The following is a 60,948-nucleotide window of genomic DNA, read 5'->3' as shown; positions in this document are numbered from 1 at the left end:
CTGTTGTGAGAATGACATGAATTAACAATGTTGGCTGGTGTGAGCTCTTTTAAAGGTGACTTGGTGTCAGGCTCATTTACAGTTTTAGTCCAGGTAGACATAAGGGCCAGAGGAAGAGAAGGTAGAGATGTGGTTGGATTCCAGGGCAGGCAGACAAGACTCTTTAGCATTTTCTCCTGTTTAGATAGAGAAGTTGGCTTGACGTTTAAGGCAGTGGTTCTTTATTCTCTATGGACTTCTTGAAAATTGCCAGGGGTCTTAGAGGCTCACTTAATGATTTATTTATTTTTTTGCCTGATCCATAGCAGTTGCAAATCATTGTGCTAGATATTTTATTGTACGGTTTGCAATCTGAACTCCAGAGAATTCAAATTGTGATGCAAGAAAAATGCAACATAAGAAATAAAAGAAGCAATAAAATACAGTTAAAAATCAATAATGGTATGCTGGAATGGGTGCAGGAATAAGACAGGTTTCTGAAGGCCCATCTTTGAAACACTCACCCCCTGGACAGTTTACCCTGGGAGAAAAATTTTACCAAATTTTACCAAACTGAGCCTGTATGTACACACCATACATTTAAAGCACATCTCTGTACAAGCACCCTGAATGAACCAGGTAGACCAGAGCTTGGTGGTGCAGTGCCATGGAATTCCACCAGAGTGGTGTAGCTTGCAGAGTGCTGAGCTGTAGCCTCATTCTGCTTGGCTACAGGTACAGCTAGCCAGAGTGGGTAGGAGGCAGCAATTTGGGAGGGGAAAAGAAAGAGGAGTTTGGGTTCCTGGCATTCAACTGGGTAGCAGGATAGCCTCTGAACTGAGTGTGTAATTCGCCCTGAGGAAAGATCTACAGCCAGAGAAAGAAGTCTCTGAGCTGGGGGATACATTAAAAGACAACGATTAGTGTCACACACATGCACACCTGTTTCTTGAAAGAATTCCATCTCCAGACACATCTTTTGCTTTACCAATTTTGTCGTGAAAATAAAACATTTTTCCTGTTTAACTAAGTCTCCAAGTGCGAGAGTTTTCTTCAAAAAGAAAAAGAAGAAGCAGAAATAGACAGTAGGGAGAGGGGGCATACCTCAAGTATGTATGTAGTCTCTTGTCTTTGAGGCCCTTCCAGCGTTATGGGGGGAAATGTCTATTGAAAGGGTAAAAGAGCTCTTTAAAATACATTAAAATTTATGTCGACGAATACATATGTGGTGGTATGATAATCCTATGCAGGTGAGGGGATGTATGAGGCAGGAAACCTGGGAGGAGGGGCAGCAAATGCTGAAATTGGGAACATGGGAGATACACTATATACCATGATCACAGTGAAGCAAAAGCACATAATAATTTCCGTAAGGACTTTTATTATCTTTAGGGCTGTATTCTCTTGTGGCACATATGCAAACAGGTATTTATGAAATAAGGTAAGATTACAACAAAACACTGGAATTCGCCAATTTTGGTTGGTGCCACCCACTTCCCGCCCAAAGAAACCCAACAAAATTTGGCTGGATTTAATACTTTGGCCCATCACAAATTCAACTATGTCAGCATTTCATCACTTTATATGCAAAAAGTTATAGCTCTGTGGTAGAGCGCATACTTTGCATGCAGAAGGTCACAGGTTCTATCCCTGGCATCTCCAGGTAGGGCTGTGAAATACTATTGTCTAAAATGCCTTAGAGCTGCTGCCTGCTAGTGTAGACAATACTAAGCTAAATGATCTGTTTTTGGTATAAGGCAATTTTCTATGCTCATTCCACAGAATGTGAAGACACAGTGTAACTGGCATAGCTGCTAGTCAGTGCTTTGTTTTTCAAATGCTTACCACAGGGGTCAGCAACCTTTTTCAGCTGTGGGCCAGTCCACCGTCCCTCAGACCATGTGGTGGGCCGGACTATTTTCTTGGGGGGGGGGGAATGAACGAATTCCTATGCCCCACAAATAACCCAGAGATGCATTTTAAATAAAGGCACACATTCTACTCATGTAAAAACACCAGGCAGGCCCCACAAATAACCCAGAGATGCATTTTAAACAAAAGGGCACATTCTTCTTATGTAAAAGCACGCTGATTCCCAGACTGTCCATGGGCCGGATTGAGAAGGCGATTGGGCTGCATCTGGCCATGGGCCTTAGGTTGCCTACCCCGGCTTACCACATGCTACTGTGGGTAAAAGGTACCCACTTGCAATGGGGTGTATCTGCTTTTCGTTCTGGCATAACAAGCTGCACAGATTAAAAACAAAAAATGACACTACTGTATTTCATTTGTTACCACAAAACCAGCCCTGACTCAGGACCACTCAAAATACAATTGAGAAGAAAAGCACCAATCTATATATAGAAACAGTAACTTTCCACCTCCACTGTGAGGAATGAGCTGAACGGCAAAGGTTGTTCAAATGCTGCTTGATGCTCTCTGCTGAAATGGCCTTCTCCCAACATCAATCACAAGGTGTGCTGCCTACTGGAAAAAGTCAATGCGCCATGTGCTGACTGCACGATGTTTGCAAATGCCTTTCGGAAGCACAATGAGAGTTATACTGGAGCTTCTGTTCAATCAAATGCTCTTTGAACACCTTGCATACTTCCAGTTTTGTTTTCTATATTAAGCTGGAGGCTAGAAAGTGGCGGCAACCTTCTTTTGTCGGGTGACTTGTATACAGTATCAGGCACTTGCAGAATTCATCTGAAGTTAGGAGGCAATTTGCAATGGTAGGATTCTAATTCTTTCTATTGTTTTTAGCTATCTAGCTGCTGATCTTTTCTCATAAAAAGTTGACAATGAATTTGATCTTAACTGTAAGTTAGTTATTGTAGACGTTTTGCACTGGAGATGAAAGAAAATGTTTATTGGTTTTTATTTAAAATATTTGCAAATGGAATAAATGGGTAGAGGAATGGATTGAAGCACTGTACCTGGTAAAGAGGGAGGAAGGGATTTATTAGGAACTGGAAGATGAAATTGTTATAATACATCACATTACCAGGAAGGGCACAGGCTTGAGTGTGAAGTGTTTTTTATATACAGCTTTATCCAGTGTCTGCAGGTGTACAGTCTTTAGAAACGGAAAACTGAGTGTTAAATGTTGTCCCTTTTAAAAATGAATTTTACATATTTGCAAATCAAGAGGAATTTTCAAAATGACATAAACGGATAAGTACTGAGAGATCAAAAGCAGATTCATCTTGAAGTGAAGATTAGAAAAGTCGTATTATCAAACCCACACTGTCTGTTTTAATTCCATCAATATTATGATTTTTCAATACCAATTTAGTGATTTCTGATACTTGGTAATGCAAAATGCCCTTAGAAAAGAACCTAACCATTTGGAAGAATGTAGAATTATGATAATCATTTTATTTTATTGTCCTGGCTAGATTTTTCTGCTTTACAGAGCCAAGATCCACCCTTGATCTCAGCCTGCTTTAGATGCAATATTGTTGCTGCCTTTGTTCCTACATCAGCTCTGAATGAAGTAAGACCATGCATAAAAAGAAAAGAGGGGCACACAATATTTCGGCAACAACTTTAGACCATAGCCTCCACAAAGAGATCACAATTGAGACACACATGTCCATTAATGTGGTGCTCTGTATATGTTTTGGACTATCGTTTTGATCAACCCCAGCTCTGTAATCCAATTTGAAGTTTTATTACAATAAAGCATAATGTTGTAAAATAAAGAAAATAATCTGCAGGACATGAGGTTGACAGTGGCTGCATGAAAGCATCTATGGGGCAGTCATGATGTGTAAAAGGTCCTTATATTTCCTCATGTGCTCATCAATTACATTTATAGCCTAACTTTCCTCCAGGGAACTCAAAGCAGTTCACCCACCCACCTGATTTTTATTACCATAGTGACCCTGTGTGGTACATTAGGCACAGAAGTAGTAACTTACCTAAAATGCTTCAGTGAAATTCATGACTGAGTAGGGATATGTGAAGAAGGGCCTTTGAGCTGCTTCTTTTTTTCATGCAGAATGCCCCATGTTCAGTCCCCGGCATCTCCCAAGTAGGGATGGGAGTGTCTGCTGTCTGAAACCTTGGAGAGCCACTTCCAGCCAATGTCAACAGCACTGAGCTAGATGGATCAATGGAGACTAAAACAGCTTCCTATGTTCCTAAACTGGCCCTCGCTGATCTAAGCACTATACCGGACCACACTCAAGCCTCATTTCTGCATCAGTGTCAGTAGTCACTGTGGCTGCGTATTACCAGCCTGAAGGTAACAGTGTGCATTTCAGCAGTTGCAGAGAGACTTTTTCATGTGCCCTCTGCTGTGTGGAGCACTGCCACTGAGAAGGGCCAAAGCTCAATGAAGCTCACTGATAAAGCAGTTGCTTTTCATGCAGAAGGTCCCAGGCTCAATCCATGAAACCTCCGGGTATTGGAAGAGGACCCTGAAGCCCTGAGGAACAGCAGGCAGGCAGTGTTGGCAATACTGAGTTAAACTGTCTATAAGGCAGTTCCCTGGTTCCTATGTCTCCTAAGAGTAGCTGAACAGTAGAGCATCTACCCTGTTTCTCATATTCTCATATGGCTTATATTGCGCAAATGCTTAGAAATCCTGCTACGGCTTATTTTATGGGTATGTCTTATTTTAGGAGAAACAGGGTATCCAACTTTTAACCAGATTGTTCCGTTATTTTACAAAGCACTCTGAAGCCTGTTCCTCATGACATTTCTGCGAGTTACCCTGTTTCTCATATTTTAAGACATACCCATAAAATAAGCCATAGCAGGATTTTTAAGCATTCAAGGAATATAAGCCATACCCTGAAAATAAGACATAGTGATAGGCGCAGCAGCAATGCTGGCCGCAGCAGGAGGAGGAGGAAAAAAATAAGACATCCCTTGAAAATAAGCCATAGTGTGTTTTTTTGAGGAAAAAATAAATATAAGACATGTCTTATAATATGAGAAACACGGTATCTGCTTTACGCACAGAAGATCCCAGGTTCAAACTCAGCATCTCCAGGTAGGGCTGGGAGATGGTCTGACTTAGCATTGGACATCTTCGTGTGTTTCTGTGTTTTCTTTATAGCTGCCTCACAGGGGCCGTAAATGTTAAAAGCACTCACTTGTGCTAGGTCTTTAAAATATAAATAAAAAATTAAATACCCCATCACAGTTATGGGGGGGGGGGGTGTCACAAAAGCTGGCAGGCATTGTGTGGGTTAATATGAGGAATCATTCAGAAAACACAGGCTCTATAAGCATCAGGCTTTGAGATCATCTGCACATATTTTTGTATGTGATTTTGGTGTGCCAGATAGGCCACCTGAGATCCAGGGGGAAAATGAAGTATATTCAGCACTCACACAAAATTATAATTCCCAGAATTCTAGGAGTTACAATTTTGTGTGAATGTTGAATATATTGTCTTTGTTTTTCTAGCTAGTCCCAGTTCCTTCACAGTAATACAAGTTCCTATAATCCTTCGGGGTTAAAAGTCATGGCAATTAAGCAAGCTTGAAATAGGTTTAAGTTGTAATATAAAGACTGGCACATCCTCGGTAATGCTCTACCGTGTTTCTCATATTATAAGACATGTCGTATAGTTATTTTTTCCTAAAAAAAAAATGGCTTATTTCCTATGGCTTATTTCCAAGTGATGTCTTATTTTTTTCCTCCTCCTCCTGCCGCGGCCGGCATTGCTGCTGCGCCTATCACTATGTCTTATTTTCGGGGTATGGCTTATATTCCTTGAATGCTTAAAAATCCTGCTATGGCTTATTTTATGGGTATGTCTTAAAATATGAGAAACAGGGTAACTCGCAGAAATGTCATGAGGAACAGGCTTCAGAGTGCTTTGTAAAATAACGGAACAATCTGGTTAAAAGTTGGATACCCTGTTTCTCCTAAAATAAGACATACCCATAAAATAAGCCGTAGCAGGATTTCTAAGCATTTGCGCAATATAAGCCATACCCCGAAAATAAGACATAGTGATAGGCGCAGTTCTGGAGGGCGCCAAGGAAGAGGCTAGGCTGGACATGTAATAAAAAATAAGACATCCCCTGAAAATAAGCCTCCATGGGGGTTTTTGAGGAAAAATAAATATAAGACGGTGTCTTATTTTCGGAGAAGCACGGTATCATAGAATCACCATATTGGAAGAAACTATCTTGCTTATTGTGCACTTGTTAAAGGCAACCTGTCTCTCTCTTCAAGCCTCTTCATTCCCGCATAGGAGGCTTCACCTTGGGTTCACCTCTGTATGTTAAGAGAGAAATAACCATGAATTATTAAGCCACCATCCTTTAGTGACTCATGGAACGAGCAGCTATAAATTATGAGTTTGTCTTATTTTCTTTCTTTTTCTTCTTTTCTTTAAGGGCCAAACTGCTCTCATCTCCCTGCTTCTGTTAAACTATAACTGGCAAATGCCAATACCCATTTGGCAAGATGGTATACACACAAAAAAAAGTGCATTACAGTCAGGTATTATATATACCTGGTGGCAAATACGTGGAGGTTTGACTACTACTGTTTAAGTAGAAACCAAAGAGTGGAGGAGGGGAAGGTTATGTAGAAGACTCTTAGCAAATGGGTGCAGGAAGTAGAACTTGAAAGAAAGCCATAAATAAAAATCCCCCTTACATACTTTTTATAGCACATTGCTGGTTTTTCCATTGTCTCGCAGACTAAAATGCCCACATTTATTTTTAACTTCAGGCAACACTGCTTGAAATTTCCACACTGCCAGTTAAGTATATTGGTAAGAAGATGGTTACTCAGACCTCATAAGACATAGCGATGGTTCACACTTGTGAGCTTAGCCCATCAGATGTCAAGGAAATACCTGACTTTTAGGAAATATCTGAAGGCAGCCCTGTTTAGGGACGTTTTTAATGTTTGAAGTTTTAGCGTGTTTTTAATATTCTGTTGGGAGCTTCCCAGAGTGGCTGGGGAGACCCAGCTAGATGGGCAAGGTATAAGAAATAAATGTTGTTGTTGTTGTTGTTGTTGTTGTTGTTGCTTCACAGTGTGCTGAAGTGGTTAGAGTATTGGACTAGGGCCTGGGAGACTAGGTTTCAAACCCTCACTTAGCTATGAAGCTCACTGGGTGACGTTGGGCTCTCAGCCTAACCAGGCTGGAACATTCATGGTGCCAAAACAGAGGAGACACATGCTGTGCCCACAAATAAAAAGGGGACACAGATTTGCATTAAAATGTTCATATGCTCATAGACAGGCATAGATTTTCCATTCATTCATTATTCTTTATTCGACCATCAGTCAGAAAAGATACATTTCTCAGTACAAGATTAAAACATCTAAGACATCTAAAAAAAACATAGATTTTTTTTAAAAAAATACATGCTAAAGATTAAATTTAGAGTCACTGATCTTTTTTTAGGTCTGTGGGCACATTTGGATTTTGGAGTGACCACTACTCACTCTGTTAACTTCCCTCTCCTGTATCAACACCCCCTTTCGCAAAGGAGTTTGGCTTTTTAGATGGTGTTCCCCACTATATGCAGTTCCCAGGAATGTAACCCCCACATAAGTGGGGAGTCACCTGTACTCACCTCCTGTAAAGCCATGGGACCAAACTGGCTTGACTGGGGTGGTGATGTTAAGGGCTTGCATCCTGATCAAATCTGACCCATCTGTGCCAAAGTTCTGGTCCATCTCTACAGGCCTGGTTGGCCAGTTGTCTCATGGGCTAGTTCCCAGATGTTGCCATTATTCTGTGGTTACAGAATTTAGGCTTGGTCTACAGGTACATAAAATCTTGTAATGGCAGAATGGACTATGTACCATAGCAGGTGGAGAGTCACATATTTGAATGTTCTCTTAACATAATATATTGTAAACTGCTCTTGGATGCTAAGATGAAGGGCAGTATAAAAAATTAACAACAACAACAACAACAACAACAACAACAACAACTGAACAAAAATGCTTTCCTGTAAATAGAAAATCAACACAGCAGCCAGTCCCTTTCCTTCAAATGTCATAGCTTTTCAGCTTGCTGGGGGATTTCATTTTTGTTTTAACAATGAGGAGTATTCAAGGCCTGGAGGGCCCAACAAGGCATCTTGGACTTCATTTCTGCTTAGCAGTCTGTGTGTCGCAGGAGACAAGAGGCTGCATATGCTGTTTTTAAAACATGGTTTAACATTAAGTAATGTGCTTTATCCATCACTATCAAATCCATGTTAAGTGTATACATTTTGTTACTAATAGCACTGGACTATAAAACATTCCTTGCTGTCAAGGCAGCAATATATCATGTATTCTGACTTGTGCAATAAAGCAGAATAAGAAATACAGCCAGATAATATTTATGTTGTGCAGGATTGATCAAATGGATGACAAAGCTTCCCTGAATTTTCATTACTGTGTCCGGAAGACACAGCTCTGTTTATGTCAGCTGTATTTCATTTCATCACTCCAAATCCCCTACCTTCACTTATACTAATTTGAAATGTTCCTGGAGTTTACAAAAAGTCAATAGCTGTTGCGGGGGGGGGGGGGGACCCTGCTCTTCTGAATCTGTCCTGAAGAACAAAGTGAGCTGTGAAAGACCCATGAAAGGCAACAAGACTTTGGCCAAGCTCAGCGATGAGTATCATGAGCACAACATGTCACTAACTTAACGTGTGGTTGTTAACACATTTGATTGGTGGTGCTTCTTTGTATTGGATGAATACAATTGGATTGTATTGGATGAATGCCATTGGTGGGTGGTGCCAAATGCAAACATGGGTGGACCATTGGATGGGACTCTTACGTTTGTCAAACTGGCTACATTCCAGCCACACAAAAGATAGAGGTTTCTATAAGCCTGTTTGAATCACTAACAGGTAACAATCCCCTGCCTCTCCAAATCTCTTCATCCATGAAAGCAAAAGGCACTGTCACGGTTCAATAACACATCTCAGCCAGGCAAAGGGACTTGAGGAGAGTGCAGAGCAAGGCTGGTGAAAGTGTAGCATGCATGGGGAGAAGGAATGTGGGAAGAGTACCAAGGGCTGAATAGAGAGACCGAGAGGGTGACTTCTTGGCCAGAGGCCACAGGTTCTTAACCCCACTGTAGTCTTGGAAGTGGATAACCTTCGGCATTGACTGTGTCAGACACTTCTGCTTGCGAGATCTGCACTGGTTACTGATTTGTTTCCGGGCCAAGTTCTAGGTGTTTTTATTGGTATATAAAGCCCTTACTGGCTTGGGATAGGAATCACTTCACTCCATATGTGCCCACTCAACTGCTTCAATCTGCAGGTCTGGCACTTTTACAGATGCCACATGATACTTGTTCACATTTGTAAGAAAAGCACCTAACATATTGGAACTACCTGCCTATTGACATCAAGCCGGCAGGTGCCTTCACTGCAGTCCTTCCAGTGCCTGCTTAGAATATTTTTCTTTAGGACAGCTTCCCAGCCATGTAGATGCCGATGTGTTTTAATCTCTTTACTGCGGGTTCTATTTATAAATTTGATTTTAATTACTTGTTTTTAGCTGTTTTCATTTATAATTTTAATATTTCTTGGAAACGGCTTAGAGGTGTTGTTACATATATGGATACTGTTAAGTGAAATAAAAAACAAACAAACTATAGAGTAATTCATTTTTTGTGTTTTCTTCAGCTGTAGGTGTAGAGTTATCATTTGCGGCAGAGCTCCAGCCACGAGGTACCTTTTGAGGGTGTCACTCAAAATCAAATAGAAGATAATTTCATTACAGTACCTGCAACACTTCAGATGATACCTGCTTCAGTCTGACTCATCACCATGCACAGCTTTGGTGCATCCAGATGGGAAACCACCCTCTCCCTTCATGTAAAATTCATTTGAGAAAGGACATGGATATGCATTTGTTATCTGTTTCTATCAAAATCCAATGGATGCCATGGCCAATAAAAAGACCAACTCATAAATATGATAAAAGTAACTAAAGAAGGCCCTATACATAAATCTCTAAGATTTGGAGAAACAAACCCAACAAGCCTCCAAAAGAATCTTCGTAAGGTTTCTGGAATGCATTTTTTACATTGGAGAGAATGCTAAGAAAACAGACAATTCATGGATTCCGCATCTGCAGCTTCTCCAGTTGCCTTATATCCTCATTTCCTTTTCACAAGGTTTCAAGGGGGGTAAATCTTTAGCCCTCTGACAGCTGGTTACCTTACATTTCCAGCAGCATCTCTGTTCCCTCCTGAAAAGCACCATGGTGGCTGATGGCCCAGATTGCAATGGGGAGAATGATTTCTCAAAGCGTTTCTATGCAGTCATGTACACAATCATCTTGGTTCCTGGGCTGATTGGGAACATTTTAGCCCTCTGGGTATTTTATGGGTACATGAAAGAAACAAAGCGGGCTGTGATTTTTATGATCAACCTTGCAATTGCAGACCTGGCACAAGTTTTGTCATTGCCACTGAGGATTTTTTACTACCTGTCAGAAAACTGGCACCTTGGGAAGGAGCTGTGCATGTTTTGCTTCTACCTGAAATATGTCAACATGTATGCAAGCATCTACTTCTTGGTTTGCATCAGTGTGAGGCGGTTCTTATTTCTCATGTATCCCTTTAGGTTCAGCGACTGCAAACGCATCTACGATGTGTACGTTTGCATTGCTGGGTGGATTCTAGTCTGTGTTGGCTGCTTGCCTTTCCCCCTTCTACGACTCACCTCTAATGAGACGCACATTAGTAATAAATGCTTTGTGGATCTTCCAGTAAAGGCTGTTGATGGTACCATCTCTATAGTAATGATGTCCTTTGGTGAGCTAGTTGGATTTGTAACTCCTCTGCTGATCATCGTCTATTGTTCATGGAAGACCATCTTATCTCTAAAAGAAAAAAATTCAATTTCCCAAGACCTTGGAGAGAAACGGAAAGCTCTGAAGATGATCCTGACTTGTGCCGTTGTCTTTCTGATTTGCTTTGCCCCTTACCACATCAGCTTCCCCTTGGATTACTTTGTGAAAGCCAACAAGATAAAAGACTGCTATGCCCGAAAAGTGATTTTGATATTCCACACGGTGGCCTTGTGCCTTGCCAGCTTAAACTCTTGTGCAGACCCTGTCATTTATTATTTTACCACAGATGAGTTCCGAAGACGGCTTTCAAGGCAAGATTTGCAGGACAGCATTCAGCTCCATAACACACGCTATGAAAATACAAATGGCCCAGAGCAGCAGACCTCACTTGGGTGTGGGGCAGAAAATCCAAGTCATACTGTTTGAAGTGGGTTAACCTGACTGTATGGGCTTAAAACTCTACTGGCATGGCAAGGCAATGCTCTGGTCTCCTTTGCAATCTGTGGACTGGTTGGCTTTCATGCTTTGACCAGTGGAACTTTTTGTGTTTTGCCTACATTTCCACTGATACTACTGATTTTAAATAATATTCAAAATTATACCACACTTGTATTTAATTGCATACTGGAACATTAGCATTTGACTAAATAGACATTTTTGCTTATCCAGAAGTGACGCAGCGCTGGTGCTTGGCGTCTTGCAAGGATATATGGGATTGTATTCAACGTAGCGTTAAGCAGCTCGTTTCATTGGCTCAATGATTTATTCTTGTGCAATGGAGCCTCTCCACCTCTTCTCCCCCTGCATGCCCCCTAAATCTATTCTGGGTTTCCTCCCATCTCTCCAGAGCAGATGTGGGTTTGGTATAGGGTACACATGGGGGTGGGGAGGAAATAGCATTGTGCTAGTGCTAATTCTTACTTAACTTTGATAGATACAACCCTAAACCCCATTGTGTCCAATAGTCACTGGCTGACTTCTCCATGGACTGGTTTAATCTTTTTTAAAAAAAAGCCATCTAAGGTTGTGGCCACCCTCACGTCCTATAGCAGTGAACTGCCGATATTCACTAGGAAATACTACCTGGCTGCATTGGCAAGGAGTGCTGAGGAATGTTACAAAGTACAGTACTTTTAAAACTCACAGCTATCCATGAAGTCACAGCTTAATTCAGTGTCAATGGTGGCTATCTACCAGCTCCACCTGGTACGCAAGCTAAGACCCTACCTGCCTGCACATTTTCTCATCAGAGTGGTACATGCACTGGTTCTCTCCCGCTTGGACTTCTGCAACACACTCTATGTGGGGGTATCTTTGAAGGTGACTCAGAAACCACAACTAATCCAGAATGCAGCAGCTAGACTGGTGACTGGGAGCGGCCGCCGAGACCACATAACACCGGTCCTGAAAGACCTCCATTGGCTCCCAGTATGTTTCTGAGCACAATTCAAAGTTTTAATTTAAAGCCCTAAACAATCAATATGATGATAATGATGATGATGGTGGTGTTGTTGTTGTTGTTGGAATAAGTTCCATTAAGTTCTCTGGGACATATTTCAGGGTAAAAATGTATGTAAATCCACACACACAGCAGTATAATGTTAAGAGCCTTTGTTGTTTGCGATTACTTTTCATACCTCATAATACACAACAAGATTACCAACACACTTATTAGAGATTAGTTCCATCTGCATTCATGATTTAGGATGTGGACCCATTTCATTGTTTACAACAGTGGGATATGGAGCTTGCAGTCCTCCAAGTTTTGTTGGACTATGGCTCCCATCATCCCTGGCCACTGACTGTGTTGGCTGAGGCTGATGGGAACTGGGTTCCAACAACATCCGAAGTTGCCAAAGATTCCTCAGATCTCAAGGGTGGCCTTGAGACATCCCCATGTGCTGGATCAGATGTAAGAACATAAGAAGAGGCCTTCTGGATCAGGCCAAAACCCCACCGAGTCCAACAAACACTTCTCACTGTAGCCAAGCAGATACCAATAGAATCTGGCTCGGGCTGGTGGGGAGTCTATTCCAAAACATCTGGAGGAACCCAGACCCCCTTGGCAAAGGCTGTGTTAGAGGGATAGGTGTTCCTGAAAATAATCATGTGTGTCCTGGAACATTGGTGCAAGTGGGAGAGGGGGATATGCTCTTCCTACTTTCCCAAAATGAAGTTTCATATTTGCTTGAGGGGTTGGTAGGTTGTTTTTTGTTGTTTTTTGTACAAGCAAAAAAAATACTGTGAACTGTTAATTTAATATGTTTGATGGAAGTAATTTATTTTTTAAAAGCATCTATTTTTTGTACCATAATAAATCTGATCTGTGTAGTACTGCAATGCTGTAAAGTCTCAGTGAAATGTAGCACCAGTGGCGGAGCTTCATGCTCCAACACCGGGGGGGGGGTGGGAGCAGGTGGGAGCGGGGCTGGTGAGCATCCCAGGGGTGTGGCGCACTGCCCGAAGGGGCGTAGCATGCATCCTGGGGGCGGGGCGGGCCACCTGCAGGGGTGGGGCATGTGTCCTGGGGGTGGGGCATGCCGCCTGCAGGGGCGTGGCATCCAGCGCAGGTGGGGGGCAGCCGCAATGGCACCCTACCAGGATCGTGCTGCCGGGGGTCTCTCTATTTTGCTCTCAGGCAGGGATAAGCAACCTAAGGCCTGTGGGCCGGATGCAACCCAATCGCCTTCTCAATCTGGCCTGTGGATGGTCCAGGAATCAGCAAGTTTTTACATGAGTAGAATGTGTCCTTTTATTTAAAATGCATCTCTGGGTTATTTGTGGGGCATAGGAATTCATTCATATATTTTTTCAAATATAGCCTGGCCCACCACATGGTCTGAGGGACGGTGGACTGACCCACGGCTGAAAAACGTTGCTGACCCCTGCTCTCAGGGCTATTCCCAGGCCACACACCCTCCCACAGGCCATGTCCTCCTTGAACCCTTTTGTCTGCCTGGAATGCCTCTTGAACTCTTGCTTGCCTGGAAGGAAGATGGAAAGATACTTGGTGTGTGGGTGTGCATGTAGAAACCTTCAATTTTTGCAAAGTTCAAAGGTAAGCGTCACATCCATTTTCCATCCACTTTTCCATCTGACACCACCCACCACTGGTATGTGACCTCTGGCTGGATGGCTGCCCACAAGAGCAATAGAGAACAATCTTCCATGTGACAACACTTCAAATATTTGATGAGTACCATTATGTCATCTCTTGGTCTCTTTTTCAGCCTATAAACATAGCCAGCACTTGAAACCATTCCTCATAGGGTTTGGCATGCAAGGTGGAATAGAAATGTCTTAAGTGAATGAATAAAAAAAGAAAGAAAGTGTACAGCTCAATATGCTACCTGATTGCTCACTAAGGAACAACGCAGTTACAAAGAGCCTACTGGATCAGGCCAAGGGCACATCTAGTCCAGCATCCTGTTCTCACAGCGGCCAACTGGAAGCCCACAAGAAGCACAGATGCAGGACCTGAGCATAACCCCTTCCACAGTTTTCAGCAACTGGTATTTAGCCAATATGACTAGTAGCCAGGGCTGGATTTAGGCCCTAAACTACTGAAGGTAATGGGGCTCTCTATATGTCCAGCTGTCCTTTGTCAACAACAAATTGTCACTGGTTTTTTTTTTTGAATATATGCTATATGGTAATTTATGGACCTACCGGTAATAGGTACAGTATTTAAAGCCATTTGCATATAACAAAATATGTATTTTATATGTTGGAAATGTACATCCAGGTTTTTTCCTTTATTTTTTGGGGGGGGCCCCACTCTCGGGGCCCTAAGCTACAGCTTGTTTAGCTTATACTCGCACTGCTAGTACTGTTGATAGCCTTTTGTCTAATGCTCCCAGACTCTCCAAGTGTCCCCATTTTCCAGGGACAGTCCTAGATTTACAGAAGCTGTCCCGGTTTCTGATTTGATCCCAGAATGTCCTGCTTTTCCTTAGGATGCCCCTATTTTCATTGGAGAAATGTTAGAGCAGGGGTCAGCAAACTTTTTCAGCAGGGGGCCGGTCCACTGTCCCTCAGACCTTGTGGGGGGCCAGACTATATTTTGGGGAAAAAAATGAAAAATTCCTATGCCCCACAAATAACCCAGAGATGCATTTTAAATAAAAGGACACATTCTACTCATGTAAAAACATGCTGATTCCGGACCATCCGCGGGCCAGATTTAGAAGACAATTGGGCTGCATCCAGCCCCTAGGCCTTAGTTTGGGGACCCCTGTGTTAGAGTGTATATCTTCTTTTAAAGCCACCTCTGCCTTCTAAGGGATTGAGTTCCATAGTTTAACTTTGTGCTGCTTGAAGAAGCATTTTATCTGTCCTGAATCTTCCAACATTCAGCTTCTTTGGATGTCTGCAGGTTCCAGTGTTTTGATGAGAGGGCAAAAAGCCTTCCGCTATCTACTTTCTCCATGCCATGCATAATTTTATAAACTTGTATTATGCCCCCTCTTATCTGCTTTTTCTAAAAAGTCCCAAATGTTGCATCCTTTCCTCATAGGGGAGTTGCTCCATCCCATTGAACATTTGGATTTCCCTTTTCTGAAATTAATAATAATAATAGCCAACACAATAATAACCTGTTGTTGTTGTTGTTGTTGTTGTTGTTGTTGTTGTTGTTGTTGTTGTTGTATTGTCACCAACTAAGTTTTACTCATGAACCTTAGTTATGTCTATCAATTTCAATGAGTGTACTGAGTAGGACTAGAAGTGGGTATGTTGTTGTTGTTTCTTACCTGCCCTTCAACATAAGATTCCAGAGTGGGTTACAATATGAAAAGCAAGGTTAAAACCAGTTTAAACAATCTACACTCAGAAGAATAGGGTGGGTTCAGATAGATAGATAGATAGATAGATAGATAGATAGATAGATAGATAGATATGGTATCAAAGCTGGGCATCAGCATATGTTGAAAGTTATACAATGAAGCTGCCAGATGGAATATTACCACTTTGGGGCTGCTGCAAAAAAAGGTCCTTTCCTGGGATGACATTCCCCAAATTTCTGACAGTGGAGGAATGGCTGCTGGCCTTCATATCTGAGAGGTTTTCTGTGGTCTTCCAGATGTTTGAGGCTAAACCGTTTGGGAGTTTTTAAACAGTAATGTGAGCATTACTGGAAGGTATATTAATTGTTCAGCAAGGATTCCCCGCCCTAGCTTACTACAACATCTAAGTCTGGGACAAAAAACACCTGTTTCAATCTGCCACAATGATGTCACACATGGCTCTCGCTTCACTCTGCCAACACCTAGCTCCCTGCTGCCACCGCAGTAACAGTGAGCGGAAACCACAGTGCAAAATAAGAAAGAAAGAAAACAAAGTGAAAAGGAACACTGCTACAGGAAGCTCAGATGAAACGTGCCACTTGAAGATGAAAAAAGGAAAAGAGGCAAGATGGAACACACTGTGATGGCTCAGATAAGTGATAGATGCTGTACATTACAAAGAAAGGCAGTCAACCCAGCAAAGGCACCAGCCAGTCTGCTCGCTACACAGATTATTATTATTATTTTTAAATACTTTTTTAAAATTTTTCTATATATACATTGTCCAAACTGGTAACAGGAACAGATCAGTACATAAACAACAAAGTAAAAAAAAAAAAGAGTACAAAACTCAAATAACATCATACCATTTTCAAATAAATTTAACATAATCTTTTTAGCGATTTGTCAGTCTGGTTTCGTATCTTATTTGCTCTGTTCCTTTCCTGTTTGATATTCTACTCTTGTTCTATTCAATTTAAATCGACCTCCTCCTCTCTCTCTCTCTTGGTTTTATTCTTTCCATAGCTCAGGTTTGGCGCTTAATAAGATTTTTCCTGTCATCAGTTATCTTTCATCTCAAACATAGGTTTATGACCAGGATTAAATTAGTTCCAGTTACATTTTGTAATACAAGCCTACCGGCGTATCATATCTTACAGTACTCCTTTTGGTAGTCTACAAATTTTTCCCACTCTTTTTGAAATTTGTGATCCTTCTGGTCCCTTATTCTTCCCGTCAGTCTCGCCAGCTCCAGATACTCTAGCATTTTCCCTCTCCAGTCTTCTATAGTCGGTATCTCACTTGTTTTCCACCTTTGTGCCAAAACAACCCTTGCTGCCGTGGTGGCATACATGAAAAGTCTTTGGTCCTCTTTTTTTATATTCCTAGTCAAAATTCCTAATAACATTTCCTCAGGTTTTTTTGGGAAAGTGTATCTTAATAGCCTTTTCAATTCATTGTATATTTGCTCCAAATAAATCTTAATCTTTTCACATAACCACCACATGTGATAGTAGTTTCCTTCTTTGCTATTACACTTCCAGCATTTTTTATTATTTGTTTTGTTAATTTTGGCTAATTTAACAGGCGTTAAATGCCATCTAAACATCATTTTCATGATGTTCTCCTTTAAAAGAGTGCAGGCCGTAAATTTAATCTGATGTTTCCATAGATTTTGCCATTGATCGATGTTAATATTGTGGCCTAAATCTATTGCCCATTTAATCATGCACTCTTTGGTGGCTTCATCCTTTGTATACCAGTCTAGAAGAAGGTCGTACATTTTTGTTAGCAATTTATGTTTACTTTGCATTATTTCCTGGAATTTAGATTTAGTAGTCTCAAACCCATAATTTTTATTGTCTTTTTTGAACAAGTCTTGGATCTGGTAGTACTGCAACCATCCAATACCCCTTTCTTTCAGTTGCTCATATGATTTGATTTTCCACCCCTCTTCCGTTTCAACAAGTATATCCTCATAGCATAGCCAGTTCAGCTCCATGTTCGTTTTTTTTATAGTCAAGACTTCTGTTGGGGACAACTACCTTGGAGTTTTTCTTTCCAGAAGGTTCTTATTTCTGGCCCATACTTCATACAGTGGCTTCCTGATCACATGAGATAGGAAGCCTCTGTGCAATTTAACTTTGTCATGCCACAGGTAGCTGTGCCAAGTAAATCTATTGTTGAACCCTTCGAGGTCTAAAAGATCGGGGTCTTTTAAGGTTACCCATTCTTTCAGCCAGACCATGCAGGAGGCCTCGTAATATAGTTTGAGGTCTGGTAGCGCGAAACCGCCTCTCTCCTTTTTGTCAATTAATATCTTGTGTCTAATTCGTGGTGGTTTCCCCTGCCAAATATATCTGGAGATCTCCTTCCTCCACTGCTCGAATGTGCCGACGCCCTTTATTACTGGGACCATTTGGAACAGGAATAAGAGTCTTGGTAGTATGTTCATTTTCACTGTGGCTATCCTACCCCACAGTGAGAGATGTAAGTTTTTCCATGTTTCCAAATCTTTTTTAATATCACTCCAGGTTTTGATGTAATTGTCATTATACAAGTTTATATTTTTGTCTGACAACCAGATTCCCAGATATTTTACTCTTTTTGCCATTTCGATCCCATATTTCCCCTGAAGCTCTTCCCTTTCCTTTTTTAACAATCATTTTAGTCTTTTTTTTTGTTCATTCTGAACCCTGCCAGGTTTCCAAAATTATTCATTTCCTTCATTAGTTCCTCTAAGCTGGTTTCGGGATCCTCCAGTGTTAATACCAGGTCGTCAGCAAAGGCCTTCTGTTTATATTCTCTCCGACCAACCCTTATTCCCCTTATCCCCTTGTTGTTTCTTATTTTGTCCATAAGGACTTCCAACACCAAAATGAATAACAAGGGTGATAAGGGGCACCCTTGCCTCGTTCCTTTAGAGATATTCAGCTCTTCTGTTAAGGTGTTATTTACTATTAGTTTGGCCTTCTGTCTGGTGTATATCGCCCCAATACATTTTTTGAACCTTTCTCCCATACCTCTTTTTTCTATTAGCCTTTTCATAAATTCCCAAGATATATTGTCGAACGCCTTTTCGGCGTCGACAAATATCAATGCAGCTTTTTTTATCAATTTTTAAATCCAACAGTTCAATAATGTCGACCACATTTCTAACATTATTCTTTATTTGGCGCCCTGGTAGGAATCCTGCTTGGTCGTTGTGTATTATTTCAGATAGGACTTTTTAAAGTCTGGTTCCTATGATGTCCGCGAATAATTTGTAATCTAAATTTAAAAGCGATATAGGTCTAAAGTTTTTTACATCTGGCAAGTCTGAATTTTCCTTTGGGATTAGAGTAATATAAGCTTCCTCCCAGGAAATTGGGATCCTTCCTCCCTCCAGGATCTGATTCATTAGTTTCATTAGTAAGGGTGTAATTTGTTCCTGCAGTTCCTTATAGTATTTGGCTGTCAGCCCATCCGGGCCCGGTGCCTTTCCTAGTTTCATCTTCTTGATTCCCTCCTGCACCTCTTCTGTTGTTATTTGGGCATTTAATAAATTGACCTGATCTGCCGTTAATTTCCCCACTCCGCAATTTTCTAGAAATTTCTCTATTTCCTCTCCTTCTTCCTTCCCTTTCTGGTAGAGCTCTTTGTAAAAGCTCTGGAATGCAGTTCTTATATCTTTTGGGTTTCTTATTACTTTTTTGTCTTTTTGAATTTGATTTATATGGTTTTGTCTTTGCCTTTTTTTAATCTGCCAGGCTAGGAGCTTTCCGCTTTTATTTGCATATTCAAAATTCTTTTGCTTGATCCGTCTCAATTTCCACTCTACTTCTAAGCTTACCAAAGTTGTATATTCAGCCTTTAATATATTTATTTTTTGTTTTAGCGCTTTGTCTGTCGGGTTCCTAATCAACTGTTTTTCGGTTTCCACCAGCTCTTTCATTATCTGTCCTATCTTTTTTTCCTTTTCCTTTTTCTTGTTACTATTTTGTTTTATTAGGAAACCCCTCATGAATGCTTTACCTGCATCCCAGACCCAGTTAAGTTCTGACCCTTCTGTTAAGTTAAATTCTAAGTATTCCTTAAATGCTTCTCTGGCTTTGTCTACAATTTTTTGATCGTAAAATAACCCTTCGTTCATTCTCCAGCGGAAGGGAGAAGGTTGCTCACCCAACAATTCTAAATACATCGGATTATGGTCCGAGAGGGTTCTTGGTGGGATATCAATTTTGCTTATTTTAGGTCTTAATTCTCTCGACACCCAGATGTAATCTATCCTTCCTGAGCTCTGATTGGGCTCAGAATAGAATGTGTACTGTTTAGAGGTGGGGTTTTTATCCCTCCAACTATCTATTAAGTCCAGCCTTTCTATCATATTAAAGAAGGACTTTGGTAATTTGCAGTCTTTGTTAGTTTTTTTCCTTCCAGCTCTATCTAACACTGGGGCGACCACTCCGTTAAAATCTCCCATTAGGAGCATTTTTTCTTCTATAAATTCTATTAGTCTTTTCTCCAGTTTTTTGTAGAAGGCTGCTTTTCTTTGGTTGGGTGCATACAGTCCTACTACCAATAGCCTCTCTCCTTCTACCATGATTCGGACTGCAATTACCCTACCCTCCTCATCTTTAAATACCAGTTCTGGTTTGAACTTCTCTTTTATATACAATACCACACCTCTTTTCTTTTCTTCACTTAAAGTAGCAAACTCTATGCCTAATTTTTTGTTCACCAAGATCCTTTCGTGTTTTTTTGCGATGTGGGTTTCCTGTAAGCAGATTAGATCTAGTTTGTCTTTTGTTAACACATATTCAAATTTATTTCTTTTGCTTTTGTTATTCAGCCCATTCACATTCCAAGACTTAATTTTCAATGCCATGGTTTTTATTTCTGTTAAATATGCTTTATTTGTTTTTTATTTATTTTTTGTGAAGATATCTTATACCCAAATCCTTTATGTACGTTCCTCCTTATCTATATCTATATCTGAATTCTCCTCCTCTCCCTTGTCAATGCTTTTTTCTTCTCCCTCTTCTAATATCTCTTCCTCCTTTTCCTCGCCTCCTACCGCTCCTTCCTCTCCCCCTTTATCCATTCCTAGAATCTGTCCGTGCCTCCTTCCAAATTTGTCTATGTCACCTTGATTTTTAAATGTAAATCTCATGCCCTTGAAATGAAAGGTAATTCCCTCCGGGATTTCCCATCTAAAACTAATATCGTTTTTCCTTAGCACTTTGATGAACTCTTGGAATTTTTCTCTTTTATGTAACATTCTTGTGGGCACTTCTTTAAATATTATTATTTTTTTAGCCATCAGTCATCGGTTAGCATTTAGAAAGTTGTGGGTATTTTAAATCCACCAGCACAACCCAAGGCTCAGATCCTTATAGGTTTCTCATTGCATGTGACTACCATGAGCAGGGTTTGCTCATAGGTAGTGGATTGGGCTCTCAGCCTGCATGATGGGCCCCCAGATATGTAATGTTCGAAAGAATTCCTTTGTCACCAGAAATGGCTGAACATATTGAAGAGGAATAGAGGGCATGTAGGGGGAGACCAGGGGAACCCAGGTGGAGCTGTGGGTTAAACCACTGAGCCTAGGGCTTGCTGATCAGAAGGTCAGTGGTTCGAATCCCTGTGACGGGGTGAGCTCCCGTTGCTTGGTCCCAGCTCCTGCCAACCTAGCAGTTCGAAAGCACGTCAAAATGCAAGTAGATAAATAGGAACCGCTACAGCGGGAAGGTAAACGGCATTTCCATGTGCTGCTCTGGTTCGCCAGAAGCGGCTTTGTCATGCTGGCCACATGACCTGGAAGCTATATGCCGGCTCCCTCGGCCAATAATGCGAGATGAGCGCGCAACCCCAGAGTCGGTCACGACTGGACCTAATGGTCAGGGGTTCCTTTACCTTTACCTTTAGGGGGAGACCAAGCAATAATCTCCTTGTGCACAAGTAGGAGAAAATGGATCATGTCCTTCTGAAGAGGGGTTGTCCTCATGTCAGCACTAGCTTTCTTGATATGCTATCCCAGGGTTGTCAAGAGCTCACTACAGTGATCATTGCAGTTACAGTTGACAGGCGGCTATATTAACTCATTGGGTGGTGCCTAAAAGCAGGGGTGGTGAACCTCTGCCCTGTAAGCCAGCCTTGGCCCTTCATAGGGTTCAGTTTGACCCACAGTACAATTTTCCCCAGGGCACTAGGAGAAGGGGACGACAGAGGATGAGATGGTTGGACAGTGTTCTCGAACCTACAAACATGAGTCTGACCAAACTGCGGGAGGCAGTGGAAGACAGGAGTGCCCAGCGTGCTCTGGTCCATGGGGTCACGAAGAGTCGGACATGACTAAACAACTAAACAACAACAACATTATTATTATTTATTAGTTTTATATACCTTCCTCCATCACAAGATCACAGAGCAGTTCACAGACATTGCCCACGCTCAAAAAATTATAGGGATTGTGTGAGTACCTTGAAACAACTGAAATACAATACATATTCCTCACTTTAAGTCTCTTTATTTAAACACAAGAGTGCCTGAGATATTTTCATAGAATTGTAGATTTGGGAATGATGCTGAGGATCATCGAGCCCGACCCCCTGCAATGAAGCACTCCTGTCCTCACCCCTCCCCGCCAAAGATCACTTTTAGTGGTGAGGAAAATGTGTTTGTACAGTGGTTGGTAGAAAGGAAGTATAGAAGTAGCTCAGTGACTCAGGAAATTCTTATAAATGCTGAACGTGTTACCTATAAAAGTCAAGAGCTGCTTACTTGAAAGCCTTAAATAGGGGGATGTGGCCTGATTTATCCCCATGTGTAAAAAAAGCACACATAAATTTAAACTCACATCTGAGCAGGTCTGATGAGCTACTTGCAATAGACAGGCAAAATGGTTTGCAGCAAGGCTAATTGAACTGGCCAGGTGTGTGTGTGATGATTTCATGAGCAAACTACAGAACCAAGAGATTTTGCTTTGAAGGAAGTGGTGTTAGAAAGAGCCATAGCTCAGTGACAGAGCACATGCTTTGCACACAGAGGGTCCCAGGTTCAATCCCTGGCCTCTCCATATAAGACTGACAATGGGGTGCTGCCCAAAATGCTGGAGAGCCTCTGCCAGTCAGGTCAGACCTGCCTGGGTGCCCTCCAGGTATTTTGGATCACAAACCCACTTGCCATGGTGGCTGGTTGATTTAAGTTGCAGTCCAAAACAGCTGGAGCACCCCATGGTGGGACAAGGCTGAGCAGAACATGAGTTAGTTGGATTTGGTATAAAAGGCTATTCCCCCTCCCTGCTGCAAGAATCTAACATGAAGAAATGTAGACTGCTTTTGGGGATATTCTCTGCAAGTTGTTTGCTCCCGTTACCATATCTCCAAGTGCACTACTAATGTGCACAAGAGGCTGGCTTGTCTTGTACATGCAGCTTTCCAGATGGCAGTCTGAAAAGTTTACATGTAAACTGTAGCCCTCCCAGTATTAATTGGTACAAATGGGTGTAAAACGTCCTGGCAGAAAGTTGTTGTTGGCATTTGTGTGTCTTGGGAGACAATGGAGGAGTGTGCCTTTCGGGGTGAAGTCAAACTGTTGGAAGATGTCCTTTATATAAGCAGCCTGTATAATCTTACAAGGACCTGAAGCCCCAGCCTGTCAATCAATCAACCATGATTCGCGGATTAGTGGCAAATTATTCTATTGTTGCTCCATGCCACTCTTACCCAAGTTCATTGATAAGGCTGCTCCACTGTTTCTAAATTTGTGTTGCTTTTTTAAAAAAAAAACCATGAAAATACTCTCCTCTCTCCCTACACCCCAATATTGTTGACACTTCCAGGATTTCAGACTGGAGTCTTCACCCAGCCCTACCTCAAGATGAGTTCTGAATAGGAGACCTTCTGCCTTCAAAGCATGGGCTCTGTCACTGAGCTACAGCAGCTCCCTACAGGCACCAAGAAATCCAGGGTTCACGTAATAAAGGCTTGAGTACATTCAGAATGTGTATCTTCAGCTATAACCCCAATAACCACTGTACTACTACACATATGTGAATACCAAGAGATCACAGTAATACAGATAGACTATTCAGGCTATTTATGGATTAAAGCACAGAAAAACCCTTTTCATTCACATTTTTAGCATAGGTGTTCAATGCAGAAGAAACCCTTATGATCATTTCACACATTACACCCATACCTTGGTTGACGAACGCCTTAGCAGTCAAACGTTTTGGTTCCAGAACACCACAAACCCAGAAGTGAGTGTTCCAGTTTGTGAACGTTCTTTTGGAAGGCGAACGTCTGGTCGTGCTTCTGCAACTTCCGATTGGCTGCAGAAGGCTCCTTGGAAGGCTCCTTGGAAGTCGAACAGACTTGTGGAAGAGATTCCCTTCAGCTTGCAAGGTATGACTGTATAGTAAAAGCTCTGCTAGAGTCAGCTATTGCTGAAGTACATATTTAATGTAAGATGTGAAAACCAGTTGTGGTTTTTAAGACAATCTCATTGCATGAGTTCACTTAATGCCATGTCTTTGGTCACTTGGTGCAAGTTGCTTAAAAGGCCTTGGGAGGAATGTGTGAAGGACTAGTATAATGTAGTAAAATGTACAGAGAGAAAAAGTGATAGAAAAAGCTATTCTCTTCCAATTCAGAAAGCTCTTCAAAAATTTATGATGTTGGTTTTTTGGGTGGGACCGGGGGGCAGGGTAGGATCTACACCAAATGTTATGTAAGTGATAGGCCTTCACTGCCCTTCCAAAAGACATGATTCTGAATCATATGTTGCTTCCCTGGAATGTCATAAACTTATTTCCAGATTAGTTGGTGTGAAGCATAAGCATGCTGCTCTCATCAAGAACATTAAAAGGCTAAAAGACTTTAAAAAAAAAACCCTTTAGCTTGCCAGCTTCGCCATCTAGTGGACAAGTGACATGTCTATTTTGTAAGGGACAACAAGCACTAACTCAAGGCTGCACCCTTGAGTTTTGCAAGGAACAGTCTTGACCTACAACAGGTGCAAATGTTAACATTCCAGTTCCAGCATGTGTATTTGTTTGCAGATATCAGCTTTTGGAAAGGGGGAATAGTTAGCAGGTAGCAGTAGATACCTGTTCCTTCCCCACAACCATGGAGTACCTAAAGAAAAGGTTGTAGGTAAGGGGATCAAGTAATTAAAAAGTGCAGCACTTCTTGAGCACCTACTGATTGTGGAAAGACAAAGGTAGTTCCTGTAGGCAGAATGGCCCCAGGACCCAATATTCTATAGGCAGGCAGTGACAACCATTAAAAGCTTTTGAAAGGGTACAGTACTTATCTCCACCAGGTTGAAGGAAGGTCCCCATAACAAACCCATAGTCTATAACAAACTAAAAAATAATACTAAAGACTGCAAAAATAAAAAGTGGACCTGTTTCTGGAACTAGAAAGTGTTTATTCTCTGAGGCAGACTGGGATATATAATTAAAGCTCCTATCAGAATTACCTAAGGTTTGTAAGTTATTAACTTGTCTTCTATGGCAAAAGGTAACTAAAGAGCAGCACTTTCCATATTTAAACAAAAAGTACCACAAGACTTCAAACAGCAAAAGTCCAGTGCACTAGATCAATTTTTAAGATGGACTTGCATTTGTATTAAAGGATGAAGGACAAAGTAGCCTACCAGACAGCTTCTTTATTTGGTGCACGGGAAGGTTTTCAGTAAGCAGGATTCACAAGCACCTCCCACCCCACCCATGAATACATGAATTCAGCAGGCTAAATTATGCCTCTCTCAGGTGCATACTTTATTCTCCAACTATATACAATTTACATACTTTTTTCTTTGTTAGTCTGAGAAAAGGAAACCCTGTGATCAATTCCTCCACTCCTTTAGCTCTAGAGATACACAAATCTTTGTCTATAATTCAGAACAATGATGGCAAAACACAAACCTGAAAGCCTAAGTTTCTCAGGAAACTAGATTCTGCACCTAATATTACATTCTGAAGTACTGTAGAATACATGGCTCTTGACTATAGCAGTTTCAGCGCAGGAGTGACATGCTACCAATATTTTGACAGCATTAATATTCCCTTTCACAATTACTTTTATTGCCAACAAAGTGAGACCACCACCATAGTCTTAGAGAAACATTTATTGGAGGGCTGCAGGATTTGTGAGAAATATAAAGTCCCTTATACAAAACACTCAACTTAGCAGCTAACAATCCCTTTACCATCGTGTACCACAGTCTTAAGCAAAGATAATACTTTCGACTGCAGTCTTAATGCAACTGTGCTTATAAGAAGTTATTCTCTGAAATATAGGCTTGGGGGGGTGGAATTCACAGCTACAGAAACAATGACAATTGGGCCAAATCAGGTTGTAATTACATAAACTTGCAATAAAGATGTTGAAACCAGTCCAGCGCCAAAATACTAACATAAAAGCTTTTAAAGAGTAACTGCTCCTGAATATATAACTAAATATCACCAAAGAACCAAAATAAAGAAGTACTAAGGTCAACTCAGGGAAGGTTCCAAATATACATACAAGTTCAATACAGTAATTGCACAAAATGGAAAAAATAATGTTTATGATTACCAAGGTTAGTTTACATGCTTCTCCTATGAAGTTCAAATAAACCTTAGAAGTATTGATGTGGTTTCTTACCAGACTTAATGTAGAGCAATCTTACAGAGCTACATATAAATGTGCAAACCAGATATTAATGTATTAATTTCAACATTCTGTAAAGAGTCAGGTGTTGACTGGACTACATTTCTATGCAGGAATTTGCTACTTGCAGTCCTTTTTAAAATAAGTTTGAGGCTGCAATCCTACACACTTAATTTGGAGTAAGTCTCTTTTAACAAAATAATACTTCCAAGTAGACGTGTAAGACTGTGCTGTGAAACAGATAATCAGGTGGGTACAGGGTATTCACTTTTGTGTTAGCAAGTGTGAATGAAAGCTATTTAGAAAATTTAGCCACACCAGGGACACAAAGAAAAAATCAAGGTAAATTTAGAATTTCCTTCTTTTGTTTTTAAATTTAAGCAATCCACAAAAAGCGTAAGTTTTGATTATCACTGCATGTTTTAATTCTGAAGATAAAGATATAAAGCTTTGACTTCTTAATGAAGATGTGTGATTGTCACTTTCTACCCTGTGCTTTTCACTGGTGACAGATCTTGGTTTCCACAACAAACAAGTTTTCAAAGTGCCGGATTGAATGACACTTTTCAGCTGAGCGTTTCTGGAGGCCTAAATAAGAGAAGAACACAAAACCAATTAATGCTGAACAGTATATGAAGATTTCAGATAGAAGATTTATTTCCTGGGTAGTCTGTTTATGGCTGCATGTGCCAACCTGAATGTATCTATTGATTTAAAATCAGGGAAATGCAATTCTGGAAGCAGTGATAGGGATAGGGATGTGCAGGTTGGGTACAAACAATTTTCCTACCCTGGAAATGAGCCACTGTGTGAAGTTTCCCACATTTCACTAGCTAAATACAGAACCAAATACTTTCAAAAAAACTATCAAGCAAGACACCAATGCAGCTAACTGTTCTAACATTTTTAGATTCTGAACAAAATCTTAAATTTCTGACTTTATCAGAATATTCATGCTTGAACTGCTACTAGAGGTCACCAGTTTAATTTAATGATTTAGTCTATGTACCTCCACTTTCCCATATGTAACCTTAGAAAGAACCTTAGAAAGAAAAAACCTTTTCTATTAAAGAAAAATTAAAAAAAAACTAGATAGATTTATCAAGTAAAGCTCTTTCAGGAAGCTTACAGGAGATTTTTAGATTTTCTTTTCTTTTAAGATAGGCTAAGTTTACATTCTCAGTTGAAATACTCACCAATGGTCTTATCTCTGTGCTGAAGCCTGAAAGTTTCCTTCCCTACACAGAGCTGGTAAATGAAAACGCCCAGATCCGACACATTATCAATCTTTTCTGTCACAACCATTTCTTCACGAACAAGGTAAGTCTGAGGCAAATAGGAACCAGTCTGTGGAAAAACAAAAATATCACCAATATGATTATTTGCAATTCTTTTTTCAATACCCAAAGAAGAAGATTCACATTTGCAAAGGAACTTTAAATAAAGGGAGCAGCTATGCATGTGGAATCTGAGAAAAAGTGAAATTTCAGATCATTAAACCAATATTTTCCATTTGATGGAAATTTCTGAAGAAGGATTTTTCCATGAATAATGATAATTTCTCTTGTTTCCTTATATGGTGTGTGTGTGTGTGTGTGTGTGTGTGTGTTTAAGTCTCTGACTTTTGCATGGCTAGAATGTCACCTCCTGTACAAAGGTAGTCGTTAAATCCATTACTCCACCCCCTGCTGGCATTTGGCTTCCAGGCTGCCCAGAAGTGAATGTGAGCCTTGGACTGAAAAAGGTTCCCCGAACCAATCCACTTTGAAGGAAGTCTCATTTTAATGGAGTTTACTATTTAAGTATGCTTGATTTAGGAAGCAGCCCCTGCCTGGGCTTGTAACAAAGTTAAATAGAGTGTCACCAGCTGCCCTCATCTAAATGCAAGTAAAAAGGTCTAGACATAGTTAGGCTTGTCTTATCTCTTCCTATAAATTCTGTGTGAAACAAATAAAAACATTACGTGCATCATACTGGAAACAGTGTTTATACTTTGGCATCAGTGATACAGATGCTCTCAGTGAGCCAGTAGTCAACCAACACTGGCCATCAACAGACATTTCGTAAGCAAGCTATGTGCCACCTAAAGAAAGATATCGCTGAAGAAAAGATAGCATTGATAAGCAAGAATTCATTTCACTGTCTCCATAGAAAAAGAAAACGCTTCCCCATGTTACACTGAAATATAACAATGCAAACCGTTAATTTTGAAAAGAGGTCCATCAGATTCCGTGGTGGCATAACAATGGACGTGTTCAGAGGGATCACATAGCAGTTACCCAGCTGCAGATCAAGGTAGGCAGTCAGGAGCTGCAAGAAGAAACAAGAAATCTCAGTAATTTGAATACATACTTTAATACGCCTGTTGTCTTGGTCTCTAAGATAACTGAAGGAATCTCAAGAGAAGGAAAATTTTCCGTCTCCTCTTTCCAGCAGCTCTGTGTGATCAGTTCCACATTATTCAAGAGGGTTCCCCAACCCTCTAGAGAGGCAGTTTAGGAGTCTTAATGAGTGAGTATAGGTGGGAAATGGGGGCAGAAAACTTTCCTTCACTTAACTTCCTCAAGTCATCTTCCGACCAAAGTCATTGTTTTCAAATTAGTTCTTATAAAAATGTTCCAAGCGCTTTACAGATTAAATCAATGAAATCATGTAACCGATTTGAAGAGAAGCATAAAATTTCAAGTATTGGGATTTATCAAAAGGTTACCTTCCAACACAGAAAGTCCTTTCCAATGGAGTAAGAAAATCTTTATTTCGGCAAGCAAAGATGCTAATAACTTTTTAAAACAGCCATTCTAACCATAGGTCTTGGAGTAATACATTCTTGACATCCATTTTGAAGATAAGCAATTTGCACATAAATTGCTTACAACTCATGTAACAAGTTTAAGGTGGCAGAGAGAAGATGACAGTGACAACAGAATCAAGAATAAAAAAGGAGATTTATTATCTGAAAATAAGTGTTAAGTCTTTGTTGAATACCAACCTTATTGGAAAGTTTTACAAAGAGCAGCTTTGCTATTCATTCATACTCTTAAAAAAATACATAGAATTATAGACTGCAAAGCATGGCAGACCTATGTATCTCAAAACACAGTTACAGCCAGAACACTACTGTTGTGGAATACTGTTGTGGAATGTAAGGCACCAGCCGGTTTCCAGGATCACCATTACGATTGCATTCAGTCTTTCAGCACAAAATTTCAACCTATTTTCACCCTGGATTAAGGCACTTTCTTAAACCTATACATGATCATGAATAACTGCTACCAGTGGACAGGCTACAGCAGGGGTGGGAACTGCCAGCCTGTTATACATCCACATGTGACCCACACTCTCCACAGTCTTTTGTTTCCCTCTTCCTTGAAATGGTAGCTCCCAAACTTCCCACCACAACTTTTCCTAACACAAGTATACACCCTCAGGAACTGCTACCTGAAATGTAAAGGGACTGCATTTTAAAAGGGGTGGGGGACTAATAATGGACAATTTAACACACAAAATTAGGACTGAAAAAGGGAGAAACATCCCTGATTTTTTTTTAGGCAAGACTAGTGGCCTGTAAGCTGAAGCTGTGAATTATGTGCTTGTACTAACTTGCACCAGATGAACCGAAATGAAAGCAAGCAACGAGGCTGGCTGTTACTACCATCATTTCTGTTATTTGATGTAGAAGGGTGAGGGTGTTTGTTTTTTGTGTTGCCAATTATGAAAACTCTACAGATGGTGTAATTTTCAAAAAGAAAAGAAGTTCTAGACTTGTCATAACTCACCCTTTCAAAGTCATGAACAATAGCCGCAGGATCACTGTCAGAGAATTTTGGAACAGGAACCTGAATGATGGCAATATTATCATCCTCACGAATGTCAGCTTCTTCAGCAATGGGCAAGAAGTACGGTTCAGCTGCCTGCTCTTGCTGATCTTCTCCCACGTAACACATTTGCCCACGCATCATCGTGCGCTAAAAATAAATCACAGTAATCAATTATGAGACTTCTTTTAGGGACAGATTATTCAGTGCTATTTAGAGCAGACCCATTTAAAATTATTAACTTGGGTCTGTTAATTTCAATGGGTCTACTCCAAGTATAACTTAGCTGGGTACAACCCAGCATTGGTTTGCCACAACCATAATGCATTTTAGCAGGCTTTCCACTTCTGTAGTGTCACCTGAAATAAAATCAATATTAGGCAAATAAAATCTAATGAGGGCAAGTGTTTTTGTGCATCTGTTAGTTGCAATAAAGTCATTTAATTATAGTTCAACAAAAAAAATCATAGGGGTGTAAGAGGTATATGCAAAGAAATACAAATTACTTCCATGTTTGGTGTTTTCCAACAAAGATGCTGTAATTTTTGAAGTTAATGTGGAACAAATGTACAGGATACTGTTTCACAATTTTTTTAGTCTTTTCATTTTATTAGAGGAATGCATTTCTCAATTTCATTGGATGCATGGGAGAACTGTAATAAATTACATTCCATTTGTACCTAACCCCTTGTAAAATATATGTGCAAAACTGGTGCAGACAAGCAGAAAAGGTGAGTTTCTATGTGTGAATTGTGTGAGGCACTGTTGTAACAAATACTTGTATTAAACATTTCCACAAATTCCTCCTGACTCAATGTTTTGTCTATTAAACTTTGTTCAGAACATGTGGCCTATATATATTCTGTTAATGTATAAGCTCACAGCAGTTCAAGTTGTGTTTGCAAAGTCCTTCAAGCAAATAGCACATCTGCTACAATCACACAGTTAATTAAAAGTATTGAACTTTTCTGCATATTTGTTTAAAAATATTTTGTTGGGGGGCAGGAAGACAAGACTTGGTCCCAACACCACTAAGATGTCCAAGGCCAGCTTACCATCTCAGGATGCTTCAGTTCAGAGTCTGGCACCCAAATCATGGCAAGCAGCAGAACTGCCAAGAATGCCAGTCCTACTGAGGCAGACATGGAAACTTCGGGGAAGGATACATGCGAGATCCAGCAAGACCCAAGGATCTCACGTGACCCCATGGGGCCTGTCACAGTACAAGGGCAAGGAGGAGGCTTCCAGGACTGAGGCCTCAGTTCAGCAAGATAACTCTGGCTGTCCTAGTCACAAACATGAGAGGAATCCATGCATATTCACTTTTAAAGTTTTGAGCTTCCTCAGTGCCACACCTTTGAGGTGCAGATCTAAGTTTGGGCCCATATTCCAATTCAGTTACATATTATGCTTACACTGTGTGGAATATTTTGCTTATTTTGTATGTTTATATTTGCTTTGTCAATTTTTTCTGCAAAAGAAAAAAAAGGAAAGAGAGTTGTATTTCCATTACCCTTGGCATGAAGTACTTATAGATGCAGGCTCCACCAACCACCACTCCTGCTAATATAAGCGCAAGACCCAAAAGAGTCAGCAGACATCTTCCAGATGAACTTTCATGGCCATGTGTTCCAACTTCTGGATCCTTCAGGAGAGAGAGAGAGAGAGAGAGAGAGAGAGAGAGAGAGAGAGAGAGAGAGAACTTAAGTTCTTTGTTGTCTTGGAGACAATATTTTCTTTAACTAATTATACCTCACCTTCACTCAGCAGGATGACATCACACTTCAAGGTGAAACCCAACAGTGCCAGACAACACCCTTGAGAAATGTTTGACACAAGGATGCCATAGTACACCTATATTTCATTCATAGGAGAATGGAACGTGTTTTGAGCCTTTTGTTTGTGTTTAAAACAAGGATGCCATAGTATCTGCTTTAAACACAAACAGTGAATAGCCTTAAAAAAAAACTACAGATGGATTTGTGCCTCCTGTTAACTTACAGAATGATGCTACAGTGAATTTTGACTACTAGGCTGCAAAAATAAAGGTTTCACATTTTAAACTTCCCTTAACATAATTAAGCTCATTGTTCCCTTCCCTCCCAAGTCAATCCTCCCTTAAGTGTTAGGCAGGGATGGGGAACCTGTGGCCTTCCAAATGTTATTGAACTCCAATTCCCATCAGTTCCAGACATCATGGGCAATGGTCAGGGGCGATTGGAGCTGTTCCTCGGTAACATTTTTGAGTTATAACTTCTATAACTCTTTAAAGTTAGTTTAAAAAGTCAATTTACTTATTCAACAGCATTTGCCCCTTGCTCATATTTATGGCAAAGAGCATTTAAAGGGGTTGTGGTTAACTTCAAATATACAAAAAACCACAAAACTGTGATGGCCTTCCAATCCATAGTTGCTAACATCAAGCTTATATCATATTTATGAGGTGTGTGACTTCAAAAGTAAGATTATTTCCATAATTCTAAAAAGAAAAGCAGTATGACTCAATGACATGCATACTTAGCCTTGTTTGTTCAAGAGCTTATCAGCTGAGAGGTTTCAGTGCGGCATTTGCTTTTAACATTCAGCTAAGCTCATTTTTTTAAAAAAAGTTTTAAAACAGGAAATACAGGTGTTAAACTCATTTCAAGGATCTTTGTCCACTCAAACGATCAGTACAGTAGGTCTATAAAAGCATTCAAAGGATTGGCAAGATGAGACATTCCTCTTCCTTACCTCTCCACCCTCAGATTTAGAAGAGGAACAGCAAGCTATAAACTATCAAAAAAGAAGCATCAGCAGATTCTGAAGAACTTCTACTATGCAAATAATATTCTAGTCCTTTGAGAACCTAATATGCTGTTGAAGCAATTATACCAGTTAACAGTGCTAGATATGTGGCTTTTTTAAAAAAGGGGAAGACTAACAGCCAAAGCATATTTGCACTTTTAGTAAGCTAGTAGCTTCGGTTCTAAAGTTTCAGAATCCATATACTTGTCTAGTACAATTTCGGTTCTGCTCTACAGGTAATTAACTTCATCAAGTGTTCAGATGTGCATGTACAAGCCAGGAAGATTTATTCACTAGTTTGCTCAAGCATCTTGAAATCTGATGCTAGCATGTTGAAATTAAATATGCTTTTTCCAGCTTCAATTATGTCATTTAGTTGAAGCCAAGCATCTTGAAAAATCCAGAGTCAAGCACCAAGTGGTCAAGTTGTAACTTGCCTTTTAACTGAGCCAGTGTAAGCAAAGAAAAGAGCAGGCACCAATGTGCTACCTGTACAATCATAAAATGTACAACTCCTGCACAGTTCACAAGGAATTACTAGCAACACTGGTTATTTCCATATCAGCTTTTGGGACAACTACTCATGTACTATTGCAGAGATGAAGACAATTTAATTTCATGTACAAATATATATTTTAGTTCACTCAAAGCCTGGTTTAATTCAACTTCATGTATTACAGAAAATCCCAATATTAGGGAGACCAAGACCAAAATATTTACAATCAGCTAAATATTCTTCTGAATGTGCAAGACACAGGATAATACACAAACAGTTGTGTCCCTAGCCCACCAGAAAAAAATTCAGAAAGCAATAAACTCGACCTCTGACTCTTATGCAATGTTAGACAGTTCAAAATGTTTAAACTGTATGTTAAAGTATAGGTAAGTTTTGCAAAACTGCAGATAATAAAACAAGGAACAATAAAACAATAGCATTCTGCAGTAAATAGCAAAATTAGTATTGAATATAACAGCCACAACAGTATTTCCTTTCCGTCCAAGGAACTGTCATGCATGTCTTCTTGATACAGTACTTAATAACAAGTGAGCCTGCACATTAATTGGCTAATCTCACAATCCCAAACAGAAATTCATTCTTTTCAAGTAACTACCTGCAAAATTTCATTATAGTACTAATAGCTGCATGTTTAAACATATGAAGCTGCCTTATAACTTGCCCAATATTGTCTATTCAGCAGTCTATTCAGCAGACTATTGGTTCAACTACACAAATCAGTGGCAGATCCAGGCCAAGTGGATGTCTGCTGCAGTCATGTCCAGAGGTGGGAGTAGAATATGTGATTTATATCATTAAAGGAAGACATGAAAATTAGTTGTGCATAGTCTATAACCTGGCTGGGAAACTTTTGAGGGACTGAATGTGGGGGCAGGTAGGATTAAGAGTACCGTACCTTTTGGCACATTGCATCCTTTTGGCACATTACATTGTACCACTGCTTTACAGAGATTACATAGTAACCCAGCATTTGAGAACAGGTCTGTTCCTATCATTTGTATTATAAGCCTGCCTAGCAGCATCTCCTAAAGGCTCACAAAAAAATCTTTCCCAGGCTCTCTGCTCCAGGAGGTTCTTTGGCTGGTTATCAGGAACCAAACTGGGGATGTTGCATAAACTTTGCTAGTCATCAGTAGCCTCCACCCTCTGAATTATTATGCCAATACAATTGCTGAATTGCGAAACAAATTTCTCATAATGCTTTTGCTTGCACAATCTCAAAAGTGAACTGTAACACTAGAAAAAGCAGCTCTGCCACTTGTTGGAAATTTGTAGGAAATAAGGGTTTGGGCACATTTCAGTTCAATTATTTCACTTAAAATGAAAGTAAGAAGAGAGGAAACATCTGTGAAAACAAAGCAACATTTCCATTTTATGTTTGAAAGGATTCTATTTATACACCACTCGTACCTGCTTTTTTACTGCTAGACAGGAAACTAGGCAAGGTTGTCTAGTCAGACTCTTGGGTGAGGAGGATGCATGTGATGCTTATCTTTATTATGTTCTGCTAAGGGAAATAATGGGGTCTCCTGTAGATTTTGCTTCCATGTAAACGTGCTTAGAACAACAAAATATGGATCACCTGTAATGTTGAGACACTATAAATGGCCCTCACATGCCTCAAATTTAGGCATGAACTCTCCATCAGAGTCAAGACATATCTGCAAACCAAATGTATATCTTTCATCAGAAACAAGCCCCACTGCATTTAGTGAACTTTCTCCCAGGTAAAAATGGGTAGGGATAGAAGGTCAAATTTAAGATTATGTTATTAAGAGCTTGCATTTAGTTTCTAATGCATTGTGGATTTTATTGAAACTTAAGGATTTAAAATATTCAGTGATCACATGGGAGCTACAGTCAACCAGCTTTCCACTACCTGGATCTATCCAGCAATGGAAGTGTAGCTATTTCCAACATGAGGATAAAGCAGAGATCTGTTGGCACTGAGGCAATCAAGGTCGCTTTACATGCTACAAAGTAAGAGATGGAACACAGCTATCACACATGAAGCAAGTATTTGTGTCACAATGTGGTGTTCAACTGCCTGCAGATCCCCAGTACATGTTTGCAACCATTTCCAAATGCAATCATGCACAAACATATGCACTGTCAATCAACCACTTCTTTAAACTGAGAATGAATCACAACTTTCATGCAGGAAAACACAAAAAATAGCATTTGGCCAGAAAAAGACACTAGCTATCCTAATGTAAATAAGCAAAACCCACCAACACAACACTTAAGGAAACTATGAAACAGGCAAAGCACCACTGTGTGTTAAGTCTCAGCTGTGTGGTGTAGTGGTTAGAATGTTGGACCTAGGAGACTTGGATTTCAATCTCCCCTGAGTCATGATGCTCATTTGGTGACAATGGAGTAGTCACCATCTCCCAGCCTAACCTCTATCACAGGGTTGTTGTGAGGGTAAAATGGGGGTCAGATAACATGTATGCCACCTTGAGGTCCTTGGAGATACTAAGGAAAGATGGCTCTGAACAGAGGCAGAGTGCTACTGGTATTAATGTGTTAAAGAAAACTGCACACTTCCCATGCAGGCTTGCACCAATAATAATAATAAAACTAGGAAAATCAATGCCAAAAGTTCCACTGTTGCTTTGCATGCAGTGAGTTCCAGGTTCAACTCCCAGCCCCTATTTAGAGATATGAAAAGTTCTCAGGGAACATATACAAAACATTGGGACAAGGGTGGTTTAAAAAAAGAATAGAAGTGGTCCCCTGATGCATTTGAGAGGGCTCCAGAACCTGAAAGAAGTGGAAGACTTATGCTGAAATCCTACCCTCACATGCCTAGTGCTCATTCAACACTACCTATATGTGTACTCTGATGTATATATTTTGGTTAGTCACACAGACAAGTTGTTTAAAAGGCAAAGTAGAAACCCCCATAATGAACAGGTACATTTATACAGGTGCAACCCCCCCCCCCGGTTTACATGCATGAGTGTGACCTACTTCTGCACTTTTAACCGGTGGACTTAGAATCAATGTCAGCTTAAACTACAGTGTCTCGGGATCTCAGACAAATGTCTTTGCACATGCTAGCAGAGATACTTTATGTAGCTGGAGAGGCAAGGGATTAAAACCTGGCGGCCTCTTCAGGCAAAGCATCTGCCATACCATTGTGCTATGGAACACCAGCATCTTTTTTTAGGTGCAGTGTCTGGGATGCTTGCAGCAGGCTACTCCACAACTAAACCACTGCTGGGTTGCAAGTGTTGGACTAAGGCAAGTCACAAACCAGCACACTACATACACCCAGTCAAACGCAGGAGAAAATATTATGTTTTACTGCTATTGTTGTTCACCCCCCCCCCAGCAACTATTACTTAAATTTCACATACATTCAAGACAGCTTTACATTCCAAACCACAAGCAGCAGCAGCAGCATTAATTCTCCCCTTACCCTTACAACCACCACTGCGACTATCCCTCTCTCTCTCTCTCTCTTTTTTTTTTTTTTTTGGTGCCGTGTTTTTGGGAGTATGAGTCTGCAGGCAGTGGCTGTCGTATATTATTCTTATTCTTATTATTATCATCACACACTTTATACACGCCTAATGCAGGTGCGGGCTAGAACAGCTAGGGGAGTCCGCGGCCTGATCCGAGGCAGGTGGCCGATTGCGAAATGGGTTTAAATAAGGGGGGGGGCATATGGATGTGTGAGTCTGAAAAGGCGGAAGGGCTGCCCGGCTAGAGATGACAGGACCTCCCACCCGGTCTCTGAAGTGGCCAAGTGAGGCTTAGGAATGGGGCTGCCTTTGGGGTTAAAGCAAAGAGGACTTCGCCAAGGAATCGGCGCCATTATTTTGCGCCCCGGAGGTGCGTTATTGGGGTGCTAGTGCTGGTGGAGGGAGCGCTCCCACTGCGCCCCCCACACACACACACAACGCCTCGCACTCTTCGTCGTGTGTTTTTACTTCCCTTCCAATTCCCGTTCCGCCGCCGCCACCACAAAATGGCGCCGGTGGGGGAAGGGAGATTAAAGGGCGGCCGGTCACGGGCCGACGTCGCAGCCTTCGACCCGCGCTCACCTTATCGGCCACCAGCGCCTCGGCCGCCTCCTTCTTGGACTGGTCTTTGCCGGCGAAGGGCGGCTGGAAAGAGATCTTCACCATGGTGGCGGTGGCGACTGCGGCTGTGACAGTAGCCGGGCCTCCGCTTCTCGCGCGGCCGTCGTAGTTTGCTCCGCTCCGGTTCCTTCTGCTGCTGCTGCTGCTACTGCCGCTGCCACTAGCGCCGCTAGGGCCTCTTCCTCGGCCACCCAGATGGAAGGGCGGGGCCTAACGCGGTAAAGATAAAAAGAGCCAGGCTTAGGTAAAACAACAACAACCTCAAAGTCTCCCTCTCCCGGCAGCGAAACGTGTTGGCCAAGACTGAAACGCGCGCAACGTGAGAATGCTCACACACGCGCACAAACACACACACAAAATTAAGTGTGTGTGTGTGTGCAGGTAAAACTCGGAAAATTAGAATATCGTCGAAAAGTGCATTTACTTCAGTAACGCAACTTAAAAGGTGAAACCAATACAGTATATGAGATAGATGCATGACATGCAAAGCAAGATATGTCAAGCCTTTATTTGTTGTAATTGTAATTATTTGCCGTTAGGCGGGTCAATTGTAAATGGATAATGAAATGTAATAGCAATGTTTATTTTTGTACTAGTGGTTTTCAGCCCGTTCAATAACGGGCGCTAGAATCCTGGGGTTCGGAGAAGCGCTTGCGCAGCGCGTCTCCGAACCCTGGGACCTGTCCTTGCTGTCGGTGGCAGGGGGACAGGAACGGAGGAGGAGAAAGCGCTGCTTTCTCCTCCTCCGTTCCTCTCCCGCAGCCGCCGACAGGAAGCAGACATCCCAGGGTTCAGAGAAGCGCTTGCGCAGCGCTTCTCCGAACCCTGGGACCTGTCCTTGCTGTCGATGGCAGGGGGACAGGAACGGAGGAGGAGAAAGCGCTGCTTTCTCCTGCTCCGTTCCTCTCCCGCAGCCGCCGACAGGAAGCAGACATCCCAGGGTTCGGAGAAGCGCTTGCGCAGCGCTTCTCCGAACCCTGGGACCTGTCCTTGCTGTCGGCGGCAGGGGACAGGAACGGAGGAGGAGAAAGCGCTGCTTTCTCCTCCTCCGTTTCTCTCCCGCAGCCGCCGACAGGAAGCAGACATCCCAGGGTTCGGAGAAGCGCTTGCGCAGCGCTTCTCCGAACCCTGGGACCTGTCCTTGCTGTCGGCGGCAGGGGGACAGGAACGGAGGAGGAGAAAGCGCTGCTTTCTCCTCCTCCGTTCCTCTCCCGCAGCCGCCGACAGGAAGCAGACATCCCAGGGTTCGGAGAAGCGCTTGCGCAGCGCTTCTCCGAACCCTGGGACCTGTCCTTGCTGTCGGCGGCAGGGGGACAGGAACGGAGGAGGAGAAAGCGCTGCTTTCTCCTCCTCCGTTTCTCTCCCGCAGCCGCCGACAGGAAGGACGCGCGCACTCTCCCCCCCCGCCTCCTCCAACCGCCGCTCCTCACGGCCAGGGAGGGTTGTGAGGAGGCCTTCGCAGGCCTCCACCCTCGCTTTCCTGACGTGCCCTGCAGTGAGGCGGTGTCCGGCGGGAGCGGCGGTTGGAGGAGGCAGAGTGGGGGGAGAGTGCGCGCGCGCGCAGTCTCTGCTGTCCAATCCCTGTATCCCTGGGGCACATGCGCAGTGACCCAGGGACACACGGGACAGCTTGGACGCAGGGACATCTTGGACATTATTATATAGGATAGGATTACTGTAACTATTTGTTTTATTACTGTGGGATTTCCAAAAGAAAGCATTTGGAAAAATTAAAAGAAAAATAAAATAATAATGAGTTGCTTTACTGAAATAAATGCACTTTTCGACAATATTCTAATTTTCCGAGTTTCACCTGTATATACATTCCGTTTAGAAGTACTTCAAGAAGATGTAGAAATGATTTAATACTGGAAACTCAGATGAACAGAAATGGACAAGATTCGCCCGTCCCTACGTACTATGCTACACACAAGTGGCATTACAGTACTGCCCTCTCAGTAGATATTAAAAAAATTTCTGCCCGGGGTGGGGTGGGGTGCCAACTTGAATAAAATACTGAGGTATGGGGGTAAGGCGCAGGTACTGGTAAGCCCCACCCTGCATAATCAATCACATGATGGCACACACCATCATTTGAATGGCAGTACCCATCCACTTTCTTTGGGAGGGGAAGCCCCATGGGCATAGCCAAGGGGGTGCAACCTCCCCTCCATCAAGTAAATAAATAAAAGTGTTTAACTGACCAATCATGCTGCAGATAACTCAGTTCTGCCCTGCCTGTCCATCAGAAAGCCTCTCTACACCCATGCCTGGCCCCCTCAAATATTTTATGGGGGGCAAAGGGACCTCAAGCCCCTAGGAGTTGGCTCCTATGGATTCTGCAATGAAACGTATAGAACTTGGCGCCTTTGGAATAACCCTGCTGTTGTTTAGTCGTATCCGACTCTTCGTGACCCCATGGACCATAGCACGCCAGGCACTCCTGTCTTGCACTGCCTCCCACAGTTTGGTCAAACTCATGTTCGTAGCTTCGAGAACACTGTCCAACCATCTCGTCCTCTGCCATCCCCGTCTCCTAGTGCCCTCAATCTTTCCCAACATTAGGGTCTTTTCCAAGGATTCTTCTCTTCTCATGTGGTGGCCAAAGTATTGGAGCCTAAGCTTCAGGATCTGTCCTTCCAGTGAGCACTCAGGGCTGATTTCCTTCAGAATGGATAGGTTTGATCTTCTTGCAGTCCATGGGACTCTCAAGAGTCTCCTCCAGCACCATAATTCAAAAGCATCAATTCTTTGGCCCATCAGCCTTCTTTATGGTCCAGCTCTCACTTCCATACATCACTACTGGGAAAACCATAGCTTTAACTATACAGACCTTTGTAGGCAAGGTGATGTCTCTGCTTTTTAAGATGCTGTCTAGGTTTGTCATTGCTTTTCTCCCAAGGAGCAGGCGTCTTTTAATTTCGTGACTGCTGTCACCATCTGCAGTGATCAAGGAGCCCAAGAAAGTAAAATCTCTCACTGCCTCCATTTCTTCCCCTTCTATTTGCCAGGAGGTGATGGGACCAGTGGCCATGATCTTGGTTTTTTTGATGTTGAGCTTCAGACCATATTTTGCGCTCTCCTCTTCCACCCTCATTCAAAGGTTCTTTAATTCCTCCTCACTTTCTGCCATCAAGGTTGTGTCATCTGCATACCTGAGGTTGTTGATAGTTCTTCCGGCAATCTTAATTCCGGCTTGGGATTCATCTAGTCCAGCCCTGCTAAACGTGCCTAATACTGTATTGCAACATAACCAGGGACCAGAAAGCATCTTGCCTGACTCCCATTTTCAAAACATAAAAAGTTGCTGCTGCTGCTCTTAAGATCAAATAGCATACAGTGGAACCTCGGTTTACCAACACCTCGGTTTACGAATTTTCAGTTTACAAATGCCGCGGACCCATCTGGAACGGATTAATTCACTTTCCATTACTTTCAATGGGAAAGTTCGCTTCAGTTTATGAACGCTTCAGTTTAAAGTACTCCACGGACCGTCTGGAACAGATTAATCCACTTTCCATTACTTTCAATGGGAAAGTTCGCTTTAGTGTATGAACGCTTCAGTTTATGAACAGACTTCCGGAACCAATTGTTTTCATAAACCAAGGTACCACTGTAATCTGAAATGAAAGCAAGCCAATCCACCAAGAAAACAGTTTCCGGATGAGGCAGGAAAATTACCCAGCATGTATGATAGCACAGCGCCAGCACTCAGTCATCATTTTGTGTCGTTCTGGTACCTCTGAATTACAGCGCTAGTCAGACTGGCAGCTGCACACTCAGAGATGGGTTATCTGCTTCAAACAGATAGTGGAAACTTAGTGCAAGATGTTTTTGTGAGATGATCTGATACATTAACCACATCAGGGAAACCACATGTAAAGTGTGTGTTCTGTTTACATTAGAACTTATGCAAGTACTATTTAGATAGGTCTTGGGCGTTTCCACAATGAAGAAGAAGAGTTTGGATTTGATATCCCGTTTTGGCTAACAATCTCCTTTCCCCTCCTCCCCCACAACAGACACCCTGTGAGGTGGGTGGGGCTGAGAGACTTCAGAGAAGTGTGACTAGCCCAAGATCACCCAGCAGCTGCATGTGGAGGAGCGGAGACGCGAACCTGGTTCCCCAGATTACGAGTCTACCGCTCTTAACCACTGCACCACACTGGCTCTCTCATAGTAGTTTGTTGTGGCCTCAGTGCAGCTCAAACACGCAAGTTGTTGTTTTTGCAACAATCACATGGCTTTATATTAATTAAAATGGCATCCCATATTTCTTCCTCCCCTCATTTAATCCAGATTTATTGCTTCAGTTGTTTGTATGTACTTACCACTGAAAGAACTTCCCTTATTTTCCCAGAAAAATATTTTTAAACGAACCATAAGGGCAGCGGTAATTAAAAACGACCCAAACTCTATGTACACATCCACATGTGCCCCATTATATTTTAAACTTAGAGAGGCCCATGAACAAACATCTTATTTCAAAGAACTGACTTTTGCACAACTTCTGCACAGCTTTTACAGAGTTACGACTAAATACAATAAACTCTGCTTATAGAGATGGGAGACATAGAGCCATACCAACAAACGAACATGTTTGCATTAGGGGATGCCCTGAAGTAGAGGACCTTATGCATTATATCTTGTGCTGCCCCCTATATAATGAAGTAAGAGAATGTTTTTTAGCACCTATAATGACAAGGTCCCCTGGCCAGAACCCCTCTGACATGATTTTATATCTCCTCGCAGACATAGATAAGTATGTGACCTGGTGTGTAGCGCTCTTTGCAACTGCCACCAGGAAAATTAGAGCAAATTACGGTATATATCCAAGATAGCCACCAACTGTAAAGGAAATGAATTTATTTGACCCTACCTACATCAAGCTATATTCTATATTCTATTCTATATATTCTATTTCACCAAACTCCGAATAAAATTGTACATCCTATTAATTAACATTATTTTTAATATATCAGTGGCCATGTTGTGCTTTTAGCTTATAAATTTTATTGTTTAAAGTCCTAACCAGTATATTAAGGTATTTCTATAGCTCTGTTAGAGTAGGTAATGCTTTGATAATATAAATGTTTTAAGTTCTTTGCATTAATCTAGTATATTTCCTTTTAATTGCTGAATGGTTCTGTGTATATTTCGGCAGCCTTTGCCTATGTGCAATAAAATTGACTGACTACTGGTATGTACTTATCACCCCAGCAGCTCCTTTTAGGATCAGTTTCCAGGCCTTGTCTGAACTGCTCATCATGCTCTATGGCGTATCAGCCCCTTGAGCTCCTCCCAGCACCTTCTCTTTCCTGGGCTTTGGAACTTTAGGCTGATGTTATGCCACAGTCCTTCCCCACCCTCTTCCTCATTTATAAGGAACAGCTAGAAGCCCCATTACCAACAGCTGTGTGTCTCCCTCATCCAGCCCTTCCTTATCTGTCTCATCAGGTCCCACTGCAGGGAGGAGAAATGGTTGTTTGGTTCCAGGGTTGTTTCTCAGCTGATCTCCATCAGCAAGCCTTGCTCACCTGCATATTCACAAGGTAGAAGCACAGAGGAGGGCAGTCCCTGGTGGTCCCTCACACCAGGTCTAATGAAGAAAGAATATGGGATAGCATTTTGATGAAGACAAAAGTTGTGTGGATGCTGTGCAAAGCTTACATACATGCACAGCTCCAAGTCCAGAATAAACTGTCACGTGGAAGCATCCTTCTGTCATGTGGAAGCCGCAATCCTTTTATGCTTTCATGTTCTGAAGAACTCATAGCCCCAGAATCTTCTTCGAAGCCCCTTGATCGCAGCCTCACCAACAAAGGTGAGGCTGGGATCAAAGGGTACACTGTCTCTGCACATGGAGGAGGGACCCCATCCATCTGACATGACATTTGGCGGGAGCGAAGGTGGTGCCTCCACAGTGGTACCCCCAGCATGGTGCTCCTCTCGGCGAGTGTTGGTTCCCTTGACACCAGGAGAGGCCATGCTGGGGGTGCCTGCTTCACACCCCCTCAACAATATGCACCCAGGGCCACAGTCCCTCTGGCATGCCTCATGCTACACCCCTGATGTGAAGAAGTACTTTCTTTCAACCATTCTCAATCTTCTAATATCCACTTTCACTGGATGTCCATGAGTTATAACGGTTACCTTTTTACCATGAGTTATAGTGTAGTGGGAGTGGGGGCATTTCTCTATTCACTCTCTCCATGCATAATTCTACAATATTTTATCATGTTACCTTTTAGGGCTTATCCATACTTACCTTTTGCCCCATGCTTTCTTGGTGCTGACCTTTGAAGCCCTAAATCAGGAGTAGGCAACCTAAAGCCCGGGGGCTGGATAAGGCCCATTCGCCTTCTCAATCTGGCCCGTGGACGGTCCAGGAATCAGCGTGTTTTTACATGAGTAGAATGTGTCCTTTTATTTAAAATGCATCTCTGGGTTATTTGTGGGGCATAGGAATTTGTTCATATATTTTCCACACACACACCCCAAAAAATAGGCCTGCCCACCACATGGTCTGAGGGATGGTGGACCGGCCCATGCTGAAAAAGGTTGCTGACCCCTGCCCTAAATGGTCTCAGCCTCCATCATTCAGCCTGGACAATGAGGTCCAGTTCTGAGGTCTTCTGGCAGCTCCCTTACTGCAAGAAGTGAAGTTATAGGGAACCAGGCAGAGAGAGGCCTTCTCAGTGGTTGTGCCTGCCTTGTGGAATGACCTCCCATCAGTTGTCAAAAGATATAAACAACTACAGTTGTACCTTGGAAGTCGAACAGAATCCGTTCTGGAAGTCTGTTTGACTTCCAAAACATTCAGAAACAGAAGAGCAGCTTCTGATTGCCTGCAGGAAGCTTCTGCAGCCAATCGGAAGCCGCAGAAGCCCTGTCAGACATTCAGCTTCCAAAAATAGTTTGCAAACTGGAACAGCCACTTCTGGGTTTGCGGCGTTCAGGGCCCAAATCATTTGAGAACTATGCTGTTCAAAAACCAAGGTATGACTGTGTATGACTTTGAGAAGACATGTGAATGCAGCCCTATACAGTGGTACCTCTACTTACAAATTTAATGCGTTCCGAACGGACATTCGTGAGTAGAAAAAAATTGTTAGTCGAATCGTCGCTGCTACAGCCACATGTAAAGGATCCTCCGTTCATGGCTGCAGCTATGAGCAGAGGATCCCGGCACTGTCCGTAGAGTGCTGGAGCGCCACCGCCAGCAAACCGCTATGTGCAGCACATGTGCGGTGTTGCTACGTATGGCATATGCAATGTATGTAGCAACGCCGCACATACACCCTACATAGCGACGCCCTGCATGGGCCTTCGACACAATGCCTTCGTTCACCCCTGAGTTGCCCCAGCCACTCTGGGCAGCTTATAACAGAATACACAAAAACATAACGAGACATCAAACATTAAAAGCTTCCCTATACTGTGGTACCTCTACTTACGAATAACTCTACTTATGAATGTTTCTACTTACAAGTGGAGCTCCGTCCGCCATCTTGAATGCGGTTTAGCCATTTACCAAAACCAACCCCCAAAATACAGTACTACAATGGAATGTTTAAGCCTACCAAGGCTTAGGAGGAACACTTAGTATACAATTCTAGTGCTTCAGTGATTTAAAGCATCTTACAGACATTATGTCAGTAATTCCCATAACATGAGGTGGCAGCAGGGGCGAGCTTTGAGCCATTTTTTTCTACTTACGAATTTTTTCTCCCAATGCATTCCTATGGGATTCGACTTACTTTTTTTTTCTACTTACGAATGTGCGTTTGGAATGCATTAAATTCGTAAGTAGAGGTACCACTATCTTTTTAGCAGCACCTCCTCCTGTGTCCAGCCCATTGTTGTTCATTTGAGCTCAACAGCCACATAAAGAAGGAGCTGTGAGCTCAAATCCAATTCACACCCCAAGTAGATTTGCCTGGGGGCAGGGATTTAATTTGCATCTTGCAAATCCCTGACATTCTTTTGTTTCAAAGGAAGAACCTGTGTATTTCAGTTCTTTACCTCAAGAACGGCAAGCCCCTCTCTTGAGCTGGTTTAGGTATCCAAAGCTTGCCAAATTATAGCAAACTGTTATTGTCCTTTCTTAAGTGCTCCTCTGGTTCCTGGTTTATGCTTTCTGGGCTGTAGCTCAGTATAGATCAACTGCCTTGCATTGCCCTAGGTTCAGTTGCAGGCATGTCCAGGTAGAGTCAGAAACTCTGGAAAGCTGCTGCCAGTCAGTGTAGACAATACTAAACAAGATTGACCAATGGACTTAGTATAAAGCAACTATAAATAAGCAGCTAAGCAGTTTACATTAAATAATAGGATGAATGGTTGACTCAGTGGATCATGTACCTGTGAGTACCATATTTGCAGTTTATCAGGTAGTAATTGACAGCATGTACACGGAACAAAACTGACAGGCTACATTGCTGAAGGTTGGGTTACTTGAGAGCATACCTATTGCTATGGCAGCAAGTCACATTATTGGTGGGGCGGGGGAGTGACCAATATGATCCAGGGGTTGGAGAAATTCCCCTATGAGGAAATGTTACAAAGGCATTGATCCCCTTCATGGATCAATGCCTTGTCGTGGCGAAGGGGCTTGAATAACTCAGAGAAGCTATGAGCTATGCCATGCAGGGCCACCCAAGATGGACAGGTCATAGTGGAGAGTTTTGACTAAACGTGATCCACCTGGAGAAGGAACTGGCAAGCCACTCCAGTATCCCTGCCAAGAAAACTCCATGGACAAAGACAACAGGCATATAAAAGTTATGACGCTGGAAGATGAGCCCCTCAGGTCGAAAGGCGTCCAACATGCTACTGAGGAAGAGCGGAGGACAAGTACAAGTAGATTCAGAGCTGATGAAGCGGCTGGGCCAAAGCCAAAAGGTAGCTCAGTTGCGGATATGTCTGGAAGCGAAAGGAAAGTCCGATGCTGTAAAGAAAAATATTGCATAGGAACCTGGAACCATGGATAAAGGTAAGCTGGATGTGGTCAAAAATGAGATGACAATAATAAATATTGACATCCTGGGCATCAGTGAACTAAAATGGAAGGGAATGGGCGAATTCAGTTCGGATGACTATCATATCTACTACTGTGGGCAAGAATCCCATAGAAGAAATGGAGTAGCCCTCATGGTCAACAAAAGAGTGGCAAAAGCTGTAATGGGATGCAATCTCAAAAATGACAGAATGATCTCGATACGAATCCAAGGCAGACCTTTTAAAATCACAGTAATCCAAGTTTATGCACCAACTACCGGTGCTGAAGAAACTGAAATTGACCAATTCTATGAAGACTTACAACACCTTCTAGAAATGACACCAAAGAAGGATGTTCTTCTCATTACAGGGGATTGGAATGCTAAAGTAGGGAATCAAGAGGTAAAAGGAACAACTGGCAAGTTTGGCCTTGGAGTTCAAAATGAAGCAGGGCAAAGGCTAAATCTCTAAACAGTCAGCAAAAACAAGACCTGGAGCTGACTGTAACTCCGATCATCAGCTTCTTATAGCAAAATTCCAGCTTAAACTGAAGAAAGTAGGAAAAACCACTGGGCCAGTAAGATACAATCTAAATCAAATCCCTTATGAATACACAGTGGAAGTGAGGAACAGGTTTAAGGATTTAGATTTGGTGGACAGAGTGCCTGAAGAACCATGGATGGAGGCTCGTAACATTATACAGGAGGCAGCAACGAAAACCATCCCAAGGAAAAGGAAATGCAAGAAAGAAAAATGGCTGTCCAATGAGGCCTTACAAATAGCGGGGGAGAGGAGGCAAGCAAAGTGCAAGGGAGATAGGGAAAGATACAGGAAGCTGAATGCAGATTTCCAAAAAATAGCAAGGAGAGACAAGAGGGCCTTCTTAAATGAGCAATGCAAAGAAATAGAGGAAAACAATAGAATGGGGAAAACCAGAGATCTGTTCAAGAAAATTGGAGATATGAAAGGAATATTTCGTACAAAGATTACCATAATAAAGGACAAAAGTGGTAAGGACCTAACAGAAGCAGAAGACATCAAGAAGAGGTGGCAAGAATACACAGAGGAATTATACTAGAAAGATATGGAGGTCTCGTACACCCCAGGTAGTGTGGTTGCTGACCTTGAGCCAGACATCTTGGTGAGTGAAGTCAAATGGGCCTTAGAAAGCACTGCTAATAACAAGGCCAGTGGAAGTGATGATATTCCAGCTGAACTGTCAGGAGTATGGGCAGGAGTCAGGCTCTGGGGCCTGTAATGCTTTGCAGGACTGAGGCCTGCCTCAGCTTGTGCTGGAGAAGCAAGGAGTGGCCACTCAGATGAGGCCTCAGCTTGTACTGGAGAAGCAAGGAGTGACCACTCAGGTGAGGCCACTTGATACCTCACTGCACCTGGTGGCAGGAGCTGGGAGGGATAAAAGCTCAGCATTTCCCTTCAGCTCTTTGCCACAGCAACGCTATCCCCGCCTGGTTGCCTCTGGCCTCTTGCTCCTTGGACCCTTGCCTTGCCGACGCCTTGTTCCTTGGACCCTCGCCTTGCCAACGCCTTGATCCTCGACCCTTGGACCTTTGTCTTGCCGACGCCTTGCTCCTTGACTCCCAGCCCTTCGCCTCCGCCTTGCTCTTTGACCCTGCGACTTCCTGCTGCTGTACCCTCAGCCCTGCACCTGTTCCTGCTTCTACACCATTATCTTGCCTCTGGTCCTGACATCCTCAGCCAGGGCTTCAACCGCCCGCTGACCGGACCGTGACATGAACTATTTAAAATTTTAAAAGATGATGCTGTTAAGGTGCTACACCCAATATGCCAGCAAGTTTAGAAAACTCAGAGGATTGGAGAAGATCAGTCTACATCCCAATTCCAAAGAAGGGCAGTGCCAAAGAATGCTCCAACTACCGCACAATTGCCCTCATTTTACACGCTAGCAAGGTTATGCTTAAAATTCTACAAGGCAGGCTTAGGCAGTATGTGGACCGAGAACTCCCAGAAGTGCAAGCTAGATTTCAAAGGGGCAGAGGAACCAGAGACCAAATAGCAAACATGCGCTGGATTATGGAGAAAGCTAGAGAGTTCCAGAAAAACGTCTACTTCTGCTTCACTGACTACGCAAAAGCCTTTGACTGTGTCGACCACAGCAAACTATGGCAAGTTCTTAAAGAAATGGGAGTGCCTGATCACCTCATCTGTCTCCTGAGAAATCTCTATGTGGGACAAGAAGCTACATTTAGAACTGGATATGGAACAACTGATTGGTTCAAAATTGGGAAAGGAGTAGGACATTGTCTCCCTGCTTATTTAACTTATATGCAGAATTCATCATGCGAAAGGTTGGACTAGATGAATCCCAAACAGGAATTAAGATTGCCGGAAGAAATATCAACAACCTCAGGTATGCGGATGACACAACCTTGATGGCAGAAAGTGAGGAGGAAATAAAGAACCTTTTAATGAGGGTGAAAGAGGAGAGCGCAAAATATGGTCTGAAGCTCAACATCAAAATAAACCAAGATCATGGCCACTGGTCCCATCACCTCCTGGCAAATAGAAGGGGAAGAGTGAGAGATTTTACTTTCTTGGGCTCCTTGATCACTGCAGATGGTGACAGCAGTCACGAAATTAAAAGACGCCTGCTTCTTGGGAGAAAAGCAATGACAAACCTAGACAGCATCTTAAAAAGCAGATACATCACCTTGCCTACAAAGGTCCGCATAGTTAAAGCTATGGTTTTCCCAGTAGTGATGTATGGAAGTGAGAGCTGGACCATCAAGAAGGCTGATCGCCTAAGAATTGATGCTTTTGAATTATGGTGCTGGAGGAGACTCTTGAGCGTCCCATGGACTGCAAGAAGATCAAACCTATCAATTCTGAGGAAATCAGCCCTGAGTGCTCACTGGAAGGACAGGTCGTGAATCTGAGGCTCCAATACTTTGGCCACCTCATGAGAAGGGAAAACTCCTTGGAAAAGACCCTGATGTTGGGGAAGATTGAGGGCACTAGGAGAAGAGGACGACAGAGGACGAGATGGTTGGACAGTGTTCTCAAAGCTACGAACATGAGTTTGACCAAATTGTGGGAGGCAGTGGAAGACAGGAGTGCCTGGCGTGCTATGGTCCATGGGGTCACGAAGAGTCGGACACGACTAAACGACTAAACAACATGAGAGATTTTTATCCTTCTCATAATACTAGAACTAGGGAATATCCAATGAAGTGGATGTGAAATTCAATCTATTTCAGCATTTTAACTTTTTCTACGTTTTAAAGTGGGGGGGGGATCAAGTTTTTAAGGACAGGTAACACCTATCAAGTCTTTGCTGGAGAGAAAATATGTCTGAATATCTGCATATGACATTCTCCACCTGCCCCCCCCCCTCTTATTTTTCTTCTTCCCAGGAGGAGTGAGGGGTTAAAATTAGGTGCTGGATTTGATTTGATCACTGGCAGTTTTTAAATCTTTAAATCCTACCTAAGATAAAATGGATCAGTCCTATAGATAGGTATAGATAGATCCCTAGCCAAGCTCTCCTGGGCAGCCCCATTGCCACTGCAGAGCACTCCTTCAGCTCACCAGGTCTCACCTGGTGAATGGGGCTTGGGCTAGAGGGTGGTTTGGCAGGGCACATACCAAACTTTCTGTGGGATGGCCGCCCTGCCCCTGGAGCCCTTTCCAGTGACTGCGACAGAGAAGCCCGTTTATATATTTCTTGGAGTATTTTAATCATAGGATCACAGAACTAGATGGTTGGAAGGGACCCCCGAGGGTTCTCTAGACCAGCCCCCTCCAGTGCAGGAATCACAGCACAAGCATCTCTCACAAAACAAGTTTTCTCCATCTTCCCTGTGAACAGCCCTTCAGATACAACAGAATCATTCACATAGTTGGAAGGGAACCACCAGGGTCACCTAGTCCAACCCCCTGCAATGCAGGAATATTTTGCCCAACATGGGGCTTGAAACCACAACATTAAGAATCTCATGCTTTACTGACTGAGGTTTGTTTATGTTTCCTGTTTTCTTTTCCCAAGCAGAGATAATTGTGTAAGCGTGGTGTCAGCTCCCTTAAAACAGGTCAGTTTCACCTGGGCTCCGTAGCCCCACCCACATTCCCACTTTGTGGCCCCTCCCCTCCCGTGCCTTGGCCCTGCCGCCCCTGAACGACCATGGCTTGCCCCCCTCCTAGTTTTGATCCTGGGTACGCCCCTGTGTTGTTGTTGTTGTTTAGTTGTTTAGTCGTGTCCAACTCTTCGTGACCCCATGGACCAGAGCATGCCAGGCACTCGTAACAAATTACAATTCACAGGATTCCTTGGGACAGGGGAGCCATGGCAATTTAAGTAATGTAAGAGTGCCTTAATGCTGCTGAAAAGTTCTGCAGGTTCAGGTTGGAGAGTCAAACAAAGACTATAGCTAGGGTATAGAAGAAAACAGCAGCCAAGCCAAACAATGACTCCAAACTACAACATAGGAGATGCAGAGAGAAGCCCTGAACAAAGGGTGACACCGTCTTTTAAAAGTTTTCCGGATCCTCCATAACCCCACATTTAAATTGTCACACATATGTCACAAACATGTCACAAACTAGGAGTGGCATCTTGGCTGAAAACTGATGGCTTGTCAATCAGGGATAGTTGTCATCCCTGGTGCTACCGTAGTTGAGACAAAAGGTGATACCCGCAATCTCTGTCTTCCCGGCCAAGTCAAATACCCCCCATTGTCTCTCCAAGTATCCCAGTACACTGAAACCGGTTGGATATTGTTCTCAGAATGGGTTTGAGTCTGGCACTCCTGAGTCAGGAAGGTGAGACTTAACACCTATCGAGTATGGGCAGGGGTAGTGACCATACACCTGGGGGGTGATTATGGCTACCCCAGGCCTCACCTCCCTCCTCTGGTCACCATCAGTTCCCTGTGCAAAACACCATTGGAATGGTGAAAATCTGTCACAGATGTGATTTTATATTGCATTTTAAAGCTTTATACTACAGTACAGTATAGAAAATAGACTATGGAGCTACTGGGTACAAAATAACAAGGCCAGATAAAATGTTGCAAGTGAGTTTCACACTTTCACTGACTCTCAGCAGGGTTCCTCTGCAAGTCTTAGCTGCTTTTGCAGATGCATGGTTTGACAGCTACAGTGCCTGACAGCTGCAGTACCTGCGTAGTCTTTGTTAGGGGGTGCTGCCTCACAAGCAGCTGTCAAAATAACAAATGTCAAGGGATCGCTGTATGCTACGTTGTATCTACGGGTGTACGCTTATACTACTATAAAACAATAAAGGGTTTGAAAATTAAGACGGTTGGTTCATTTCTTTGTGTATTTCTTCTTTATTTTTTGGGTAACATTAAATGTATGGTGTGGATGAGACCCAAGCCAAACAATGGCATAGCTCACAGCATTGCAATAGCAGCCACACTGCATGTTTGCTTGTCTGCACTAAGCCATGGTTTTGTTCATAAATAGATGTGACCAGGGCCAAGGATTAGAGTTCAACAACCAATCCCACATATACAGGGTCAAGGGTTAGACTACTTCACTTCCACTGTGACTTCAGTCAAAGCACACATTCTTTGAGGGTGTGCAACATTTGTTGCAGTACATAAGCTGCTTTTATGGGAAAACATTATTGGCAAAGTTTGGTTGTTTGCTAATTGTTCTTCAAGAGCCACATCAAGCAAGAGTCAGGTGTATGATCTTGCTGAACACCTACAAGACCTTTTTCTTATCATTTTTCTGCAAATATTGCATTTCAACTTTGCCCTTCAGACTGTCATTGTGTCACTTCAGCAAACAAACTTTCCAGATAGCTAGCCCAACTAGCAAGCATCAGTTCACTAAAACACTTGTTCTGCATTTGTTTTTCTTTTTTACATATTATTAAATATTTACTAATATTTACTCTAAGGCTGAATACTTGTTTGGCAGCAAGCCTAGCTGAACTCATTGGGAAATACTTCTGCATAAATATATCCAGCATCAGCCTTCACGAAGAATTGCTTGATCATAATGAAGGGTTGACCAGAGACCAACATGTAAAAATTTAGTGCTTATCCCAACTCAGATGCATACTTTTTCACCACTTAGAGAACAATCATATGGTCCCGGGAAGGGCATCCCAGGAGCCATGGGAACATTGGATATCCCCCTCCAAGGCTGGAAAGTCTCTGCCAACTTCAGAGTAGGGCTGGGCAATGTCTGGTTTTCAACTTCCTGGTATGTCACCAGCTAAACATCTTGATATACAATGGTACCTCAGGTTACAGACACTTCAGGTTACATACACTTCAAGGTTACAGACTCTGCTAACCCAGAAATAGTACCTCGGATTAAGAACTTTGCTTCAGGATGAGAACAGAAATCGTGCTTCAGCGGCACGGCGGCAGCGGGAGGCCCCATTAGCTAGAGTGGTACCTCAGGTTAAGAACAGTTTCAGGTTAAGAATGGACCTCCAGAACGAATTAAGTTCTTAACCCTAGGTACCACTGTACAGTCATACCTCGGTTTAAGTACGCTTCGGTTTGAGTATTTTCAGTTTACCAGTAAGGACTCCGCGGACCTGTCTGGAACGGATTAATCCACTTTCCATTACTTTCAATGGGAAAGTTCGCTTCAGGTTAAGTACGCTTCAGGTTAAGTATGGACTTCCAGAACCAATTACACTTATACCTCCGGTTAAGTACGCTTCAGGTTGAGTACTCTGTGGACCTGTCTGGAACAGATTAATCCACATTCCATTACTTTCAATGGGAAAGTTCGCTTCAGGTTAAGTATGCTTAAGGTTAAGTACAGACTTCTGGAACCAATTGTGTACTTAAACCGAGGTACCACTGTACCAATATAACATGATGTCCAAAATAAGAATGGAGCTATATAGTGGTCTAAATAAAACTTTCACAATTTTACTTACCTTTAACGTATTGTTATAACTGTTATTTTATAGTACAGATAATTTTTACATCAGCACATTTTCTCCAAAATTAAAACTGCAGAAGTAATTGGAAAACAAAGGTACTGTAAAGTGAGAGAATGTTCCCCAATCAACATTGAAGGGGGGAGGGGGGAGGAAAGAGGCATGCTTTCTTAACTAAGAAGTAAATAACCAGCGTTTATTTTTTTCAAGGTGGTGCCAGGGCCCTGATAGCATCCAAAGCCCTTGCACTGCTCTCCCAAAGCCTGACTTCAGTAATCTTTTGAGGCCAATATGTGTCACCCCTAACTGGATCTTCTCAATTATGGATCTTTTCAATATTGCACCATCTCACTTCTACCGGTACCTGTGTAGAGAAAACGGTCAGATCTCAGACTGCAAAATAAGCAAGGTGCCAGGGAAGCACTTACTAGGCTTCTGGTTTAGGAAGGGTGGTACCAGGGATCTGAGAATGTGGTGCCAGCAGTGCTCTGACAGCATCCTAGGGCCTGGGTGCCATTCTCCAAAAACCAGAATAAAGGGACAGACTTGGTAAACATTCATGGTGCCCTGTGTGAGGCCAATATTTGGTACCCCAAAATAGTACTTCTCAGTTATGGATCTTCTCAATTTTGCACCACCTTGGCTAAGCGCCCTGTGCAGGGAAACTGCTAAGCAAGGTGCCAGGCTCTGGGAAGGCAGCTCCAGGGCTCCAGTAGGGTGCTGGTGCCCACCTCTTCTCCTTAGTGCTGGGAAAGCGCTTTGTAGCCTTCCAGCTTAGGAAGTGTGGCACAGGGGCTCTGGGATGAGGTCAGACACCTAGCACTGGCTTCCCAGAGCCCTGCTCCGCCTTCACAAAGCTGGAATCCTAGCAAGTGCTTCCCTACCTTTGCAAAAGAAGGAAGGGCTCTTGGCAAAGCCCTGGTGCTACGTTTGCTGAATCATAGAATCAGAGTTGGAAGAGACCACAAGGGCCATCCAGTACAACCCCATGCCAAGCAGGAAACACCATACAAGCATTCTTGCCATATGCCTGTCAAGCCTCTGCTTTGTTGTTGTTTAGTCGTTTAGTCGTGTCCGACTCTTCGTGACCCCATGGACAACAGCACGCCAGGCACTCCTTCGTGTCCGACTCTTCGTGACCCCATGGACAACAGCACGCCAGGCACGTCTTGCACTGCCTCCCGCAGTTTGGTCAAATCGTAGCTTTGAGAACACTGTCCAACCATCTCGTCCTCTGTCGTCCCCTTCTCCTAGTGCCCTCAATCTTTCCCAACATCAGGGTCTTTTCCGAGGATTCTTCTCTTCTCATGTGGTGGCCAAAGTATTGGAGCCTCAGCTTCACGATCAGTCCTTCCAGTGAGCACCCAGGGCTGATTTCCTTAAGAATGGATAGGTTTGATCTTCTTGCAGTCCATGGGACTCTCAAGAGTCTCCTCCAGGACCATAATTCAAAAGCATCAATTCTTCAGCAATCAGCCTTCTTTATGGTCCAGCTCTCACTTCCATACATCACTACTGGGAAAACCATAGCTTTAACAATATGGACCTTTATAGGCAAGGTGATGTCTCTGCTTTTTAAGATGCTGTCTAGGTTTGTCATTGCTTTTCTCCCAAGAAGCAGGCATCTTTTAATTTCGTGACTGCTGTCACCATCTGCAGTGATCAAGGAGCCCAAGAAAGTAAAATCTCTCACTGCCTCCATTTCTTCCCCTTCTATTTGCCAGGAGGTGATGGGACCAGTGGCCATGATCTTGGTTTTTTTGATGTTGAGCTTCAGACCATATTTTGCGCTCTCCTCTTTCACCCTCATTAAAAGGTTCTTTAATTCCTCCTCACTTTCTGCCATCAAGGTTGTGTCATCTGCATATCTGAGGTTGTTGATATTTCTTCCGGCAATCTTAATTTCGGCTTGGGATTCATCTAGTCCAGCCTTTCGCATGATGAATTCTGCATATAAGTTAAATAAGCAGGGAGACAATTTTTTATTTATTTATTTATTATTACGGTCGAGGACCAGCTCTTAGAAGTAAAATAAAATAAAATAAAATAAAAATAAAAATAAAACGGATCCCTTTGAAAAACAGTTTCTGGGAGCATAACGTATAAAAGTTGCTTTGAACAAGATTTAAAAGAAAATTATTAATTATATAACAGTGCTAAAAGTTTAACCCTTAAAATAGTGGCTGCAGAAAGCTGAGCCTAGCTCTCTCGGGGTGCCATTGAGGAAAAAATCAGACGGGCTGGGAAGAAAGTCTGTGCCTGCATATTTGGGCACAGAATCTGGCGACCACCCTGGTTGTTTTCAGGTCTTTGCCTAGCAAGAGCAGATTGTATAATTGCTTTTCCGGGAGGCTTGCTAAGCTCACCAGTATGGGGTCCAGGATCTCCCTTCGAGCTTCTTCATATAGGGGGCATCTGAAGAACAGGTGCTCAGGGCTTCCTATTTCCCCTAATGGGCATACACAGAGTCTTTGGGCGTATGGGATTTTTTTGTAAAGCCCCTCCAGCACAGGCGTGGGCAATGCCGCGCTTCTGGCAAGTGTAAAAGCCCTTCTTGTGTTTTTTGACAGGAGAAAGGAGAGGTAAGGTGCCGGGGCGGCTATGTATCTCTCGATTTCTCCAGTTCTGTATTCAGGGCATCTTGAGCAGTCCTGCTGTCTTTCGATGTCAATGAGTCGTTGTCTGACCATTGCTTTAGCTTGCCTTAGATCCATCCTTAGGAGGGCTTGGGGGGCAAGGCCCATATTCTGGAGAGAGTTCAGAACCTTTAGCTGCCAACCGGACTGGAACTGGTCACATAGGATCAGTGGCACGATCCCTTGGGGTTTCAGATTTAGAGCCAGCCATTTATAGATTGATGATAGGCAGATTCAAGCCTCCACTCTTGTCGTTCCCGTTTCGAGTCTGACCCATGCGTTGGATACGCATTTGGGGACGTGGAGGAGGGCTCTGAGGAATTTGGATTGTACACGCTCCAAGGGAGAGAAAGAGGAGGAGGACGGGCCTAGAAAGGCTCCATAGAGGAGCTGAGCCAACGTTTTGGCCTTAAATAGCTTAAGGGCCGCCGGAACGAAGAAGCCCCCTTGAGTTCTGTAGAATTTGAGGATACAGTTTGCGGTTTTTTCCACTGAGCTTCCAATAGAATTCATGTGCAATTTATTGGATCCTGTGGCCTGTACTACCATTCCGAGATATTTGTAGTCGGAAACTTGCTCTAATCTGTGTCCTTGCAGATTCTGGGCTTTGATTTTTTCCCAAACGCTATTACCTTAGTTTTTTGGTAGTTGATTTTGAAGCATTCTGTTTCACAATATATAGCAAGCCTCCTTAGTGCCCTTTTAAGACTGATTGGTGTTCTGGATAAGATGACCGCATCATCGGCATATAGAAGGACAGGGATGTGCCAATTTGCGAGCTTTGGTGGATGACAGTCTATATCAGTTAGTGCAGCTACTAGGTTGTTAAGCTAAAAGTTAAAAAGTAGTGGAGCCAGAAGGCACCCTTGTCTGATGCCCTTGTAGGTTTTGATGGGATCTGTTAGGTGCCCTTGGTGGCTGCACCTAACTCTGAGGGCCGTATTTACGTGGAGTGCCTGAATTAATAATAGGAGCCGTTTGTCGATTGATGTGTCCTGCAGTCTGTCCCAGAGTCTGGTTCTGGACACGGTGTCAAAGGCTGCTTTGAAATCTACAAAGGCGGCGTACAGAGAGGCCTGCTCTCTTGATTTGTATTTGTCTATAAGATGTTGTAGCGTTAGACAGTGATCCAACATGGACCGGCCGGGTCTGAATCCCGCTTGTTCGATTGCAAGAATGTCTTCCTTCTCTAACCAGTCTGAAAACTTGGTGAGAAGGTGCTTTGCATAGAGCTTACTGGTCACGCTTAGTAGGCTGATCGGCCTGTAGTTTGCTGGATCCCGTCTGTTGCCCTTTTTGTAGAATGGCACTATTGTGGCTATTCCCCAATCTCTGGGGATGCAGCCAGAGTCATCTATATGCGTAAAGAGAGCGGCTAGAAATGGTGCCCACCAGTCCACTTGTGCTTTTAACATTTCTGGCGTAATGCCGTCTAGGCCTGGGGCTTTAGCCGATTTCAGTTGGTTGATGTAGGTTTTCATTTCAGTTACTGTTACTGGGGGCCATTTTGCCAGTTGTTCTATTTTGCAGGTCTGAGGTGGTAGTTCAGTGTCGTCATATAGAGATTGGAAATACGAGACCCAGAGGTTTTGGGGAATTTGTGAGATTAGGGACGAGTTGGTCTTGCGGATGCCAGGGGCCGCCAGTCTCCAAAAAAGGGTTTGGTCTTTGGATTTCGCCGCACTGATTAGTTCCGCCCAGCATTTTCTGCTGTAGGCATTCTTTTGCTGAATTATAAGCTTTTTGTACTCTTGTTTTTTGGAAGCAGACAGTATAATAGGCTTGCAGTCTGTCTGCCTTTTCGGCTGTCAAGGCAGCTTTGTATGCGTTTCGTAGGGCTCTCTTGGCTTCCAGGCAAGTGAGGTCGAACCAGGGTTTATTAGGTATTGGTGGTTTGTTGAACTCCCCCCCCCCTGGGGTGTTGAATAAGTACGGTTTTAATTCTTGTAGTAGGCTCTCATATACCGTAATTGGGTCCTCAGACTTGGAATTGGGCCCAATGCCATTTAAGATTGTACTTAATTTTCCAGGGGATAGGAGCTCCTTCAGTCTGAGGCTGAGGGCCTGGGACCATTTGGCTCTGCAGCCAGGTCGCTCTAGGGCAGTAATCTCAGTGGGATATAATGTCCTGAGGAAGGAAGATTTGATTTTTGGTGCTACCTGCAGGTGCAAAGGAAAATGGTCCCCTTCGATGAATGGAAGTACTTTTAGGTATTCAATTTTTGGTAGTAGTTCTTTATCTGCCAGCATGTAGTTGATTGTGCTTGTTTTTGCCCCAGACATGTAGGTGAATTCCCCAGGGATGTCGCCGCTGGTACACCCATTTAAAATAGGGAGATTCAGCTGTCGGGAGAATTTGAGGAGACAGGCTCCTGCGAAGTTTGAGTGTTGATCCTTTGACTACCTTGGAGGTTGGTAGGTTTCTGGGTCAGAGACAGCTAGGTAGCCAATTTTGTACCTGTATTTAATTTCCAAAATGGGGTCATCCGGCCCTAACCTAGCATTAAGGTCGCCCGCCAGCAGGACCATTGCTCCCAGATAGTCTGCTTGCAGTGTCCTGACATATAGGTCCAGTTTTGTCCAGTTACTCTCAATATCAGTTTTTTTAGAGGTTGGGGGAATGTAGACGTTAATGATTAGGAAATTGCAGTTTCTCCAGGAGATAAGTAGGGCCATTGCAAGCTGCTCTAGTGGGGACAATTCCTTGCATAAGGCATTTAAGTGTGTTGAGATCAGAATACATAGCCCCCCTTTGAGCCTCCCTGGGCCTCTACCTGCGACCGCCATAGCTGCCAAGTTTTTCCTTTTCTCGTGAGGAAGCCTATTCAGCATAAGGGGAAATCCCTTAAAAAAAGGGATAACTTGGCAGCTATGGCGACCGCCCCTACAGCATATGTGTGGTAGCCTTCCAGGGTTGGATTTTCAGCTGCCCAAGTCTCCTGGAGGGCCTGGCAATAATATTGAAGTTTTGATGATAAAAAGGAATGTCAGAAGAGTGGGATAAGCATCTAGCCCAGCCTGCTACGTTCCAGGAGAGAATGTTTAGCACAGAGGTTTTTCCATGAGAGTTTTCGATTTTATCGCACTCAGCTGTTTTTTGCCACTGACTCCTTTGTGCCTTAAAGTTGGCCTTGATTTTTCCGGGTTGTAATGTTTTATGGGAACCCTTACGGGTAAGGATGTTGGTGTGTCCGAGCGGGCAGCCGCCCGCTGACTCCTGTATTCAATCCTCTGTGTAGATGGCTTCCAGGGTGCCCAGACAGTCCCTGAGGATTGAGCCGTTTCCCGGCGCTGGTACCACTAGCTCAATTTGTTGTAATTTGTGTTGCGGAATTGAAGGAGGCGTGGGGGAGCCCATTTCTTCTGGGGACAGAAATAGACAGGTAGTCCATTCTTCATTGGTTAGGGGTTTGGATTTGTGGTTGGTAAAATTGAATTCCAAAGGCGGTGGCTGGGCTAGAAGATGTAGGGAATTCCTTATGACCGAGAGTCTTTTGATTAGTGCATCCTGGGAGCGTTGGATCTGCTCATAGTAAGTTGTGAGGGGGTACTCCTCCTCAGGGGGGATGTCGATTTCTGGTGTGATTGTTGGTTGAGAGGTTTTCTTCCGCGGTCCCGCCTGTTTGGAAAAGCCCATCACAGGGAGGGGTGGTTTGTAGTGTCCGCTGCTATTAGCTTCATTTGGATTTGCTTTGATTTTTGGCTTGCCTGGCTTAAAGGATCCAATGAGTGGATAAGGGTCTTCGGTATTTTCGAAGAAGCGCTGCACTAGGAGATCTTCCCTCAGAAAATTTTCTTTGACTGACAGGATCTGTTTAACTGAGAGCCCGTCCTTAAAGGTCACTATGGCTCTGCATTGTGCTATGTCATAAGGGAGGACTTTTACCTCGCTGATCTTTTTTGCTGTCACAAGGCCCCCCCGGTGACTGTGGCAATTATTCCAGAGATGTTTTCTTTTCTCATAGCATGGGGTGAGGGACGTCTTTTCATAGATAGTATTGAGATAACCAGTTTGTGGTTATTCAATTTTAACTTCCAGCAAGTCTGTGATAAATTGACTTGGGCCTTCTTTGGAGTGTTAGGGTTGCCAGGCTCTCCTTGGGGCGCCCGTAACAAGGGGGCCTGCTTGTAGACTGAAGGTTCCATATATTTCGCTGGTTCTCCACCAAGGGTCAATGTGGGTTCTGAAAGAGCGTGGGGCGTTTCCCCAGCATGCTTGGATGATTCCTGTGTGTTTATTTTTCCCTTCTGGGTATAGGGGCCCGATTTCTCTGATGTTAAGTTCTCCAGCAATTTGAACAGCTTTTGGAAATTCATTTTCCCCCCCTTGCCACTCGAGGTTCCCTTTCGTCCTCTCAACTTGATGTTTTTGGATTTTTCACATTTTGTGTGGGATGTTTTCTCTTAGAGGCCATTTTTTGTTTTTGTTTTTTGAGAACAGGGATCCCTCCCTCTTGCACAGGTTTGTTTCTGTTTGTTTTTTTATGCTCTGGTCCTGGCTTGAGTTCCCCGTCATTTGCCCTGTTGCTGGATGTCGAGTCAGAGGGAGCAGCCTCTTTGCACTTGATTAATGTGGTTAGAGTGGTGAGCAGATTCAGGCTTTCCGATAAAAAGTTTGGAAGTGACTTGGCCCGGCGCCATCTTTCCTGGAAGCCAGGGAGACAATATACAACCTTCTCGTACTCCTTTCCCAATTTTGAACCAATCAGTTGTTCCATATCCAGTTCTAACTGTAACTTCTTGTCCCACATAGAGATTTCTCAGGAGACAGATGAGGTGATCAGGCACTCCCATTTCTTTAAGAACTTGCCATAGTTTGCTGTGGTCGACACAGTCAAAGGCTTTTGCATAGACAATGAAGCAGAAGTAGACATTTTTCTGGAACTCTCTAGCTTTCTGCATAATCCAGCGCATGTTTGCTATTTGGTCTCTGGTTCCTCTGCCCCTTCGAAATCCAGCTTGCAATTCTGGGAGTTCTCGGTCCAC

At 42.8% G+C, this 60,948-nt stretch overlaps 2 protein-coding genes across 2 annotated transcripts; one reads left to right on the top strand and one right to left on the bottom strand.

Moving 5' to 3' along the window:
- The first annotated feature begins 2,267 nt into the window (after positions 1–2,267).
- GPR174 (G protein-coupled receptor 174) lies at positions 2,268–13,118 on the top strand. The gene is made up of 2 exons (XM_035102057.3): positions 2,268–2,714; positions 9,609–13,118. The coding sequence occupies exon 2, from the start codon at positions 10,189–10,191 to the stop codon at positions 11,206–11,208; it is 1,020 nt and encodes a 339-aa protein (XP_034957948.1). The 5' UTR covers positions 2,268–2,714; positions 9,609–10,188; the 3' UTR covers positions 11,209–13,118.
- Positions 13,119–25,667: 12,549 nt separating this feature from the next.
- ITM2A (integral membrane protein 2A) lies at positions 25,668–37,581 on the bottom strand. Its single transcript, XM_035102071.3, has 6 exons — positions 37,381–37,581; positions 31,535–31,666; positions 29,983–30,171; positions 28,406–28,516; positions 27,403–27,553; positions 25,668–26,794 (listed from the first exon to the last, which is right to left on the bottom strand). Exons 1-6 carry the CDS (start codon positions 37,462–37,464, stop codon positions 26,706–26,708), a joined length of 756 nt encoding a protein of 251 aa, XP_034957962.2. The 5' UTR covers positions 37,465–37,581; the 3' UTR covers positions 25,668–26,705.
- Positions 37,582–60,948: the final 23,367 nt, after the last annotated feature.

The sequence above is a fragment of the Zootoca vivipara genome, chromosome Z2 (genome assembly GCF_965207765.1).
Source record: "Zootoca vivipara chromosome Z2, rZooViv2.hap1.1, whole genome shotgun sequence".
NCBI lineage: Eukaryota > Metazoa > Chordata > Lepidosauria > Squamata > Lacertidae > Zootoca > Zootoca vivipara.
This window is presented reverse-complemented; position numbering and strand designations above follow the sequence as displayed.

Coding starts and splice junctions, on each gene's coding strand:
- ITM2A (XM_035102071.3), bottom strand. CDS start 37,464: ATGGTGAAGATCTCTTTCCAGCCGCCCTTCGCCGGCAAAGACCAGTCC. Junction 28,517..29,982: donor TTGTTCATGACTTTGAAAGG/GTGAGTTATGAC, acceptor TTCTTCTTGCAG/CTCCTGACTGCCTACCTTGA. Junction 26,795..27,402: donor GCACAGAGATAAGACCATTG/GTGAGTATTTCA, acceptor TCTCTTATTTAG/GCCTCCAGAAACGCTCAGCT.
- GPR174 (XM_035102057.3), top strand. CDS start 10,189: ATGGTGGCTGATGGCCCAGATTGCAATGGGGAGAATGATTTCTCAAAG.